Here is a 72089-nt window from a genome sequence, read left to right as displayed (position 1 = left end):
AATCTTATACAAAAGTATATATATTTCTACCTCAAATATGGAATACGTAGACAGCATATCAACATTTTCACTGAATTTTATCGCAGTAAAAAAATTTCAATGTTATATCAATAGTAAATTTTTATCAGATACTGAAAGAGTTAGATGAAAAGGTAGTTTTTAGTGTAATATGGTTATCTGAATCAGACTGATACACATACCAGTATATCTATCTATTTGTTTCTACTCGAGAAGTTATCAAATTACTTTTTCTCATTACTCATTTCCGACTGTCAATATAGTTCCCTAGTAATTCACCGTTACAGATGGTCAACGAAATGTCTCCTTGATAATTAAATATAGCCATGGTATATAATTGTAAACATCTCCTGAAGTATGTAGAAATGGACATTCTCAATCAGCATAAAATAAATATAGCTGCACAAATGACTACAATGATTGATTTCAGAAAATGGAAATAGGTGTCTCATCAGTGGTATTACTTCTGAGACAATGCCTTAATTGTGTGAATTAGACAAGAGGTCCAGAGGGCCTGTATTACTCATCTGGACATATCAATATACAGCTTCGAAAGATGATTCATAGCATATTGTGCTGAATATTTTTTAACATTCCATCTTTATTTTCAATACTGGGCCCATCTAAACTCTCCTAACATTCCATCTTTATTTTCAATACTGGGCCCATCTGAACTCTGTCCATTGCAGAGAACAGACTTAGTCCATACAGCAACAACCCTCTGGTTTGAAGGTTGACTCAAGTCAGTAGTGCCCTCTCTGGTTTAAAGGTTTATTCCCAGTCAGCAGTGCTCCTTCTGCTCTGAAGGCTTACTCCACTCGGCAATGCTCCCTCCCTCTGCTTTGAGAGTTTAGTCCAGTCAGTAATACTCCCACTGCTCTGAAGGTTTGCTCCAGTCAGCAGTGCTCCCTTATTTAGTGTTTGCTCCAGTCAGCAATGCTCCCTCTGGTGTGAAGGGATAATCCAGTCAGCAATGCTCCCTCTGGTGTGAAGGGATTACTCCAGTCAGCAATGCTCCCTCTGGTGTGAAGGGATAATCCAGTCAGCAGTGCTCCCTCTGGTGTGAAGGGATTACTCCAGTCAGCAATGCTCCCTCTGGTGTGAAGGGATTACTCCAGTCAGCAATGCTCCCTCTGGTGTGAAGGGATAATCCAGTCAGCAATGCTCCCTCTGGTGTGAAGGGATTACTGCAGTCAATAGAGCTCCCTCTGGTGTGAAGGGATTACTGCAGGCAGCAATGCTCCCTCTGGTGTGAAGGGATTACTCCAGTCAGCAATGCTCCCTCTGGTGTGAAGGGATTACTCCAGTCAGCAGTGCTCCCTCTGGTGTGAAGGGATAATCCAGTCAGCAATGCTCCCTCTGGTGTGAAGTGTTTGCTCCAGTCAGCAATGCTCCCTCTGGTGTGAAGGGATTACTCCAGTCAGCAGTGCTCCCTCTGGTGTGAAGGGATTACTCCAGTCAGCAATGCTCCCTCTGGTGTGAAGTGTTTGCTCCAGTCAGCAATGCTCCCTCTGGTGTGAAGGGATTACTCCAGTCAGCAGTGCTCCCTCTGGTGTGAACGGATAATCCAGTCAGCAATGCTCCTTCTGTTTCAAGGTCAACTCAAGTCAGCAATGCTCCCTCTGGTTTGAAGGGATTACTTCAGTCAGCATGGTTTGCCTAAGTCAGCAATACACAATTTGACACTAAAATGATAATCTTTTTTGTATATACCTGAGCAAGATACTACATTCCAATGTTGTTCCCAATTCATTTGGATATAATAACAAGTTTCACAAACATTTGACAGGAAAATTGACATCTCTACAGGAAGGTATAAAAAACAATTTCTCATTATATGTGGACCGATATCAGACATACCTAACACTAATTGTATGTATGATGCCAGCATATTATCTGGCTGACATCATCAAATCATGCAGGTTTTCCACTCAACATTTCTCCAAATGCCACCAGATCTAATGAATAATTTAGTGTGATTGTTATGAATCAGAGTGCCCATTCAGAGCAATGGCTACATATTCTGGTGACGCTATTGATAAAGGTCTACAGGCTAACAGCCTCTCTACTCTACAATTTGGTAAAGGAAAAACTGACATTCCAATAATGTGAAAATATTTACAATCTTCTTCAAAACTACATAACCTGCATTATACCGGCACCATCAGGGTGAGAAAAGCTTACCACAAAAGCAATGATACCAGCATGTTTGGCTGTCCATTACACATTGGATCCATCAAAACTAAAAATCAAATACAAATCACCATGGCGACAAGAAGTGTCAGCAAAAAAAATTGAGAGATGATATTTTCATAATAGGATATCAAACATCGCTGGGAACACCAAGGGATTGTAAAAATCTTTGAACTGATTTTGAAGTCTTACATATGTATATGGGAGCCCTTTGGCATGAGGGTAAATTCTATACCGAGCAATAATTATGTATAGATTTTTAAAGTTCAAATGGGGAAGGAAGAATATAGTAAAATATCATATCTTCAATATAAATGTACAACAGATTACTACCAACACTGTACATACTCCAAACCGAAGGCAAATCTGCAATCAGTAAGAAATTATTTAACATTAATTTGTATCATAACTTTTATTTTAGGAACAAATTAAGCATTTAAATGTTGTTTTCATCAATGTAATAACTTTTAATTTAGGAACAAATTAAGCAAATTTCTGTCTACGAAGGCTTCCATGTTAACTTGTTTTATTTTACCAAAAAAAAAAAAATTAAAACAAAATTAAACCAAGTTATATCAATCACTATACCAAGTGATATCAATCACTATACCAAGTTATATCAATCACTATACCAAGTGATATCAATCACTCTTGCTGGCTCGGATAGAAGCATGTGAGGGGTCTTATTATGGGGCCAGAGCTAGATTTAGAGTACCTGCAGAAAAATTAGGTAGTCAAGACAGGCAATCCCATACCTTTTCACTCCCAATCGTAGAATCAAACCCGGTTGGCTGCCTAAGTGAAAGGCAAGTTCGATACCATTGTGTCAGGTACCGACCACCCTTCAGACATGCATAATTGTAGCGGAACTGGACCGGGTCGATCGTCGGCGACCAGGTAGCTCAATCGGTAGAGCATCCCGCTAGTGTTCGGAGGTCCCGGGTTCGAACCCCGGTCTGGCCGTGCATTTTTCCACTCCTATTACCTTTGGTGCCTGTGACCAAACCTTGTTTCAAGTGAGGTGAATACTTGACAAGGGGATACCCGAACCTGGGTTGTGAGTTGTTAGGTGTACGGGGTCGAAGACATAAAAAAGGGGAGGGAAGAGTGTAGCGGAACTGGACCTGGTCGATCGTCGGCGACCAGGTAGCTCAATCGGTAGAGCATCCGGCTAGCGTTTGGAGGTCCCGAGTTCGAACCCCGGTCTGGCCGTGCATTTTTCCACTCCTATTACATAATAATGACACATTTTTCCCAGGTTTACAAGGTTTAGGTTTCTGTTAATGAAAATTTCATAACAAGAGATCCCAGAGAGATCTTGGCGCCCACCATTGAATGATCTTCGTAAGTTCCATGTCAGATTGATCTTTTCTCTACTTTTCCCTTCATTTTACTAATCTGTGCAAATTGAGACATCCCACCAGTACTTTTCAAACAAGGGAATCCTAGCTATATAAGAAATTTGAGATTTAACGATAATGGCTGTTTGTTTGCCAGGTTGTTTTCAGGACAGACTGGTCCAAAAATGCAATACAAGGGACCAAGGGGAACCTACTTATGAAATTTGAGAAAGATCCATTCAGTACTTTGAGAAATAGAGATAACAAACTTCAATTGTCAAAATCCAAGATGGCGGTCTGTCGGCCATATTGTTTTCCAATTGATCTCAAAATGCAATAAGCATAAAGAGGCACCAAGGGGAACCTCCATATGAAATTTGAGAAAGATCTCTTCAGTGCTTTCTCAGAAATAGTGATAACAAACTTCAATTGTCAAAATCCAAGATGGCTGCCTGTCGGCCATGTTATTTTCAGATTGGTCTCAAAATGCAATAAGCATAAAGAGGCACCAAGGGGAACCTCCATATGAAATTTGAGAAAGATCCCTTCAGTACTTTCTCAGAAATAGCGATAACAAACTTCAATTGTCAAAATCCAAGATGGCTGACTGTCGGCCATGTTATTTTCAGATTGGTCTCAAAATGCAATATGCATAACTAGGCACCAAGGGAAACTTACATATGAAATTTGAGAAAGATCCCTTCAGTACATTCTCAGAAATAGCGATAACAAACTTCAATCGTCAAAATCCAAGATGGCTGCCTGTCGGCCATGTTGTTATCCGATTGGTCTCAAAACGCAATATGCATAACTAGGCACCAAGGGGAACCTTCATATGAAATTTGAGAAAGATCCCTTCAGTACATTCTCAGAAATAGCGATAACAAACTTCAATCGTCAAAATCCAAGATGGCTGCCTGTCGGCCATGTTGTTTTCCGATTGGTCTCAAAACGCAATATGCATAACTAGGCACCAAGGGGAAACTACATATGAAATTTGAGAAAGATCCCTTCAGCACTTTCTCAGAAATAGCGATAACAAACTTCAATTGTCAAAATCCAAGATGGCTGCCTGTCGGCCATGTTGTTTTCCGATTGGTCTCAAAACGCAATATGCATAACAGGGCACCAAGGGGAACCTACATATGAAATTTGAGAAAGATCCCTTCAGTACTTTCTCAGAAATAGCGATAACAAACTTCAATTGTCAAAATCCAAGATGGCTGCCTGTCGGCCATGTTGTTTTCCGATTGGTCTCAAAACGCAATATGCATAACTAGGCACCAAGGGGAACCTACATATGAAATTTGAGAAAGATCCCTTCAGTACTTTCTGAGAAATAGCGATAACAAAAATTGTTTACGGACGGAGGGACGGAGGGACGGACGGACGGACGGACGGAGGGACGGAGGGACGGACGGACGGACGACGGACCACGGACGCAGGGCGATTTGAACAGCCCACCATCTGATGATGGTGGGCTAAAAATCAAGATGACAGTTCATCAGTAAGCAAAGAATATGTCACTTCGTTAGTTCCTTCTTCATGACACATGTTAGCTTATGAAATTTATGAATTTATGAATTTGACTCAAAATTTATTTCAGAGTTATCTCCCTTCAAAAAAGCAATGTATTATCTGGTTTTAAAAATTACCAACACATTATACATAATTCCAATGTTCATAAATTTGTATAACATGTCCGATTTCCTTGTGAAAAATTCTTTAAAGAAGGTTGCACACCCCTGCATAATAACATTATCATTATACAAGTGCTCTGTCCGACCAGTAAGATAAACTTATCCAAGTTGAACCATATTGTTGACGGTTGCATGTCACAATTGGTGACTCGCTGATGTATTTTTATCACATAAACCCTATAGGACTTTGTATCAACTCTTCTAACATATTTGTCCGGTTTATCCGCAAAATTCGATGATTAAATAATGACCTGTATGGGTTACACCTCATTGCCCGACAATGACCGCCCTATTTGGCCCCTGAATACACCCATGAAGGGTCCCCTGGAGTTAGTTGACAGTGGCCCATGGCGGCTGTCCGGTAACAATTGTAGACACTCGACTACACCCCAGGTGGGAATTGTCCGCCCCTGAAAGGCCAATATCCACCCAATTGTGGTTATTTTGCGGTACCTCAGGGCACTGTCCAAACAGAAGCGACAAGTGGTCATTCCCTTTAGTGAAACTGACACTATTTTCAAATAAAGAACTGCCAAAATACAGAGGACCCAACACCAATGAGGAAGGAACTGGCCATACAAACTGATGCCCTCGATTACACAATCGTGTTTCCATTTATTCGAACAACACAAAACCAAGAAAATCCTATCATTATATTTTTGATAAGTGATTGGCTATAAGCAAGGCCAACATGTCATCAGATCTTCCAGTTGAAAGTAGCGTCTGTCTCGAGATCCTTGTCAGTACAGAGTCGCAAATTCTCTTGGGATATATGAAGAAGAATTACTGAAGTTATGAAATGTTAATGTGATTAGGTGACAGAAAATTGAAATAGATTCAGCTTTGAGTCTCAGTAGGTACCAAAAAAAAACAAAAAAAAAACGGAAAGGAAATTTACCAGTGAAATGAACATGGAGACAGATAATTCAACAGACTAAGAACCTCATAATATCGGTATGGTGATAGATGGTTTGCTAGATTTAGTGCAATTATGAAGAGCCAAGGTCATTTTGAGATGATCGAGGTCTCCTTGTAGAAGTTGGTGAATTCATCACTGAGCAACATTAGGGACGCCTGTCGCATGGCATGACAACACAGACAGTAATAAAAATAATAAAAATTGCTTAATCAAAATACAATAGAAACAGGGTCCTTTAAAAGGACCCATTCCCCTAAAAATCTTGTGAAAATTCCAAATTTGCCACTGAAAAATTCCCAATTTTGAAGTCACTTTTGAATGATTAAGTAAGTTTTATCTACAAAAACCTATACTTAGGTACTTTTGAAAAATAAAAATTAGCTATAGATAACAAAATGAAACCAAAAATAATATAAAGGCAATATTTCTTCAAAGAAAAACTGAAATTTGTATGAATTTTACTATTTTTCGTTTTTCCATTGTGACATTTTGTCACATAGAAATTCCCCATTCAATGGATCCTGAACCAAGTTGAAAAATTGTAGGGAAATCCCTGCAAAAAGCCATGATCTTCACTGGCTCCAAAGAACCGTTCCAACCTCCTATAGCTTACACTTGGCATATGGTCAATGGGATCAAATGTAGTGTAATAGAAAGGAGTAGAGGAAAATACGCTGCCACCATGGACCTCAAACTTAAAAGGACAATATTTTTACGCTAAAGGGAGATTCCTGCTTGCCTTAGCGAGTAAGGTGACCCATAAACTGATAATTTGTTTTCTGCAAGAGCAGGTGTTTCTCTGCAATAAAAGGCTTTAAAGATTAGAATAAAAATATGACTTCATAAATACATTTTAATTGCAACATTTCATTTTTTGGAGGAAACAATTTTTGTTAATAAACGGCCATTAATATATAATATATACATTCACAACAAAGCTGAATACACTAGTTACGCTGACAGGAAGGACTGCGTAACCTGTCGTATCAACAAGATCAGAGTGATATAGATGCTTGCAACAGCTGAGTGACCCATACTGCACATCAAACGCTTTGGAGACATTTGTTACACATGAAGCCATTTGTATAACTATTTTGTATCCCTTTTCTCCATTTTTCCCCTTTCCGCTTGAGTTATTGATTCATTGACTATGACAAGATAGGGGATATATTAAATACAGTTTAGTATGCAGCCAAGCTATTCAGTTAAGTCAACTTACACCTAAATCTCCAACAATATCTTGAAATTTTTTTCCAAAATAAATTTATCCAACGACACAAAATTTTTGTTTAGAATCACAAAATCTTCATACTTACTTACATTAATGTTTTTTAAGAGCAAAGGCTTAAAGAGAAAGACCTGGGGATGAAAGAATATTAAGCTGTTAGTATGAAACACCAAAGGGAGATTAGAGGCCGCATGATTCATCTGCAACAATTAAATCTTTTAAAAACCAGGATATACAGGTGGATTAACAGCCAGACTAAAATTTTTATTACAATATAATTTTTAAAATTTCATTTTATACAGTGCATCACTATCAAAAAGATCTTTGAGGTACAGCTAGTGTATTATTATTCAATGGTGAAAGAGAAGAAATATATTTTCTATTTTCTAATATGCTAATATTCTGTTCACCTGTTATAAGGTATGTACTTTGTAAAAGCAGTGTATATTTTATTGTTTGTAGCCCGTTCAGATTCATCAAGTTCGTTAACAGTGGTTTAAAATCAGAGTATGGTAGCTGAATGTCGTTTTGTTGTAGGCCGAGTTAGGCCGAGTTCTGCCGTAGCAGCTCCTGTTACAAGGAATATATAGAGTCCCAATACTGAGAAACAAGCGTTCATCAAACATTCAAGAGGTTTTGATATATGAACAACACGCCTAGCATATGTATTAAATAGCTTGTTTTTTGTCTGTTAGTTTGCTGTGTTTATTGGCCCATGAACAGCCAGGGTCATTTTGAGGCAGGATCTCCTTGTAGTAGTTGGTGACTACCTCACCGAACAATAAATCAGATGCCCATCCCATGCAATTCAGAGCAATTAGGGAAAAGTGTCTTGCCAAGGACACAACCACGACAACACAGACAGGCTCATTTCTCAACTTCTTGAGGAACATCACTGACACGGATTTTGAACCAAGCACCTCAAATCTTCAAGTTATGTGGCCAGCGCTCTAACATGCAGACTCAGATATTGCAGCCCCCTTATGCTCTTATAGCTGAAAACTATTGAAAATTTGGTAAGGCTAAGATACTTTTCATGCAGTAGTATGTATACTATGGTCAGTTAAACCAATGCAAATTTTCAGGATAGAGAGGGTTTGGATTATTGTATAATGTAATTGAGGAATTGTGAGGAAGGGGGGGCAAAAAATAACACTGGAATTTAAGACACCCTCGGATCCAGATTAGACAGCAGCCGGGTTTGACAGGTTATCTGTACAACAAATGTAGCTGTATGTGCGATACACATTGATGTAAAGTTTATCCTATTTTAAAGGGAGATGTTCAGATTACTAAACTGTAGATTACTTATATATACATCTAAAGAGTGGAAGGAAGCCAGTTTTGCTCCAAAAACGTATATTTTATGAAAGTGTTGGAATTCTTTAAGGTGACCCATTCCGTTCAGATTCAGATGAGGTGTTGAAAGAAGTTCTACAACTTTGAGCTGCGACCCTGTCCAACCATTTCACTATCTCCCATTTCAGAAAACCTCAATCATCATACATGTTGATATTCTGTAGGAAAGTTGTCACATATCTTTTTCTATGCTTTGATATTGTAATTATTAAAAAAAAACTCATCTTATCTATACATTTCTATGGCGTGTACGAATTAATCAACCAAAGAACGTTATCATGTAATTATCTCCGACACATAAGTGACAGACCCTGCCCTAAAATAAGTCTTAATATATATTACAGATTTCATCACCCACTGAATTCAAAAGAAAATTGGTATAAAGCTATTTTCTTTCAAATATAGAAAATAATTCTATGATTTAAATAACCACCTTCACTTATCGGGGATATCACAGGAGATAGCAAAAAAATGTCCCTGAATGAATGAAAGGCCTTCTGTGTTTAAGAGTTTTAAGTAAGATAAGGCCCTAATCACAGATTTTACTTTATCTAACAACAAGAGAAGTCTTTTAATACCGGCCTGTATATCAATCTCTAGCTTTAGGCAGCAAATAACATGCTGCATTAACAGATACACAAGTGGTTTTGTGTGTAAGGATATCAAACACTGCATGTATACAAAAATGAACACAAAATTTGAAGTATCACAGGTTAATCTGAATGTCAGATAGGAAAGGTTTGTCACTGTGTCAGATAGGACAGGCTACATATCACTGTGTCAGATAGGACAGGTTTATCACTGTGTCAGATAGGACAGATTTATCAGTGTCAGATAGGACAGGTTTATCACTGTGTCAGATATAACAGGTTTATCACTGTGTCACATAGGACAGGTTTATCACTGTGTCACATAGGACAGGTTAATATCACTGTGTCAGATAGGACAGGTTTATCACTGTGTCAGATAGGACAGGTTTATCACTGTGTCAGATAGGACAGGTTTATCACTTTGTCAGATAGGACATGTTTATCACTGTGTCAGATAGGACAGGTTGATCACTGTGTCAGATAGGACAGGTTTATCACTGTCAGATAGGACAGGTTTATCACTGTGTCAGATAGGACAGGTTTATCACTGTGTCGGATAGGACAGGTTTATCACTGTGTCAGATATGACAGGTTTATCACTGTGTCAGATAGGACAGGTTTATCACTGTGTCAGATAGGACAGGTTTATCATGGTGTCAGATAAGACATGTTTATCACTGTCCGATAGGACAGGTTTATCACTGTGTCAGATAGGACAGGTTTATCACTGTCATATAGGACAGGTTTATCACTGTGTCAGATAGGACAGGTTTATCACTGTGTCAGATATAACAGGTTTATCACTGTGTCAGATAGGACAGGTTTATCACTGTGTCAGATAGACCAGGTTTATCACTGTGTCAGATAGGATAGGTTTATCACTGTGTCAGATAGGATAGGTTTATCACTGTGTCAGATAGGACAGGTTTATCACTGTGTCAGATAGGACAGGTTTATCACTGTGTCAGATAGACCAGGTTTATCACTGTGTCAGATAGGACAGGTTTATCACTGTGTCAGATAGGACAGGTTTATAACTGTGTCAGATAGGAGAGGTTTATCACTGTGTCAGATATAACAGGTTTATCACTGTGTCAGATAGGACAGGTTTATCACTGTATCAGACAGGACAGTCAGACAGGACAGGTTTATCACTGAAAGAATAAGGGAAATTAGGGGTTCCCAAGAATAATTGTCATTGATTGAGAAGGGGACATGGCAGACACTTTCATGCATCCAGTAACCCCTCCAAACCCAACAGTCAACCTCCATAAAATTCTGGGGACATAAGAATTGCCACACAATCAAAAAGAGCTTATATATTCTTCACTTTTAAAACTTACATCAAATGAGTCCTGTCAGCCATCCAGACATTTGATTACAGTTCCCCTGGTCAATATGGCACCTATACTGCCCTATCTATCATGACATGGTGGCCATCTTTCATTGCCAAGACTACCAGGTCACCCTGGCTGTCATCATAACCCTGCCACAGTTTACATAGCTCTATGTATCATAAACAAGTTACTGACTTCAATGTAATCAAAACTTGTAAGTGAACCATATATTGCTGGTGGACTGCTACTACATCTGGACTGTTTAACAAATTCCACACTGTTGCTTACATTTTGGTAAGTTGAGACAGAACCGAGTTGAGGAAGTCTTTCTTTCAAGTCATTTATTATATGTTGAAAATATTTTCACCACATCAATACCCAATTGTGTATCAGAATCATACATTATACAAAATTTCAGTTTTTTTTTTTTTTATGAAAGAATATGTTAAAATTAAAATTTCTCTCAAAAGCGAAATATCATTTAAAACAGGTATGGGCATTTCCTGATATAGAATTAGATGTCCTTCAAAATGATGAATAAAATTGAGCTTTATAATTTCGGATTGTATGTCGATTCTAGACCATGTTTCAAAGTAGGGATCGAGAGATAACTAGAATATAGTGCATTAAATTACGAATTCTGCCGAACAATTATTGAAAAAAATAGAGGCTCAGGTGGCCTGTCTAAATTACATAGTGCAATCTATATTCCTCATCACTGGCCACATTTTCAATCAGGCCTAATATCCCATATGTTGATGAAGCAGAATTCCTTAGCCAAGGACACCAGGCTGGCTGCAGCCTTCTGATGTAACGTCATGCAGGTTATCTCATGTAATCAGGAAAAGAAATTTGTTTACAAGTATAGATATATATATCAGTAGATATATATCTAGTTATGTAAATAACTAGGGAGGTGTGTTAAAAACCCTTCAGACAATTTACAGGTGTTGGCCAATACACACCACACGCCAACACTCCATTGAACCAATCAGTGCCTGAATGGTAAATGGTCAATGCCAAAAGATCTCAGCCACTGAAGCTATTTACTGGAAGCCTCTTTTCACTGGTAATAAGGGAAAGAAGTTAGCCCTGGTAATAAGGGGAGGTAGTTAGTTCTGGTAATAAGGGGAGGTAATTAGCTCAGGTAATAAGGGGAGGTAGTTAGCCCTGGTAATAAGGGGAGATAGTTAGCTTTGGTAATAAGGGAGGTAGTTAGCCCTGGTGATAAGGGGAGGTAGTTAGCTCTGGTAATAAGGGAAGTAGTTAGCTCTGGTAATAAGGGGAGGTAGTTAGCTCTGGTAATAAGGGGAGGTATTTAGCCCTGGTTATAAGGGGAGGTAGTTAGCTCTGGTAATAAGGGGAGGTATTTAGCCCTGGTTATAAGGGGAGGTAGTTAGCTCTGGTAATAAGGGGAGGTATTTAGCCCTGGTTATAAGGGGAGGTAGTTAGCTTTGGTGATAAGGGGAGGTAGTTAGCCCTGGTTATAAGGGGAGGTAGTTAGCTTTGGTGATAAGGGGAGGTAGTTATCTCTGGTAATAAGGGGAGGTAGTTAGCTCTGGTAATAAGGGGAGGTAGTTAGCTCTGGTAATAAGGGGAGATAGTTAGCTCTCATAATAAGTTGAGGTAGTTAGCTCTGATAATAAGGGGAGGTAGTTAGCTCTCATAATAAGGGAAGGAAGTTAGCTCTGGTAATAAAGGAGGGTAGTTAGCTTTGGTGATAAGGGGAGGTAGTTAACCCTGGTAATAAGAGGAGGTAGTTAGCTCTCATAATAAGGGGAGGTAGTTAGCTCTGGTAATAAGGGAGGGTAGTTAGCTCTGGTGATAAGGGGAGGTAGTTAGCTCTGGTAATAAGGGGAGGTAGTTAACCCTGGTAATAAGGGGAGGTAGTTAGCTCTGGTGATAAGGGGAGGTAGTTAGCTCTGGTAATAAGGGGAGGTAGTTAGCTCAGGTGATAAGGGGAGGTAGTTAGCGCTGGTAATAAGGGGAGGTAATTAGCTCTGGTAATAAGGGGAGGTAGTTAGCTCTGGTAATAAGGGGAGGTAGTTAGCTCTGGTAATAAGGGGAGGTAGTTAGCTCTGGTAATAAGGGGAGGTAGTTAGCTCTGGTAATAAGGGGAGGTAGTTAGCTCTGGTAATAAGGGGAGGTAGTTAGCTCTGGTAATAAGGGCAGGTAGTTAGCTCTGGTAATAAGGGGAGGTAGTTAGCTCTGGTAATAAGGGGAGGTAGTTAGCTCTGGTAATAAGGGGAGGTAGTTAGCTCTGGTAATATAAGGGGAGGTAGTTAGCTCTGGTAATAAGGGGAGGTAGTTAGCTCTGGTAATAAGGGAGGGTATTGAGTTCTTGTAACAAGGGGAGGTAGTTAGCTCAGGTGATAAGGGGAGGTAATTAGCGCTGGTAATAAGGGGAGGTAATTAGCTCTGGTAATAAGGGGAGGTAGTTATAGCCCTGGTAATAAGGGGAGGTAGTTAGCTCTGGTAATAAAAGGGAGGTAGTTAGCTCTCGTAATAAGAGGAGGTAGTTAGCTCTCGTAATAAGGGGAGGTAGTTAGCTCTGGTAATAAGGGGAGGTAGTTAGCTCTGGTAATAAGGGGAGGTAGTTAGCTCTGGTAATAAGGGGAGGTAGTTAGCTCTGGTAATAAGGGGAGGTAGTTAGCTCTGGTAATAAGGGGAGGTAGTTAGCTCTGGTAATAAGGGGAGGTAGTTAGCACTGGTAATATAAGGGCAGGTAGTTAGCTCTGGTAATAAGGGGAGGTAGTTAGCTCTGGTAATAAGGGAGGGTATTGAGTTCTTGTAACAAGGGGAGGTAGTTAGCTCAGGTGATAAGGGGAGGTAATTAGCGCTGGTAATAAGGGGAGGTAATTAGCTCTGGTAATAAGGGGAGGTAGTTATAGCCCTGGTAATAAGGGGAGGTAGTTAGCTCTGGTAATAAGGGGAGGTAGTTAGCTCTCGTAATAAGAGGAGGTAGTTAGCTCTCGTAATAAGGGGAGGTAGTTAGCTCTCGTAATAAGGAAAGGAAGTTAGCTATGGTAAGGAAATTAGGGAAGATTTGAGCTAGCTCTGAAAATTAGGGGAAGATTTGAGCTAGCTCTGAAAATTAGGAAAGATTTGAGTTAACTCTGGAAATTTAAAGTTTGAGTTAACTCTGGAAATTAGGGAAGGTAGTTATAGCCTTGGAAATAAGGGGATAGTTAGGCCTGCTAATAAGGCAGAGTAATTAGCCATGGTTAAAAGGGAATGTGTAGTTAGCCTTAGAAATAAGGGGAAATTGTTAACCCTCGAAATATGGAATATTTGAGTTAACCCTCGAAAGTAGGAGAAGTAGGTATAATAGCCCTGAAAGTCAGGAAATGTAGTTAATTAAACTCTGGCAAATAGAGAAGAAAGTTTAAGCCTTGAAAAAAGGGAAGGTAACTTAGCCATGAAAAGAAAGTTTAGTTTCTAGCCTATGATAACAGGGAAGTGTCTCAGTGAGGAAATCGGGAAGAATCTGTTGAATTCATGTATATGTTGAAGTGTGAGGTAGAGGTCATGCACAGATATACATGTAGGAAGGACATGTTGTTTCTACGGAAGAAACTTCTGACATGTTCATTGTGAAGGAATTTCAGAAATTATTTATGAGTTCCGAGTCAAATAAATGAAGACGGCCATATAAGATTGAACACTTTAATAGGTGATTATAGTGGCAATGACTAACAAGGAAGTCACACCTCAACTGGTCAAGACAAGTGACCATTCACTCTTCTTATTCCCCTTACAAGAAAAGTGTGACCTTCCATATTTAACTACGACCACAGGTAACGTATCCATAGCCATGTCCATCTGTGAATGGAGCAACGACCAAGCAGGACCACGAAACGACAAACCAGAACCACTAAACGACAAACGGCTTTAATAGGCAGAGTCCATCTCATTACACACAGTCACACACTCTTAAGTTTTAAATCACACATCAGAATTGCTTTAATGGCAGTAGAAAAGTTTCAGTATGGAAAGGCAAGACATTCACAATATGTTGAGAAATGTAAGACACATAAATCGTACAAAGCGTGGATCAGCGGGGCAATGATAGCGTATTTATGGGCAGGTGTAAATTGGTCATTTGAACACAACGATAGGAATTCACTCAGATGACCCGAGTGTGTTATGACTGTATTTACGACCAACTGGTTTAGAAAATCTTCCGCAGACTTTATTTCTCGTGTTATGCCTTCCATTGTGATACCCACAATGCAACAATATCCATCTCTGTGGTAATCGTTCATTTAATTCCACAAAAACAATTTACAATGCAAAATGTCTTTTATTGCTAGTAATAGTCCCGTACCCATAGGTCGTTAATTAAAATAACTGCAATAGGGCATTGAGCCGGACTGATATCCATCCCACAACCTCTAGTAAAATCCGAGGTTCGTACGTACTTCTGACATCTTGTGTTCAACATCTTAGTTTAATGGATTCTGTCCTAGTACATATTTGTGACATTTACGAAAAAGAACAGGACTTTTTTTATTGGTGTTGAGGTTAGGTGTGTTTTTTAATCCATTATAGACATGGCATGCTTGCAGTAAAACCTCAATATAATCAGAAGATAAGATTTCACAAATCATAAAATCTTTCTATAAAATACCATTGTTATAAAATAAAATGCCCTAATCTACAAGTTGGCCATGTATGAGGTCAATATACTAGTAATTTTTGGCACTTGTAAATAGTTCATTTTTTGGAGAGTAAATTTTATGATCAGCAAATATATATTCATGGTTTTCCACAATCCAGAAAACGACGGTTCTTTAGAAATATTTCCTATCTACAGTAATATATTTCACTGAAATTGATTTTTCACCTCACAGCTTGCTGCAGTTGTTCATCTTACTGTCAAAATCGCTGTACAAATTCTAGCTTAATCTTATTATCAGCACTTTTTCTAGCGAATGTATTCCACTAAATTAGGTTTGCTTAATATGCTTATTGTAGTTTCCAAATCTTGTTAGATTTTCTATAAGCAAGCACTTCGGATGCTCCAATTCATCAAAATGCTAATTACTCAAATTAAATTTGATAAAATGTTAGAAAAAAATTCACAAAGCAATATTTCATAACTGTTTGTTCCTTGTTTGAATTATAAATGGTTGAGATAATCAAGCAAATTAGAGGGCATCTTTTTTGAGGCATGATTTTTAAATTAGTTTTTTAGAAATATTTTGATGAAAGATTCACATCAGCTCTATCAACACACAAAGTACTATCTTCAGTTATTGACACAATGGACATTAATTCTTCAGGACAGCCGAACATTATCTGTGACCTCACCAGGCACATGTCTCTCTGGTGCAACCAATTACTATGGTTATCATATATAGGTATCCAGTACTTATATATATTTTGATCACGGAAACAACAGTACAGTATATATAGCGATCCGGCTGTTCATTTTAACTAATAGACGATTTGTCATTATAATCATGTCCGGTATTCAGGCTGTTTGTCACCAAGATATTGACAAAACATCTATTTCTAGGGATGTCGATTTGGCAAATATGAAACAACTGCAGGTATTTTTGGCTGTGTGTTTGGTGCCATATTGAACAAGAGTTTTGGGCCAATTAGGGCACCAGTCAAAAAGTATCTAACTCCTTAATAAGAGTTAGGGGGCTAATTAGGGCACCAGTCAAAAAGTATCTAACTCATAGGGCACCAGTCAAAAAGTATCTAATTCCTTAACAAGAGTTTGGGGCCAATTAGGGCACCAGTCAAAAAGTATCTAACTCCTTAATAAGAGTTAGGGGCCAATTAGGGCACCAGTCAAAAAGTATCTAACATCCTTGACAAGAGTTTGGGGCCAATTAGGGCACCAGTCAAAAAGTATCTAACTCCTTAATAAGAGTTAGGGGCCAATTAGGGCACCAGTCAAAAAGTATCTAAATCCTTAACAAGAGTTTGGGGCCAATTAGGGCACCAGTCAAAAAGTATCTAAATCCTTAACAAGAGTTTGGGGCCAATTAGGGCATCGGTCAAAAAGTATCTAACCCCTTAACAAGAGTTAGGGGCCAATTAGGGCACCAGTCAAAAAGTATCTAACCCCTTAACAAGAGTTAGGGGCCAATTAGGGCACCAGTTAAAAAGTATCTAAATCCTTAACAAGAGTTAGGGGCCAATTAGGGCATCGGTCAAAAAGTATCTAACCCCTTAACAAGAGTTAGGGGCCAATTAGGGCATCGGTCAAAAAGTATCTAACCCCTTAACAAGAGTTAGGGGCCAATTAGGGCATCGGTCAAAAAGTATCTAACTCATAGGGCACCAGTCAAAAAGTATCTAACTCATAGGGCACCAGTCAAAAAGTATCTAACTCATAGGGCACCAGTCAAAAAGTATCTAACTCCATAACAAGAGTTTGGGGCCAATTAGGGCACCAGTCAAAAAGTATCTAAATCCTTAACAAGAGTTAGGGGCCAATTAGGGCATCAGTCAAAAGGTATATAACACCTTAATTAGAGTTAGGGGCCAATAAGGGCACCAGTCAAAAAGTATCCAACGTCCTTAACAAGAGTTAGAGGCCAATTAGGGCACCAGTCAAAAAGTATCTAATTCCTTAACAAGAGTTAGGGGCCAATTAGGGCACCAGTCAAAAAGTATCTAACTCCTTAACAAGAGTTTGGGGCCAATTAGGGCACCAGTCAAAAAGTATCTAAATCCTTAACAAGAGTTAGGGGCCAATTAGGGCACCAGTCAAGAAGCATCTAAATCCTTAACAAGAGTTAGGGGTCAATTAGGGCACCAGTCAAAAAGTATCTAAATCCTTAACAAGAGTTTGGGGCCAATTAGGGCACCAGTCAAAAAGTATCTAACTCATAGGGCACCAGTCAAAAAGCATCTAAATCCTTAACAAGTGTTAGGGGTCAATTAGGGCACCAGTCAAGAAGTATCTAAATCCTTAACAAGAGTTAGGGGTCAATTAGGGCACCAGTCAAAAAGAATCTAACACCTTAACAAGAGTTAGGGGCCAATTAGGGCACCAGTCAAAAAGTATCTAACTCATAGGGCACCAGTCAAAAAGCATCTAAATCCTTAACAAGTGTTAGGGGTCAATTAGGGCACCAGTCAAGAAGTATCTAAATCCTTAACAAGAGTTAGGGGTCAATTAGGGCACCAGTCAAAAAGTATATAACTCCTTAATAAGAGTTAGGGGCCAATGAGGGCACCAGTCAAAAAGTATCTAAATCCTTAACAAGAGTTAGGGGCCAATTAGGTTACCAGTCAAAAATTATCTCACTCCTTAACAAGAGTTAGGGGCCAATTAGGGCACCAGTCAAAAAGTATCTAACTCCTTAATAAGAATTTGGGGCCAATTAGGGCACCAGTCAAAAAGTATCTAACTCCCAAGAGTTAGGGGCCAATTAGGGCATCAGTCAAAAGGTATATAACTCCTTACAAGAGTTTGAGGCCAATTAGGGCACCAAAGAGTATCTAACTCCATAACAAGAGTTTGGGGCCAATTAGGGCACCAGTAAAAAAGTATCTATATCCTTTGTACATCATATATTCTTAGTCTTTATATAACTTTAGTTTTCAATGGTAGATTAATCCTGAAGCAATACATTTCATGTGGACAGATATTTTCAAGCTTGATTTCTGTACGTAACTTAAGTTTGCACTTTAGCGGGTATGGCAATTTTATGTACCATCTGCCACTCTGCTTAACTCCCAATCGTTGCTTAAGTATCATGGGATACCCACACATCAATTTATCTCTCGTATTTCGATAAACAGTGTGGATTCAAAATAATTCACAATCATTGTCATGGAAAAGTTTGAAATACAACACTGCTATTAAGTCTACTACAAACATTCAACTGACACTTAACAATACATTAAACTAATAAGTGATAGCTCAGAAGAAATTGCTAAATCTACCCTAAAATTGGAAAGAAAGGAAAGAAAATGAAAAATAAACAATAGAGACAAATGATCCTTTATTTGTCCATGCCTCAGGTTATACCTTGTGGTACCCTAGGGAACATTACAATTCTACGCATGCCAAATAAATCTGTTTTCAATTTTTCTGTTGAGCGATACTGTAATAATAAATGATTGTAAAACCTTCAATTCTACATGACCTCGAATTAAACCAAAAAACAACAAGGTGATGCCCCCTAGCTATCTCTGCTGCCGACTCAAATTTTTCTAATTTAAAATCAGATAACATGTTCTTTTTAGGAAAAAAAAAATAAGAAAAATTCTTCAATCTCACATAAAACAGTCTCAGAGGTGACCTTGATATGCAAGCAACCTAATGGCTGAATGCCATATCTAATTTATGAATACCTGACAAAATAAATGCCGTTTTCCAGATTCCTCTTTGATGTATGTAGATGAAGTTTTTAACTCTGTGATGCTGATAACGGAGTCTAATTTATTAAGATTGTGTTTTATAAAAAAAAATTATTAAATCTTTAATTACCGATACATGTATTTTTATTCGAAATCTGATTCAGAATCTCAAAATCTCATAAACGCCCAAAACTCCTTTTTGACTGGGCTGAAACTCAGAAGTTATTCAGACTCTGGGAAGCTGATAACCGAGTATAATTCATTAAGATTGTATTTCATAAAAGATTCTATTTAACCTTTAATTATTGATAAATGAATCTTTTTTCAAAATCTGATGCATAATTTCAAAATTTCATAAAACACCCAAAATTCCTTTTTGACTTGCCTGGAACTCAAGATATTCAACGAAATTTATACAGCTGCGTTTAAACAATGCAGTTTGTTTTGGTTTATTTTGTTTAACATCCTATCAATTAACAGCCAAATTAATTAATTAATTAATGTTTTGACTGGATTTGCTGTTTAGATGCCCCTTAAGGACGTGCCAGGTTTGGAGGTGGAAGAAAGCCGGAGTACTCAGAGAAAAATCACCGGCCTACGGTCAGTACCTGGCAACTGCCCCACGAAAGTAGGTTTCGAACTCGCAACCCAGAAGTGGAGGGCTAGTGATAAAGTGTCAGGACACCTTAACCACTCAGCCACCGCCGCCCCTTAAACACGTACATCACAAACACACAGATCCATCACAAACACACAGATATAGAAACTGTTATGAAGCATTTAAGTTTTTAGACACAATCACTCATATTTTAATATTCATATAAACAAATCCAACAAAATTATACTATAACCAAATAAATTCTCACTAGATTGGTTGCTATAATTTAATGCCATTTTAAGATTTCAGATTCCCCAGCACTTTTGGACCATAAATTGTAACATAAGCTTTATACTGACATGATAAGAGTCCGAATAAGACACATTGCTCACCTCCGTAAAACCAGCTTTACGAACATAGAAGACCTACGATTTCAACATTTTATGGCAGTAATTAATGGCTATTATTTGTTGACATTCGGTATAAAAGTCCTGATTTGGAGTTTCGCCATTGGAAACCGTGCAACATTTGGGGTCAACACAAAGAAAGATCGGTGTTTCAAGAGCTCTTAGCATTTTCCAAGTGGATAATATTGGATGTATAAACGTTTATGCTTGAAATTGACTGATGTTAAGTGCAGATAGATAATCTTTTCAAACTTTATTGCTTCAATGTGTTATCAAATAGGGAACAAAAGTTTAAAACTTACCCAACTGGAAATATCAGGTTCCACTAGAAAGACTTTGACTTTTTACAAATTTTGATGTGTTAAATAATGAAATAAATGAATTTTAAACATGAGCTATTGCTTTAAGAGTTCAAAATGAATTATCAGTAATGTTTTTATAATCACACTGCTTAAAAAATACTTAAATATAAATACTTATGAAACGGTCGTAGATAAATGACAATTTTCCGATATCTATCATATTAGGATTTCAATTTCTTGAACTGTGTACCACTATTTGACAATATAGTCTAGACAAATTAGCAGTATCAGCAAAATCTACCTGTAAATACTGTGTTTCTACCTATAAATATTGCTTTAGAAGGACAGGTGTTGGAAAAAGTAGTGATCATGGGTCCTCAGCTGTGTATTACTTCAGTGGTCAAAGGAGAATGGTGTTGATACGATAAGCCAAAAACACGTTTTTTATTATCTTGGCAATTAATCCATTCCTCCTCCCCCCCCCCCCCCCCCCCCCTTTTTTTTTTTTTTTTTTTTTTTTTACAGAAACTGGTTCTCCTTTTCTGTACATAGGATGCTAATGACCAAATATGGTCAAAAAGCATTGGCTCCTGCCAATGTATCCAGGGGGTTAAACCCATTGACTGTGACATTCTAAAAGTTAACCAAGTCACACACGGACAATTCAGACCACAAAGTCCTGTGCTATTATATGTCCATCAAAATTTCAACATGTGTATACAGATCTGATGAAAGGATATTAAATATTTCACAGGATACTGCAACATTCAGATCTTTTTGAAACTGAATCTTGTGTAATAGGAAAGCTTGCCTTTACATGGGATCGAACCCATGACCCTAAGCTTGTCAGCCCGTCACTCTCGCTTGAGCTAAAGGGAATCCCTGCCTCCCCTCCTCCCAAGTCGAAGCTAGAAGGCGATCCTATCACTATGTAGAATACTCCCCTCCCCCATAAACACACACACATCAACCCAGGTTCTGTCGCCAATGAAAAAGCCTCTCAATATATCGTTCACTTGGAGTGATCAAAGGCACCAAATGCAACAGAAAAGCAAGTACCTATATATATATAGTGTGCCTCGAACAGGGATCTAACATAAGCCCTAAGCTTGCCAGGCCAAACATGTACAAGGAAATTTCCTCAAAAGCTCAGAGCTTGGAGATGCTCACTGGTTTGAGAAAGGGCCTTTTGGTCTCATTTTGGGAAGAAAATTTGGTGAATTGGGGAAGATTTGTTCAAGTGTAAACTGCAAATTTTGGGAATTTGGCTTTAACATGAAATAATTTCAATTTGGAATGGGGCCCATCAACGGCCCAAAAAAGCCCCCAGAAAAAGCCCTATGATGTATCACTACCTATACACTATTTACGAATAAATTAAATCTTGCTATACAAACAGCATAACCTGACAATATTACCTCCCTTCTACATTTTTTATAATTTTGAAATTATGTGATACTCTCCGTCGATATACCTCTATATAAGAATGCAGGCTGTACAAAGAGAAGATACACTTTATTTGTGGTGCACAGATGGCAGTAAAGTTTTACTTATAAAGCAAGACTTCCTGTATCATCATCAATCATTTGTGACAACCATATCCAGGTGCATTAGCAATTTTCCGTGACCATCATCATCATTTTATTTATTTTTTTATTTTGAAATGATTTTTATGTTTGAATAAAATTGAGACATCACACGACTACACTGTCTGTTATTTAAATAAAACCACTTAAGGGGTGTTTTCTTAATATACACGGGTAGCTGTTTAACTATAGATACGTTTTTAACAATTTAAAATTCTATTGTCACATTCTAGCTATACTACCATTATCAAATTGAAAACCATGTAGTGTTCATCTTCTATTAAAATGGTTTACTCAACATCAGGGTATAATACAAACTTCAATATCTGAAGTCAATAAATCAAAATAATTTATGAAGAACTGAATAAATTTAGGGTTAAAAATTGTAAACTCTGTCAACATCAATGGCATCATTGCTTCCTGCTATTGCTTTCATCTTTAAAACTAACCTCATTTTCTTTCATGATTATAAGAACTACTATCATTTTCATGTACAGATTTCGGTGACAAACTTTGTTTTTTTGTTTTGTTTTTTTTAATTTTCTATCTTATCCATCACATAGGATAGGACTTTTCCTCTTTTTAATATAATGAGTTACGACAGACTACGTGAATGACACAATAGTGAAGATTTCATCATAATGGAATGAAGTAACCGTGACAACAACCATACTCAGTATTATTACAACAAGCTTACTGGGGATTGTTAAAGCAATATATGTGCCCTATCGGATCTTGCTAAAATAGTAACTGTGACCTTGACCTTGAACCAAAACCCCTGAAACTCAAACTTGTCTGAGATATTTTAGTCTTTTGTAATTGTAAAAGTTTGATCAAAAACCCTCCAGGAATGAAACCGATAAAGTGCTGACAAACTTTTGGTGTTGACAAACAAGAGGTCTATGGGCCTTAACAATCACCCGAACCTGAAATAGTATTACATATTGATAGTTGATGTTTTGTTTTTAAATTAAGAATTTAACATATTTGACCAGTGTGACCTTGAAGGCAGGTCAAGGTCATTCAACTGAACAAACTTTTCAGTCTGTTATCAAGGTATGCAACTGTCACAGTATCATGATCCGGGGCCTCATGGTTATTGAGCAGTCTTTTAAGATTTTAACATATTTGCTCTATGACTTTGAGGAGTACATCAAAGTCATACATTTGAACACATTTGGTAGCCCTACATCCCTGCATGCTGGTCCAATATCATGATTCTGGACATCTTAGTTAATGAGAAGATTTTAACACTGTTTTAAACCTATGACCCTGAAACTAGGTCAAGGTCATTGTTTTGAACAAACCTCAAAGCCCTTTCAACCAGCATGCTACTGGCTCATTTGCTACTGTTTTAAACCTATGACCCTGAAACTAGGTCAAGGTCATTGTTTTGAACAAACCTCAAAGCCCTTTCAACCAGCATGCTACTGGCTCATTTGCTACTGACCTTGGACCTCTTGGCTAGTGAAAAGTCATTTAAAGATCTAAACACTTTTGACCCGTGACCTTGAAAGGTCAATGTCATTCATTTGTGTATAAACTTGGTAGTCCTTTATCCCAGCATGTTATTGCTTCAATATCATGAGCCTGGACCTCTTGGTTGTTGAGAAGAAGTCGAAAATGTTAATTGTTACCATGGACAATGGATAATGCAGGACAAAAGGAGATCGCAAAATGTCACTTGAGACTTTGTCTTTGATTTAAACATATTTTATTGCCTTTTTAGCAACAGGACTGGGCACAAGTTGTACAAGTCCTTCGAAGCCCTTCTGGGGAGGTGCAAAAAACTGATAATACAATACTGTTAAATTTCATAAAAACAGAGCAGACCGAAAACTGATAGAATGATGTTCTAACTTATGTAGTCAATTTTAGTAATTTTACTCCTACATTTAAACTTTTTATACAATTTCTGAAATGTTTCAATTCCCAAATAATATTTTTTTTACATTAACCCTGAAGACATTTAGTATAACCGACTCGCAAGAACAGGTTTTGTTTTATTTTGTTTGATGTCCCATTAACAGCCAGGGTCATTTAAGGACATGCCTGGTTTCGGAGGTTGGGGAAAGCCGGAGTACCCAGAGAAAAACCACTGACCTATGGTCAGTACCAGGCAATGATCAACCCACTTAGGTTTCAAACCCGCAACCCAGAGGTTGAGGGCTGGTGATAAAGTGTCGGGACACCTTATAACCACTCAACCACCACGGACCCCGAATACAATATTAATGACTATTACATAAAGTTGAAAATAATCATTTTTTTTTATCTTTAATTTCTATTAACACTTGTTTCATACTGTATCCACTTCTCTCTATCACTGTCATTAATATCTTATAAAAAATTAAATATTAATTTCTTGATTCAAACTGCCACATGAAGAATGGAAAAATACAACTTCTAGAGCACTGCCACAAACAATTAATTAGTCAATCTGTCTATAGACTTATCTCGGTCTCACCACATCTAAATATTGATTCTTGTAAAATCTAACTGAGAACAAAAGTAAACTGAGAATGTTTTACTACAGGAATAGGTACTAGCTTAAGAGGGCAGGATTAACAAAATTCATCCTACACTCGGGGACAAATAGATGGGTATTGTGAAGCCTCCCTGTCTTCAGGGTGTAAAATTCTCAACAAATTCATTGCTTTTCTCGGTTATCCATAAAATGTCTTTTAAACGCTGACAAGTGAGACTCTCCAGGGATACTAGCTTCTGAGGTTGTCTTTTACAGCACCGTTCAAAATAATGCATCTGAATTTTAACTCAAATAAATGAGACAATTATAAGCAAACTAATTTGACCATGAGAAAATCATTCGTTTGGAGACTAAGTTATCCATCTGTAAAGTAAGGATCTCGATAGTTTGGTGGTTCCTAGTCATGCTGGTGTCTGTATTTCCCCCGCACACAAACAACTCCATGATAAACGACAACTAACAAGATTTGAATTAAAGGATGACGGGAAATGATGTAGAAACGGGAGGGATAATCATTTACGAACCATTCTAGTCGGCAGTTTGAAAGGATTTTTAAACTCTTTGCCTTAAATGTAGTAATCAATAAAAACAATGTTTCCAAAACAACGTGAAAAGCAGCGTGTGCCAAAACGTTACTAATGATGTCTCGGGAATCGGTGGCAACAGTGGGCTGCTCATTTCGGTGATTACGAAGGCTAAATCACAGGAAATATGGACCATTTCCTCTTCTTTTTTCATCATTTTCAAGGACCTGTTTCAATAAATCTTTACCGTAATTTCTCAAATGTTGTAAAAATTCAGGCTTCCAAACCAGTTTCTCTTTAGTATGACTTTTAAACTTGGTTCGTTAAATTCAGATGTAATGAAAATGGCAAAAAAACTTCCTATTCTTTATATACTCAACTACATTCTGTCAAAGTATTGTCTAGAAAAACAAAAGATAAAATTAATTTCATGAATTATCACGTCAATGAATTGTAACTTAAATTTTCACTAGTAACAATGATTCAACGTTTCAAGGTCAAAAGCTCTGATATAACAATGGGTGTGTCATTATCTTATACTGTGAATTTTTGTTTGTTTAGTTTATTGGCTTTATTGCCCAATGAACAGCCAAGATAAATTTAAGGCTGGGTTTCCTTGTAGTAGCTGGTGGCTACCTCACTGAGCAATTAACATACAGGATGCCATCCAGAGTGATTAGGGCAAAGCGTCTTGCTCATTTAGGACACAGCCACATCAGCACAGACGGTCTGTTTCCCAGTGACCTTTCTGAGAAACAACAAGAGATCCCAGAGGGATCTTGGCGCCCACCATTGAATGATCTTCGTAAGTTCCATGTCAGATTGATCTTTTCTCTACTTTTCCCTTCATTTTACTAATCTGTGCAAATTGAGACATCCCACCAGTACTTTTCAAACAAGGGAATCCTAGCTATATAAGAAATTTGAGATTTAACGATAATGGCTGTTTGTTTGCCAGGTTGTTTTCAGGACAGACTGGTCCAAAAATGCAATACAAGGGACCAAGGGGAACCTACTTATGAAATTTGAGAAAGATCCATTCAGTACTTTGAGAAATAGAGATAACAAACTTCAATTGTCAAAATCCAAGATGGCGGTCTGTCGGCCATATTGTTTTCCAATTGATCTCAAAATGCAATAAGCATAAAGAGGCACCAAGGGGAACCTCCATATGAAATTTGAGAAAGATCTCTTCAGTGCTTTCTCAGAAATAGCGATAACAAACTTCAATTGTCAAAATCCAAGATGGCTGACTGTCGGCCATGTTATTTTCAGATTGGTCTCAAAATGCAATATGCATAACTAGGCACCAAGGGAAACTTACATATGAAATTTGAGAAAGATCCCTTCAGTACTTTCTCAGAAATAGTGATAACAAACTTCAATTGTCAAAATCCAAGATGGCTGCCTGTCGGCCATGTTGTTTTCAGATTGGTCTCAAAACGCAATATGCATAACTAGGCACCAAGGGAAACTTACATATGAAATTTCAGAAAGATCCATTCAGTACTTTCTCTGAAATAGTGATAACAAACTTCAATTGTCAAAATCCAAGATGGCTGCCTGTCGGCCATGTTGTTTTCTGATTGGTCTCAAACTACAATATGCATAACTAGGCACCAAGGGGAACCTTCATATGAAATTTGTGAAAGATCCCTTCAGTACATTCTCAGAAATAGCGATAACAAACTTCAATCGTCAAAATCCAAGATAGCTGCCTGTCGGCCATGTTGTTATCCGATTGGTCTCAAAACGCAATATGCATAACTAGGCACCAAGGGGAAACTACATATGAAATTTGAGAAAGATCCCTTCAGCACTTTCTCAGAAATAGCGATAACAAACTTCAATTGTCAAAATCCAAGATGGCTGCCTGTCGGCCATGTTGTTTTCCGATTGGTCTCAAAACGCAATATGCATAACAAGGCACCAAGGGGAACCTACATATGAAATTTGAGAAAGATCCCTTCAGTACTTTCTCAGAAATAGCGATAACAAACTTCAATTGTCAAAATCCAAGATGGCTGCCTGTCGGCCATGTTGTTTTCCGATTGGTCTCAAAACGCAATATGCATAACTAGGCACCAAGGGGAACCTACATATGAAATTTGAGAAAAATCCCTTCAGTACTTTCTGAGAAATAGCGATAACAAGAATTGTTTACGGACGGAGGGATGGACGGACGGACGGACGGAGGGACGGACGGACGGACGGACGGAGGGACGGACGGACGGAGGGACGGACGGACGACGGACCACGGACGCAGGGCGATTTGAACAGCCCACCATCAGATGGTGGGCTAAAAAACACCATGGATATACGACATGTTGAACCACGCAACTTAGAACTTCACCTGTGTAGCCCTAAGTTCTACAGACTGAGCTACAGTGGCCTCATCTTAACCTGTGAAAGCCCAAGGGGTCAACATATAGCCTCTAATTCTAAGACAGTGGTGTAAATAATGAATATGAAATTATATATACTGTAAATGTAATATTTTAGTGATTATCTTATTTTGGCTTTTTTTGCACTAGAAGCATTGCATTAGATTATGATTGTGCTAATTGTACTTTCTATAAACTGTTCATCTGTTAAAATTCGGAAATGCACTAAAATTTGAGTATATTTACAGTATTTGTGGTTTCAGTGCTTATATGATTAATGAAGCCGTAGATAGCACGGACAATTTCTCTTTTTTTTTCTTTTTTTTTCAAAACGTTGAATGCAGCTCATCCCTGTAAATCTACAGAGGTCTAAGGTTCAGAAGGTGAAGAATAAATCAAACTCACTAAATTATTTTAATGTATTCAGATTTGTTACAAATTGTACGAGAGTGTCAAAACAATGAGAATTATTCTGAAATGACAAGAAAATGACAAACACTTATACAAAGATTCCAGTAAATATATTTCTGCCCTCTCAGGCTTCTTCAGGCGAACTCTACCCGAAGAAGTCTGAGAGGGCAAAAAGGCCTAGCAGCAAAGTCTTGTTTTTTTGTTTTTTTTTTACGTTAACCTTCGCAAGTACAGATTCCTTTTTTCTTATATACTATAAATATATATTTATCTAAATCAGGAAATGGGCAGAGCAATATCAAAAGACAATACCAGCCTTGACAAGGTGTAAAAAATAGATTATCAACAAGATTCAAATCTCAATCATACAGAACCACTGAGATTTATTATCTTGATTTGAAGAGTTAAATGAGTATAAGGTCACATGTATCAATGGCTGTCCAACAACTGTACAAACACTGTAGAGATAGGTGGAGTATTCAGTCCAATTGTCATGGCCTCAATCTTATCCATCAGGCTCCTACCCTATCGAACTATTCACCAGAAAAAAGTGACAAAGATTTCTGCTTCAGAACATCCAGGTCTCACAAGATCTTGTCAGATCGCATTGGGTGCTTACACAGGGACTGGGTATATAATCACAACCAACAACCCATATATATGGACCATTGGTTGGAAATATGTATCAAATCCCTGTGTTTGCCAAATCTAAGGAGATCCATTCAGATTTATCAAATTGGAAATTGAATTGAACTGCTAATACAGTAAAAAGTAGTAAAACCATACTTTAATGAAATCTTCTAAAATAAAATTACCACTAAATATGCAAATTTACAATAGTTTCATTTACCAGCCGAACTTTAGGCTATTATATTATATAGAAATGAACAAAAGACTCTACATGATCTGTATACTGGGTACACATGATCCTATATACTCACATTCAAAATTTGACAAAACGAAGCTAGATAATCTAGTATACAAGATGGAATATGATCTGTACAACAAGCTAGGTAATGCTTGGTAAACTAAAGGAATTGATAATTCTGTTTAGTTTGTTCACTGTTTGCTGGGATTATCATCTCATGAACAGCAACAGTCATTTAGATGCGTGATTTCCTTGTAGTAGTTAGTGACTACCTCAATGAACAACATATGGAACAACCATCGCATGCCATCAAGAGCAATAAGAGTAAAGTGTCTTGTCCAAGGACACCTTAACTCATTGGTATAAAGAAGGACTCGAGGCGAGTCAAGCACTTTCCGAGACTGAAGGATTCAATAAAGTATTGTCTATCGCTAGTTTCATTGAGCTCGCTACATCACCTGATATTGTGTCAGCCAAATTTCCCTAAACAGTAAAACAGGTTGGCCAATGACTAAAATAATCATTTAAAGTCATAAAAAGTAATCTGCACAAGAGATTTAGACAACTGCCAGGGTTTCTGAAAATTTTCTGTGGATTATTACATTTTATTGTTTCCCTGGGAATTTTTTACACATTCGATCAGGATTGCAATAATTCAATAATTTTGAAAGTATTTTTTCCCAGAATAAACATTTTCAAAGCGCAAGTTAAAATCGATGAACATTTAAAATTTACGTTGAAAAGAGTTGACGCTACAAACAAATCAAACTAACATTTCTCAGATCCAGTGGAGATTTACTTTCATCACCATGAATTCCAATTCGAAATACACAATAAAATGTTGTAAAATACAGACACAACTTCTTTAAAAAAGTGTTAAACTTGATCACATGTAGGCAAATTATGCTGGTACCCTTAGCTGGACCATCAAAGCCAATCATTCAAAACATACTATAAACATGTTCTTAAAATTAAATTACCGTTACTGCGGCCTATCAAATACTACAAACCATCAATTTCAGTTTCATTTAAATACAATTCCTGTCTTAACAGCTACCAGCAGTATTTTTTTATTTTTTTATATTTAATTACAACATCTACAAAGTTATCAATTGAATGTAAATGAATTGCTCTGTGAATAGAGGCTGACAGTCTATGATCACTTGTATGTTCATTTTGTGAAGTTGCTGCTGGATTAAAGAAAACTTCACTTGCTCTCCGATAATTTGGAATAAAATAGGCAAACCTTCTGCATTGCAATATGCATTTACTTATACCGCTAGTGTAATGATATCTGGAGCCTTTTTTATTGGCTGTGCCAGTCAAAAATAAATTGTGATGTCACAAAATTTGGCTTCTTTGGTTTGTTTGCTGGGTTAATCACCCTGTGAACAGCCAGGATCATTTTGAAGTGGGGTCTCTTTGTAGTAGTTGGTGACTACCTCACTGAACGACATACGGGAGGCCCGTCGCATGCCATACAGAGCAATTAGGGCACAGTGTCTGGCCTATAAGGACACAAACACGACAGCACAGACCGGCGTAGGGAGCGCCAAACCATGTACCTCAGATATTCACGCAAGATATATGTGACCGATGCTCTAACCAATGCTGAGCTATCGCGGCCCCTATATAATATGGACAATAATGTAAGGTTATGAATTGTGAATCAGTGCAACAAAATGGCTGTCTCTGTTTGATTAAGTGCTGAACACAATAAGACTCTAAAACCTGTAAAAATGTAAGTTTTCTGAGTTCGGTGATAAAGATTCTTAATATACTTGTTTTCATTGCATATGCCATTTTATTTAACTCATCTTGAAATTTTAATTTTTGCTCACTAAGCTGGCTCGTAAAAACAAAAACTTCTAAAGACTTGCTTCATTAAATCTCATATAAAATGAACACTTATTTAAGAACGTTCCTGGGGTAATACATATATGTGTAGTGGGGTTCATATAGGTACCTTGGGTTCCAGTCTCAGAGTGCAACATGCCCCTTATAAACAACAACCATATGAGGAAGAACATAATTTAATAAATAAATCTTAACTAACCTTACCTTACCATTCTTCTCAACCTTTAATGCTGACGACCATGCCAGGAGCAGCATAACAACTTGGCTTTACTTTGTTGGGATGAGCTAAAAATTGAAAATTTAATCTTTAGATATATTTTGCAATATAAATATGCTACCTTCCAACCTACAATTACGGTATGTCAAAACACAACAGATTTTTATCAGCATTTTATATTTTTTACCATTTTCCTGTGGTGAATCCAAATGAAGCAGATCCATATGGCTGTATCATTTTGTCAAAAAAATATTGTTCCAACATCTGCATCTGTGTTGCTGTGGGTCAGCCAGTCAACGTAAGGTCAGTTAGATCAAGCTGGGTCCTGAAGGACCAAGGGTCTGCCCAGCCCCAGGGGAGCTCCACATACCCCATAAATCTCAACAGCAATGGTTTTTTTCTAAGCTCAAAAGCCATTATTAATATCTTGCAGTCCTTTTCCAAAATGCCAACATGGCTTTTGTCCATAGTTCAAGTCACCCTTCACCCCCTGATTCTAGACTCCTGGAGAGTTCGCTGCGGTGTGGCTCAAGGGAGGTACAACCTGCAAAAGAGCAAGGGGCAAATGTTATGTGTGTTTTAAAAGTAATTATGTCTCAGAAATAAGGTGGTCTTTTAACCCCAACAGTAGGTCGGGGGCAAGGGGAAGCAAGCCTCTTCAAAATACCTCCATGCTGGGACAATATAAATTTGGACAAATGGCCGCTGGCCAGTGTAACAGAAGCCAGACGTCCCAGTGGATGGATTTTTCTGGAGTAAGTGGTCAAACAAGTGCAAAAAAGATACTCATTGAACAAAGGCCTGCAGCATTAGGCCAAGCAGATACACAATAAAATGTCAAAATTTTATTACATCAAATTACTTGATCCGGTTTTTCTCACCAACATGTTTCAATAAAATTTATCATATTTTTTGCATATTCTTGAAATTTACCCAAAGGAACAAACAAGAAAGATAGATGGAGACTTCTACTGATTTTCAAATAGCCCTGATAAAAGCTAAAGAAAAGTCTTGGAACAAGGGGCCAACTTGGCCTGTATCACCCAGGGCTTTTTCTCAGTTGTTTGGGAAAGGGCCTTTTTGTCTCATTTTGGGAAGAGAATTGGTGAATTGGGAAAGATTTTTTCAGGAGTAAACTGCTAATTTTGGAAATTGGGTGTAAATATGAAATAATTTCAATTGGGAATGGGGCCCATTAACGGCCCCAAAAACCCCCAGAAAAAGGCCTGTCACCATATATCTTCTGTGGGTTTAAAAAACAGGATTGTTTAACTTTCAAAAGTTAGAACATTTACAATAATATGTATGTGGCCCAACTTGTAGTTGTATGCAATTTATAATGCATCACATATATCACCTCAGGCTTCTTGGTCATTTAGGAGAAAAATTTTGAAAATTTTGGCAAATTTGACCCAAATGACCTTGAGTGGGTCATGGTAATTCCAAGCATAATATAATCTGTGTATTTTTTTTTTTTTTTTTTTTGAGTAAAAAAATGTGATGTAATTTTTGATGTTTGACACCAAACTTAGAACTTTCATACACAATATCAGCATCTTATCAATATCAATAAGTAAATGACAGGCTCTCCAAAACTTCTTAGCCAATAGCTACACTTCACACGTCTGACCAAGGGCTTTGGCGATGGTCGTTATAGTACGGACAGGGAGCTGGAATGGGTACAAAGTTCCTATGAGGGGGGTTTCCGTCCAATAAATTGAATAATGACATAAATTGACATGGACCCGTCACAGATATAAGTCCAGTAATGGCAGATTGTTATCCAAACCTAAATGCATAGTTCTTGCTAGACGCCACCGATTATCTCCAGACACCAAACGATATGTATCGATTTGTCTGTGAACACCTACCCAAAAAGTAGGAGAATTTCCATCTCCTTTAATTTCTTGCCCATCCCGCTATACCGTGTCTCCAAATTAAGTAAGTTTTTAAATACAATAACCCCCTCTCCAGTTCCCTGTTTACTTTGGACTGTGGTGATTTTAGGAAATCGTATGATTAAGTCTTGTTAAAACCTACCCTGTGATTAGCCACGCTTGACGACCTCGCTTCCTCTTGTGTGCATGGCGACCTCTGCTGGAGTCGGGTGACAACCGCGGGCAGCTATTTAGTAGATGGTTTATGGTGCAAGGGCGCGCTATGGGTGTAGACTATGTGCACGTGCTTACCAGGTGATTAAGACATTACAATATCTTGTGTCATTTCTACGGGGATAATCCGGTTCACATCAAGCTCAACTTTATTGCCATTTTTTTAGCTACTTGCTTAAATCTCTGGAATAATATTGTTACAGTAAAATTCATAATGAATAAAAAAGATAATAAAATTCAAAGTAATAATAATTAACACAATTTAATCACATTACCCACCGTTTAGATATCTGACAAATTATAGAACGACTGCCGCCCTGATATTCTGAATGCCCAATTGTCCGAATATTGGACAATTCGCGCATAACTATTCAGTTTGATTTTTAAAAGATGTACATACAAAAAAACAAAGACGCATTCTATTATTATTTCATTTAAAATAAATCAATTCATCGCTCACCTTTCTTGATAAAGTATACAGATATTTGGATTTTTTACGGGTGACATTTTGGATGTAATTTAAATAATGACTAACTTCGGGAACAAATTTAGTTCTCTGGGGCTTCTGAAAGGTAAAATATCCTCACCCATTCGAATGTACATTGTAACAGAGAAAGTTTATCAGCGGGCACAATTGGTTAAAATATTATAACAATAAAACCGAACTTTAATACGGTATTTTCTATTGGAACAAAGGAAATTTATCTGGATCTTGAGCGCAAACAAAAACAAGAAAACTGATCAGGCAAGAAAAGTTACATGGAACAATTGGATGAAAACACATGCCGTTTTCAGTAACTTCGATATTGACAAGTTATATTTATTTTGATATTGATTTCCGTAGTACCAGGCCTTCCGACTATCGGGCCTTCGGAATAAATAGTACTGCTGTCGTCTGCTTCGGGCACTTGGATCTCCGGTATCCGAGCAAAGCTATAACCATTCAGAAACACTGTAATATCATAGCAATTGGAAGTATTTTTCGGAAAACGCATTATATCAATATTTTGGGAGAACTGTATAAAATTATTCTTATTTTGGAGGGGAAAAACACATTCCTGGCTAGAGTACTGACAGGAATCGAACCCGGGTCTCCGGGATGGCAAAGACGCGTGCTCCATTCAACATACATGTGTATGGACGGTTCTCATTGGTACAAATGTATGTTGGGAGATCGCCTGGACTGGTACCGGTCTCTATAATATCAAAAATGAAAATCAAACTTATGATCTGTTATTCTTAATTTCAAACTAGGGAAATAAAAAAGAAAAAAAAAACTAGCATTAGATTAACATAATTCAGCTTACTAATTCTTAAGGGTTGGTAGCCAGGATATGAACCTACCCGGCCAATACAACGAACAGACGCCAAGACAAAAAATAATCCATGTACCTAAACACATAATTTAATTATATGGTTTCAAATCTCCCTTTTATGACATCAACCTCAAAAATGTGTTCCCGTCATCCAAGGCTCGTTATGAGAGAGTTACGACTGTCGAGGGGACAGGTCGGGCACCGTGGTCGGTAAATGTGGTCGTCGACGGACGGGATATATTACAAGCCTGGTTTGATGTTAGGGGTGGATCAGGTTTTCCCAATGACGCGCATGGACTAACAAAAACCGGCCACACTTCCCTTTTGTTGTTCGTACATTTGTTACCTGTGTTTTTACCTGTATGATTTACCCGAACCTGTCATTAACTCTTCAATCACGGGCTGATTAATAAAAACACCCGTTGAACGGAGGAACTCCGTCTGTTCTCGGGACTGGAAACTTCTTGGGCAATCCTGATCAATTGGAACAAATTATAAGCTGCATCAAGACGAGACATCTTTAAAGATCAACATTCAGTGTGTAAAATATGAAATAAGGATACCCGTTTCCTGGTTTCATAGCAGAAACAGATTAGCTCTTGAAAGAATATTCGTCTTTTTTTCTGAATTCTCTCCGTGATGTTCGTGTGCTCATTTGGGATAAAATTTTGTTCAAATCAACGGTTTCTTAGTGAGGGTATCAGCAATACAGGAAATGAATGCTAACACGTGCAGTAAAAGTTACAAATAAATCGCCAACTGATAAGGTCAATATGTCATTTTATTAAGCTGCACGAGAAAATCTGAAATATACTTAAAAAGATATCCATGTTTTATAAAACGATACATTGAAGACAATCTTAATGTTATCATACACTGTAGTTTAAATTACTTTTTAATTACTATTTTGTTAATTTTATTTTTAAATATCATTATAAAAATATTTTATATATTGGAATAATTTCTGGGATTTCTCATCAGACTATAGACTTCCGAGCACGATCACGGAGAGGTTTGTGCCAGTGGGATCCTTTCTACATACACAATGTCGTCCGACTCACCAAAACACCCCACACAGCCTCCTCCCGGGCTAGACTTTGATAATGCAGTGAGATAAAACACACGCGCTAATTGAAATATTCTGCGGTAAAAACTATAATAGCAAAATCGCAGCATACTGGTTTGCCATCAGAGAGGAGCCCTGCTGTTTTATAGGGAAGTCCCCGACAAACCCTCAGGTGGCCGGAATATAGTCCGGCCCGTTACTTAATCAATCATCTTTTGATGAAAAATTCCATATTACATAAGTCGACAGTGTGTTTCTTGACAGAGTAATTACTGCCGTACGTCCCCCGCCCGGGTCTCTAATTTATATAGAAAAAAATATGGTACACACCACCAATTACTTAATGAATGATCAAACCGATTTCTTCATTATCATGATTTTTAACCTAAACTAATATAGATTTATTAATCACATTTCGCCGCACACACGGGCCGAATTTTTATTTGGAGGCCGCGAACATTCGACTGGTAACAATTTTTTTTTTCAGATTCATATTGATTTCGATTAAATGAATGTTCCACTCGTGAAGCTCGAGTAAAGAGGTAAAAATCGAGAGGAGGACTATTCAACTCGTCACATTTCGAGATAACAGTATTGACTGTCAGAGTTCGAGAAAAAGAGGCGTTCGACTTGTCAAAATTCCATTAAAGATGTGTCTGTATGGTCACAGCCCCAGTAAAAAGGTTTGAAACTCGACACCATTTCCAGAGACTTGATTGGAAGCAAAAATCAGTGCTGTAAAAGAGGTAATAAATATATGACCTTGATGAAAGGGTGAGGTGGGGCTGTGATTTTAAGAGTATAGGGAGACTGGTATGCTGAGAGTAACTGGGGTGGGGGGGGGGGGGGGGGGACTGGGATGCTGAGAGTATAGGGGGACAGGGATTCTGAGAGCATTGGGAGGGGGAAGGGGGCTTGGATGTTGAGAGCATTTGGGGAATGTTAGTAGTATGAGGGTGGGATTGGGCTGTTATGCTAATTATGGGGGGGGGGGGGGGGGGCTGGGATGTTGAGAGCATTGGGGGAATAACCATAACCGCTGTTGGGAGTATGAGGGTGGGGTAGGGCTGGAATGTTGATTATAGGGGGGACTGGGATGTTGGGAGTATGAGGGTGGGGTAGGGCTGGGCTGGAATGTTACTGCACAGTACAATATTTTACGGACTTTATAAAAAGATAGAAATAGCTAAAACTTTTGGAGGGCTGCGGTAACGTAGAGTATGGAGCCTCTGGTATTGTGTAAACTATACAACAACCCTAGTCGATCATATTTTAACTCGTTGTCGTTTTATGAAAATTAGTATAAATGATATTTTATGGATAAAGGAAATACACTTACGAAAACTGATTTGTCATACCATTAATTAAAAATATTTCATTCTTCTCATAAATAATAACATGTTAAGCTCTGTGGAACCTTAAAATGTGTCGATAGAAAACACAATCCCATCTGAGTGAGGCATACAAGTATTAACGGTGCGTTTAATATGACAGATTGTGTTTTATACGTTAACACTTTACAGTCCTATGTCCGCTGACCAGGCGTTAAATCATGCAGAAATGTTTCTTTATGGACCTGGCCGTGATATGCCAGACGCTCGATGCTATTGTCCATAGTAGCCGGTAGAGGGCGGCGTGAAAAGGGGCCGGGTTCGTCCCCTGGTGACCAGTTCAATTCTAATTGACGCCGAATAGCTTCCCTAAACGCGAATATTCATTAAAAGTGACCCTCTAAACTAGCATCTGCTAACTATTTCGATTAAAACGTTTGGTTGATTAACTTTTCAAGAAATAATTTGTCACGGTAATGGACGAGATTTATTTTGTTGTGTAGTCAATACATTATCAATATGGCCAATTTCAGGGTTCACAAGTGGAACCCTAACCAAGAGATATCATCAGGGTCTGATGGAATCAGCAAAGTGCCCCTGGTCACTAGTTTCAAGTGGTTTCATTATTCTAAAATTACCCAAATTTGACTGGTACAGATTGTGCAAGGGGAATCCTCGGCTTGTTGATGGTGTTTTGAATAGCACTATGTAGCATTGTTCCGAGGCAAATGCATATTTTGAATACTGAATGCTTAGTTTGGGTATTTCTAGAATATAGTTTTTAAGATTTTGTTTAGGGCAACAAGATTCATATCATAACATAATATTCGCAAACTTTGTCGGACCTTATCCCAGGAACGACCAGCGAAATGTCGTTATTAAGGCTCTTTCGTTTCACCAGAAGAAGTTTTAAATAGTATGTGTTTTTACTACTAAATTAACCCTGTGGCCTTGACTACAGATCAAACGTCAGTCCTTTTGCAACGTTGCCGGGCTTCATACCAAGAATTCACTAATCAAATTCATGAATAAAGACATTTCGTAAGAAGTTAAATAATTTTAGCACATTGACCTCACTCGTGACACGGAATGCTTGTCAAAGTCGTTCCTTTTCTCAAAACCTCTGGGGCGCATACAAGGAACCTATAGTCGCCTTTTCATGTATGCTTGCCATTCGGTTGATGTGAAGATAGTATTTAAAAATGGTTTAGCAACGTTGACCCCCGTAACCTTGAAAGTTGGTCAATGTATTTTTTCACAGACACGTTGTTTTAGCCAAAGTGCCAAGTGAGCTAAAAATGAAACAACGCATGAACTCCCATTCAGGGTATGAATGTATAGCATATTTTGCAACTTCGCTAGCCAAGGATGTTCAATACAAGTTCAAGTCCGACGCATCAATATCCTACACATACATATACGATACTCTCCTTTACAAAAAGGACTTGTTTGGTTAGGCCCAACCTATTTCCTAGAAATTTAACAAGTTACTGAATGTTTTCCCTCAGATTCGTCATGAAAGTACCTGAACCACTTCTATCACATAATATAACTGGAATTTCGTCAAATGGATGGTTAAATACAGTATAGACAGTGTCCGGATAAGACAGAGGAGGGACAACCCGAAGTAACAGAAATATTTTTGGTTAAAGACACACGTTCCACATTTCACAAGAGTTTGGGAGAGCAGCGATGTTTGTCTATACCACGCCACTGTGCCTTCCACCATGAGTTATAAAATCTAAATAATAGGGCTGGCGATATCCCTACCAGTAAGGCCTGATCAAGCTGTGTCATTGCAATATCTACCAGTATACTATCTAAGTTAATTAGAAAATAGTCACTTGTTAGGGTTTTCCCAGGGGTCGGGGATCTGCAAGTCCTACCAGTAGCTGCGATAACGTATATGGAGTTGTGGATGTAGACCGGATCTGTTTATAGAATATTAAAATTGTGGATACGAATTGAGCTTCATGAGTTTGGTCTACAGGGTATATCTGTAAGTGTTTTTAAGTTAAGTGTTCAAAATGTTTCTGAATTGAGTAAGCAAGGAAAATTCCTTTATTTAGCGACAAAACAACGTAATAACCTCATTTAATTGATTAATTTACTATATGTTAGTCTATTTATAATGTACATGAACTATTGTGAACTGTCATAATGACGTTATGTTCATTTTTATAATATATAGTAATACTAAAGTGTAGGTATACATATATGTGTATGTTAGACAAGTACTTTTGTAATTGTGTATTGTGTCATACTATATTTCATTGTATTTTTTCCTAATGTCTCTTTGATGTGTTGAAAAACACAAAGAAATAAAAGAATCCGAATCTGATTCTAGAGCTTCAAATTATGGGGAGATAAGCTAGTATTAAAATTTAACGGAACAATTCTTAACAAAAAACTTGAGGGCTGGCGGCAAGATTTCTCCGGATGACGGACGGACGATTTCTGGTAGATGGTCGCTTGTCGGAGTATCAATTCCACCAGTCTACCAGCGGCTCATACTTATACCATTATACCAACCACAAGTTTTATTCGTGGCCGTGGGTGCTGATCATCTACTTTATGAATGGGAAACTACTGACTTGTTCCCAATGATTCTTGTCTACGCTGCTTTTAGATAATTGTTGGTATGGTGACCTTGAGATCTAGAGTTCTGGTTATGGCTGTCAGCAATATCGTACCACTAAAATCGTTTTCTTCTGTCTTTGTTACGGTAGAGTGTATTTGTAACACTTTGTTATGTTTTGATTTTCTTTATCATAACTATTTAAAAATCGAGATGACCAAGATGAAGTTTGTAATAAAATAACAGGTTATCAGGGCATTTGACAGGGAAAACATGTTCATGATTAAAATTTTCACATGAAATGTTGATTTTATCCATAATAAGTAAATCATAAATATCACTCACAAACAGAGTATCACTATAGAATTGTTCTGAATTTTGCGAAAACTGTATAGATTTAAATGTTAGAACTCTATGTATTAATATTTTATAATCTATTTAGTTTTTAATTGACAGCTAAAGAGAATACACAAACAGTGCTACCACAGTAGTCTCCCCTGGTTTGCAATTCAATGTAATAGCAGTTACCTCCCCTTGTATACATTCTTGATAATTTACTCGATGGACTCTTGATCACAGGGTGATTTCTACTTACATGTAAGTATATATACTTCGCACCAACTTTAAAAAAGTTTCAAGGAAACTAAAAAAAAAAAAAAAATCAAAATCGGCCAAATACCTCAATCTTAACTTTCATTGTAATCTGCAAGGGTAGCTTACAACTAAGCTGTATGGTAAGTATGACAAGTTCAATAATCCAATTATTAATTTTCCATTTCTAGATTGCAACTCTCCTGCTTACAGGAATGTCCTTATGATTTGATATTTATTTTCTGAAGCGTATTGATGACATGCGAGGTTTTTTCTTCTATCTCAAAACTTCAATTCATTAATATGTAACCGTTTATTCTTCCTGGAAACTTCATCTTAAGCTTACTTATTGAATGGTTGAACCCGATCTGAAGTAGAATCATCATTTGATGTCAACTGACCTAAATTATATCAATTTTTATACCCCCCACCCCCTTCCCAGATTGTATTTTTTTCAGAAATTCAGAAACATAAAAATTAATACTCCCTTTTTAATCTTACTGTTAATAGGTTAATGTACAACACTGAAACTCTATTATTGATAATTTAGTGGCAGACATTTTCAACATCTAATGAAAATGGCCTATATAGCTAGGTTTGTAGATAATTTGCAACTGAAGAAAAGCATTTTTTAATAACAGTAAAAAAAAATGGTTGCCAATAAAATCTGAACAAAAATTTTCTTTTTGAAAAGTAGCTACATACATATACCTTTTCTCTCATATCTCGCCATGTTGGATAGAGTTTGCCCATGTAAGATAGCTATGTAAGATAAATCTATCTTACATAGCATTTCACGCGCGCGGATTAATCTGCGTTCAAGGGGGACAACTCTCACAACGTCGTCTGCTTGTGTTCACATCCGACAGTCCTTATCGTCGGTGTCGGTTTTGAAACGTTGGACTTAACTATAAAAATACATACATTCTTAGATAAATATATATCATATCAGCAGTAAATCAATAGGGCTACATGGTTAAACGATTAGACATTTCATCTGAGCGAACATATAACTCCGTTACTGTAACAAACAGTTAGACTACGCCTAACGTTACAGGCCTGTTGTAACAGTTACAGTACAATACAGACTTGCCTACCCGACAGATTTGTCATTTGTCATTAAAAACATGTAAACACACACAATCACCTGGCAATGACAGGAAGTAAAATAAAAGCCATACATAAAAAAATATAAAAAAGAAAATGTCAAACGTCACAACCTATGAAATGGTTCCGTTTGCGTCAGCAGGGGGCCCTGGAATTTGTTTACTCTACGGTACTGTCAGTAACTGTTAGGCCTACTCAGTAACCTGTGTTTTTGGAAGTTGGGAATTGGCTCTTAAATGAACGAACATTCGGTAAAAATGACACCCCTCGATGTTCATATAAAAAATATTTATTTCAATTGTAACTCAGAGTCTATATTTGTGTAGAGTAACCATGAAAACTAACTGCCATCCTAGCCTTTCAATATGATCATCGTTAGCCTATCGACTGACCTACCTTCGTCATTCCATCAAGACAACCGGTTAAACACATATAATCCTATGTCACAGAAAAGATCGAATACTCGTATAGAGTCACTGTTCGCTGGTTCACACACGAAGTTGCCAAAATCACAGTGAATTTAAAATTACCAGCCACGAAACATCGCCGCGTCATGGCGATCGAGATCGACATCACTCTCATTGAACTATGAATGGAATTCCAATGACAGTCGTGACGTCATGCAGTGACGTAGTATTTTATAAAAAAAATTTGACTTGACATTTAAAAGTACAGTGTGTTCTGTGAAATGATTAAATATGTCGAGGTGCAAATCAAATTATATGTGAAGTTGGGGAACTCATTTCAGCGTTGGCTTTCAGTATTGTTGATAGAACTTCTTTTTCTCGGATGTTGACAATTTGATCACGGCCACGTAAAAGTCGGTCAAGTTACGGTAATTTTTATCGGCGAATTGTTCATTCGTTCATCACTTAACCACAAAATGAATGAAATTTGTGTGCAAACGCTGTTTGCTAAAAATAGGGTATGATCTTTCAGAATATCACAAGTATATTTAGTAAAAACGTCAAATAAAGAAATTAAAAAATTGAAGAAAATGGATGGCTGAGGGACACTTTCGCCAGAAATTCGGTAATGATATGAGAGAAAAAGACTCTTTCATTATGTGTGTATGTAGGATAGGGATATTCCACCCTCGGGATCACAAAATGTGGTAAAACCCTCGGCAAGCCTCGGGTTTCACCACATTTTGTGACCCCTCGGGTGGAATGTCCCTATCCTACATATACACATATGAAAGAGTCTTATAATCTTGGTCTACATTGGAATTCAAAATATCTCTATCCATACAAGTGTACAATTATGTATATTGTATATGTATCAGTAAGAAGTAAGCATAAAGTGTAAGCATAAATGACACTTCAGACTTTTTGTTCATTGTAATGGAGACATTTTATTTTAGTTACATCTATATTCATCATTGGAAATATTAGCTACAGCTAAACAACTCTCATCCCCATTCCTCTAAAGGCAGCGATGTAAAAACATCTGGAGGAGGAGGAAGTAATGAGGGAGGAAGGTTGGCTATGCCCCCTAGATGTGGAGGAAGAGAATACATTGGTAAATCTAGTCTTGTCGGAGTTATCTCCCCTTTGATTTTATCCTTTGAACACTTTTGAACTTTTCCAAGCCATTTATCCAAGGAAGGCGGTTCCTCTGTCTCTTTTGTCTTGGAAGCAACAACACTTTTCTTTAAATCAATCTGTCTTTGCATTTCTTGTTTCTGTTCATCAGTCATGTGTGAATATTTACAGCTCGCCATGAAAGAACAGTTTCCTGACGATAAGAAATGTTTACATGGACGTTTTGCCATCTCCTCTGCTAGGATAACCTCTGGTTTCCGGAATTGATCATAAAATGCTTTGCGACATTGTTGGTGAATCAGACCTTTCAGATGATTTTTTCGATTGTTTGCTTTATCTGCAAAAGTCTTGTCACAGAAATCACAGTAATAATTCTTCCCCATGGCCAAACCTCACACTTTCTTCTTAAATCTAAAAATGAAAGAGGAAACTCGATAAAAATGTATTTTGAAATGTTTAAAATATATATGTACTGAACTTGAAGACTGTTGATTAATATATATCACTTCCAACGAGGTGTGGTACCAATCATTAAAAACTTTCAATATTGAGATTTGATCTAATGACTGTGATTTGGTACTGTTACTGTTTTTTCCTCTTTATTATCTATATGTGATAATGTCTATCATCTTTATTGTTTTGTTGTTGTTGTTTTTTCTGTCCTCAGTTCAATTTTCTCTCCAAAAATCCATTAATGGTAGCAACCCGAAAATCTGCAATTAGCCCCAAATATATATGGCCTTAAACTTCATTAATGCTAACACTTGTCGATACAAGTGAATTTTGTATGCTGTTAGTGACAGTTATCTATGACATAGAAAGTATTTGAAAAAAACTAATCTAAATGATTGCTGGGAGTGCAAAAACCTCGCTCGACACTCACATATTCCATCTGTTATAGATACTGTGTGTAAAAAGAAGGAATAATGGGGAGGGGGGGGGGGGGGGGGGGGGGGGGGGGGGCTTAACTGTCCGCACTGTGACTAGAAATAGCAACCTCTCACTCTTATGACAAACATCTTATATTACCACCGATATAAATCAAAAGCAAAAGGCTGTTAACTCACGATTGTAATTGTGGCTTACTGTGCTCTACTGTAAACTTTTACACAAAGTATGTGACTTAGCCGAGTTTCCACTGGCCCTGATACCATGGCTGGTGTACATGTGTCAGACCAGAAGATAGCTATGCTCAGGCAAAGGGGAGGTAACTTTTTTTTGGTCACCTTACCTTATACCTAAAACGTCATTCTCAAGCGCCTTTTTATAGCGTTAAATTAGCACATGAAAGCGTATACCTTTAAAACATTCGATTGACCGATGATGCAAATATGATATTGAGGCTATGTTAATGAGAAAAATCTTAGAGAAAATCAATGGCGGTAAGATGAGGTCCAAAATTGAAATCTGTAAATCCGTGTATTTTTCTTTAAACGCCGATTACATGTCAAAAATACTCTTATTTAATTTAACACATGTTCTATCTATACATACATACCATAAAAGATGTGTGATTATTCCGCTTTTTGTTCGAAATGACCATATGAAAAAAATAAAATGGGGTCCGTTACGACTATGGTAAGCCACAGACCATGTTTACATTATCTACTTTCACTTTCATGCAGGTTTGGTTTTAGCATTTGAAAATGCATAACACTTCAATTTTGTCGATGTACAACTTAATTAAGTTATTAATTTAAAAGATAGTAATGGTACTGCACCAATGAAACATTTTCATGAAAGAATTTATCTATATAGCATGTATAATCCACTAACTTATAGTTGAGTATCGTAACTCACGACAAGTTACGTAAGCGATCGTTCCGACGTGATTGTGACGAATATTGTGCAAGTTTGTTACTGTGAAATTGAAACTAGTGAAAGTAAAATCGGGACTGATATAGACTTGGTATGTTCCTAAAAATCTCAATGATTATTTCCAAGTGTTGTTAAAAATACATTTTCATGTGATTTCAATATATTTGACAGTCGTCTTAATTCTAACAATGTCAAAGATACGGTCACAGACACAGTCCCTGATTAATTTGATGCTTTTCATACAGACATTTAAATGTTACTTCTTATTTTTCTAGTTTACATGTTTTAGACAGGTGTGTGTATTTTCTTTGGCGACGAAAGCAAAATTGTAGATAATTGCAAAGGGAGATAATTTGCTTGTTTTTTTTTTTAAATTGTGGCATCTTTGCGCAGAGACAAAAAAATTGTTTATGTTTTAGACGCCAAATTTGCTTTCATATGATAAAATACATATATTTTTATATTGTGGTTTATCTAAATATCGCCAAAATCACTTCGAAAATTTTTTTTTTTTCATACTGACGCATTTTTTGAAAAATGGTTGACAAAGCCGACAAGAATTACCAGAGACCTATATACTAGGGACTCGCAACAACCGCTTTTCTCGCAGAGTCACGATTGTTCTCATAACCGGAGGTATATTTAGCACGAGATCTAGCGAGACCAAGCGCTGCGGCTGCGCAATAGATGGATATCGGAGTTGTTTATATAAGTGACATGTGCCGTGCCAAGAGATGGCGACGACTGTCTGTGCACATGTGTCACCGCGTTTGGCCGAGATAACTTCACACTGGCGATAGTTATACCTATGCACTGTAATGTATATCGGCAGATGTGAACAACGATATTTAAGTAGTGTCTAACCGAAAAAAGCACTATTTTCCCGTTAAAGATTCATATAGAAACATGGAAAATGTCGTCCGATTTTCTGCCATTAGACGATGATCTAAATTTAGATGTATAGAGAAATATACTGACGACGATTCTTATATTTTCGATAGTGATACTGACTTCAGTCAGTGCTTCCCTAATTATACCGGACTCTTACAAGGGGAAATATAATCACCTGTGTTATTTTCTTTGTATCTAAATAGTAAATACACTTTATTAATGACAACTGTCCAAGTATTGAATTACAGATGCTTGATCTTTTCTTGCTAATGTATACCGACGACATGGCTTTATTTGTTAACTGCCCAGAAGATTTACAAATTATGTTGGATTCTTTACATGCATATACCATAAAATGAAATCTGGAGGTCAATGTTGATATAACTAAAATCATGGTGTTTAGAAATTGTGGACAAATAAGAAATAATGAGCCATGGAAATATAATAATGAATAATAATGACAATATAGAAATTGTTGACAGTTTTAAATTATTGGGTATGCTGTTCAACTACAATGGGAAGTTTTACAAAACACAAAAACATTTTGCAGAACAAGGCAGAAAAGCTTTATTTTCTGACAACTTCTCTTAGAAATCATTGCTTGAATGTAGAAACTTATTGTTCTATTTTTGATTCGTATGTAAATAGTATTTTACGTTATGCATCGGAAATATGGGGATTTCATAAAGCACCGCATGTCGAAAGCGTACATTACAAAATTAAGAGTGTTCAAATATTGGTGAAACAGTCGGATAATCTGGTATTGAAAACATGTCTTGATGAAATGGTAAATGAGAATGATGTGTGGATATGTGACATTAAGAATGAATTAGCCGCTTTAGGTATTGAGAACATGTTTTATTCTTATTCACCAGTAGACTATGCTTTTAAAAGCATTGAGCAGAGATTGACCGATGTTACAAAACAAAACATGTTAACAGATATCTAGTTCGTCGAAAGGTAGATTATATATTGATATCTGATAGATAGCCACTATGTACAGTTTTAAACCTATAGAAACTAAATATAAATGTATGTGAAGCATCCTCACACAAATTAAATATAGAAATAGGTAGACATAATAATATTACCCAAAGAAATAGAACCTGTAACAATTGTGATTTGGGTGACATCGAGGGCGAGTTTCATTTTATTTTGATATGTCCATTATATACAGGTCTGAGGGTAAAATGTATAAAACAATATTACTACATAAGACATTCTGTTTTTAAATTAATCCAACTATTATATGTTAATAATGTAAGAGAGATGTCAAATTTAGGTTAATACTATACTTGGCTTGCAAAAGACAAAATTTATTAGTGTAGATAATTTTATTGAACAGTTTTCATGTACATGTATGTAACACTCTCCTGTACACATCTGTAGTTGTTTAATGTTATATATCTTATATACATATAGGCCTTAGAGCTCATCTGCACCCACCACTAGACCAGTGATTCGTTGATTTATTTCACCAGCAGTTTTACAGTATAAAAACCAGCATTATAACTATGCCTTTTATCTTTTTTAGAGATATTTCTTGTTTATTAGACAAATGCTATAGCAAAAGTCTTAAGTAAAATGAAAAAAAAAAGCACTGTCATGTTTGATGATTGATAATATTTTATTATTTAGTATTGAAAACTTTGATAGTGCTTAGGTCATGTACCAATGGTAGATCTTTTCTTCTTTGGCTTTCTGAAAAAAAAATCAAGTTTAATAAGTATTGATACATTATGGTATAGAATAGGCAGAGAAGCTTCTATAAGATTTAAATTTGAAACATTCAAATTTCAAATACCCTGCAGTAAATTCATATACCCCAAATGTTGATCAAACAGATTCGTAAATTCAAAATTAACCTAAAAACACATATATCTAAATATGAATGGACCCATTTAAGTTTAATTAGGGAATGAGGACACACCTGAGGGATTTTTGTCTTCCAGAGTACAGGTAAATATTTAGATTGTATACTGCACAGCATGCCTTTAGTGAACTCTAGTATTTTGGGGAGATGGACATGGCCAGCCTCAGGACAGGTGTTGACAACGAGACACACCTGTTGATTCATGTATATCTCAAAGGTAATAAAGGTGTGGTTTGGATGGAGTGGGGGAGCCCAGGTGATCACCATGACAATATTTTTTTCTGTAGACCCAGAAGTACAGGTACATACAGGTATATACTCTACATATATTCTGAATGGACCCCCTTTGAGTTTATTAGGAGATGCCCCATGACCAGGTGTTAATGTTTTTATCAAAGGTGAGGTGTGATCAATGCCCCAAAGGTTGGGGGGGGGGGGGGGGGGGGGGGGATTATAGCTTTCAAATCACTAATCTAATCATAAATATGATATTAAAGTTTAATTGAATATAATTAATGGATAGTTTAAATTATATACACCTTCCAGTTAAAAACAAAATAGACGATAGTATACCAGCCATCTTTTTCTCTTGTTTTGTTTACTAATTTTCACCGGGCAATAACTAAATATTCACAATGAATTACACAACAAATTTGACCAAACGCGATACAGTAACTATCGAGCAACAATTATTTGAAAACCATTTTGAAATTGGTCAATAAATAAAAAAGGAGTTAATTATATAAACTGAAACCATGTAGCACTGTCCTTAACACCAGCCATTCACAGTATAACCATAATTTGTTTTGTTTACTTATTTTCACTGGGCAATAACTAAATATTCACAATGAATTACACAACAAATTTGACTAAACGCGATACAGTAACTATCGAGCAACAATTATTTGAAAACCATTTTGAAATTGGTCAATAAATAAAAAAGGAGTTAATTATATAAACTGAAACCATGTAGCACTGTCCTTAACACCAGCCATTCACAATATAACCATAATTTGTTTTGTTTACTTATTTTCACTGGGCAATAACTAAATATTCACAATGAATTACACAACAAATTTGACCAAACGCGATACAGTAACTATCGAGCAACAATTATTTGAAAACCATTTTGAAATTGGTCAATAAATAAAAAAGGAGTTAAACTGAAACCATGTAGCACTGTCCTTAACACCAGACATAAGCTAACCAGCGCGGTAATCGGCCCCGCGGTAATCGCCGTGAAAAGAAGTTGAACGGTCACATGTGCAGTCTTCCGAACAAAAAGTACGACGAAATACCTTTGAAACACCAGTATACATAAAAAAAAAATGCACTTACGTTTGATTCCCTTGATTTGTTATCGGACAATAGTCTTCTATGAGCTGTGATAAAGCTGACCGTGTTTCAGGCGTACTTTCAATATGGCATCTAAACAGTAGGAGCAGCAATGCACTCTGGGATAAATCACCCGAACTTCCGCTCGGCGGTGACGTTTGGTAAGCCAATGAGCTTGTTGCGAATCCCTAGTATATAGTATATAGGTCTCTGGAATTACCAAATTTCCGAAATTAAAAAAAGTCATTAAAAATCCAAAAATCCACACATCTTCATTCTGTTTTTAGCTCACCTGGACCGAAGGTCCGGTGAGCTTATGCCATGGTGCAGCGTCCGTCGTCCGTCGTCCGTCGTCCGGTGTCCGTCGTCCGTCGTCCGTCCGTCAACATTTGCTTCAAATCGCTACTAGTCATCAAGTTCTTATCGGATTTTGACCAAATTTGGTCAGAAACATCCTTGGCAGAAGGGGATCAGATTTTGCATAAATGGTGACTCTGACCCCCAAGGGGCCTGAGGGGCGGGGCCCAATAGGGGAAATTGAGGCAATTCCTTTAAATCGCTACTAGTCATAAAGTTATGAATGGATTTGAACCCAATTTGGTCAGAAACATCCTTTGGGGAAGGGGAACAGATTTTGCATAAATGGTGACTCTGATCCCCAAGGGGCCAAAGGGGCGGGGCCTAATGGGGAAATAGAGGTAATTCCTTCAAATCGCTACTAGTCATAAAGTTATGAATGGATTTGAACCCGATTTGGTCAGAAACATTCTTTGGGGAAGGGGAACAGATTTTGCATAAATGGTTACTCTGACCCCAAGGGGCCAAAGGGGCGGGGCCTAATGGGGAAATAGAGGTAATTCCTTCAAATCGCTACTAGTCATAAAGTTATGAATGGATTTGAACCCAATTTGGTCAGAAACATCCTTCGTGGAAGGGGATCAGATTTTGCATAAATGGTGACTCTGACCCCCAAGGGGCCTGAGGGGCAGGGCCCAATAGGGGAAATTAAGGCAATTCCTTTAAATCGCTACTAGTCATAAAGTTATGAATGGATTTGAACCCAATTTGGTCAGAAACATCCTTTGGGGAAGGGGAACAGATTTTGCATAAATGGTGACTCTGACCCCCAAGGGGCCTGAGGGGCAGGGCCCAATAGGGGAAATTAAGGCAATTCCTTTAAATCGCTACTAGTGATAAAGTTATGAATGGATTTGAACCCAATTTTGTCAGAAACATCCTTTGGGTAAGGGGAACAGATTTTGCATAAATGGTGACTCTGACCCCCAAGGGGCCAAAGGGGCGGGGCCTAATGGGGAAATAGAGGTAATTCCTTCAAATCGCTACTAGTCATAAAGTTATGAATGGATTTGAACCCAATTTGGTCAGAAACATTCTTGGGGGAAGGGGAACAGATTTTGCATAAATGGTGACTCTGACCCCCAAGGGGCCAAAGGGGCGGGGCCTAATGGGGAAATAGAGGTAATTCCTTCAAATCGCTACTAGTCATAAAGTTATGAATGGATTTGAACCCGATTTGGTCAGAAACATTCTTTGGGGAAGGGGAACAGATTTTGCATAAATGGTTACTCTGACCCCAAGGGGCCAAAGGGGCGGGGCCTAATGGGGAAATAGAGGTAATTCCTTCAAATCGCTACTAGTCATAAAGTTATGAATGGATTTGAACCCAATTTGGTCAGAAACATCCTTTTGGGAAGGGGAACAGATTTTGCATAAATGGTGACTCTGACCCCCAAGGGGCCTGAGGGGCAGGGCCCAATAGGGGAAATTAAGGCAATTCCTTTAAATCGCTACTAGTGATAAAGTTATGAATGGATTTGAACCCAATTTGGTCAGAAACATCCTTTGGGGAAGGGGAACAGATTTTGCATAAATGGTGACTCTGACCCCCAAGGGGCCAAAGGGGCGGGGCCTAATTGGGAAATAGAGGTAATTCCTTCAAATCGCTACTAGTCATAAAGTTATGAATGGATTTGAACCCAATTTGGTCAGAAACATCCTTTGGGGAAGGGGAACAGATTTTGCATAAATGGTGACTCTGACCCCCAAGGGGGCGGGGCCTAATGGGGAAATAGAGGTAATTCCTTCAAATCGCTACTAGTCATAAAGTTATGAATGGATTTGAACCCAATTTGGTCAGAAACATTCTTGGGGGAAGGGGAACAGATTTTGCATAAATGGTGACTCTGACCCCCAAGGGGCCAAAGGGGCGGGGCCTAATGGGGAAATAGAGGTAATATCTTCAAATCGCTACTAGTCATAAAGTTATGAATGAATTTTAACCCGATTTGGTCAGAAACATTCTTTGGGGAAGGGGAACAGATTTTGTATAAATGGTTACTCTGACCCCCAAGGGGCCAAAGGGGCGGGGCCCAATGGGGAAATAGAGGTAATTCCTTCAAATCGCTACTAGTCATAAAGTTATGAATGGATTTGAACCCAATTTGGTCAGAAACATCCTTTGGGGAAGGGGAACAGATTTTGCATAAATGATGACTCTGACCCCCAAGGGGCCTGAGGGGCAGGGCCCAATAGGGGAAATTAAGACAATTCCTTTAAATCGCTACTAGTGATAAAGTTATGAATGGATTTGAACCCAATTTGGTCAGAAACATCCTTTGGGGAAGGGGAACAGATTTTGCATAAATGGTGACTCTGACCCCAAGGGGCCAAAGGGGCGGGGCCTAATGGGGAAATAGAGGTAATTCCTTCAAATCGCTACTAGTCATAAAGTTATGAATGGATTTGAACCCAATTTGGTCAGAAACATCCTTTGGGGAAGGGGAACAGATTTTGCATAAATGGTTACTCTGACCCCCAAGGGGCCAAAAGGGCGGGGCCCTTTAGGGGAAATAGAGGTAATTCCTTCAAATCGCTACTAGTCCTAAAGTTATGAATGGATTTGAACCCAATTTGGTCAGAAACATCCTTCAGGGAAGGGGAACAGATTTTGCATAAATGGTGACTCTGTCCCCCAAGGGGCCAAAGGGGCGGGGCCTAATGGGGAAATAGAGGTAATTCCTTCAAATCGCTACTAGTGATAAAGTTATGAATGGATTTGAACCCAATTTGGTCAGAAACATTCTTGGGGGAAGGGGAACAGATTTTGCATAAATGGTGACTCTGACCCCCAAGGGGCCTGAGGGGCGGGGCCCAATAGGGGAAATTGAGGCAATTCCTTTAAATCGCTACTTGTCATAAAGTTATGAATGGATTTGAACCCAATTTGGTCAGAAACATCCTTTGGGGATGGGGAATAGATTTTGCATAAATGGTGACTCTGACCCCCAAGGGGCCAAAGGGGCGGGGCCTAATGGGGAAATAGAGGTAATTCCTTCAAATCGCTACTTGTCATTAAGTTATGAATGGATTTGAACCCAATTTAGTCAGAAGTATTCTTGGGGGAAGGGGAACAGATTTTGCATAAATGGTGACTTTGACCCCCAAGGGGCCAAAGGGGCGGGGCCCCATATGGGAAATAGAGGTAATTCCTTTAAATCACTACTAGTCATAAAGTTATAAATGCATGTTGTAAACTCAGAGAGTCTGGACTTCATTATTTCTTTAAAGCAGTTGGGATCCCCACGCTATAACCATAAATAGCATTGTTTGAGGTTAACAAACAAAAGGAATTGAACATGAACATTATTTTGACATTTGGTCAAATCCAACCAGGTGAGCGATACAGGCCCCATGGGCCTCTTGTTTTTATTGCCATGCCTAATAGATGCTTCATGCATAAACATACAGGTTGCAAGTATATTGATAAAAAATAAAAATGCCTGAGCATAGCTACAGAAGAAACTGGGGCTAAAAGCGAACGTGCTTCATCGTGACTTTATATCGATCGTTGCATTTCAGTAAAATGAATTCTTCTGATCAAAGTGAAAACTTGTGTTCTGTTTGGTTAAGGTTTCTTCTGTATCACAATGCTACAAATAGATAGCCTAGATTCTACTGTATTCGTTTATCAATTTAGCCAAATTGACCTCTTTTTGCCCCTACCTTCTGGCCCCCCCCCCCCCCCCCCCCCCCCCCCGGGGGGGGGGGGTCAGCACCATCATTTTTACGGTCTTTAATCCCTACCCCCCAAAACAAATCTACCAGTCAAATCCTTCGGACCAGGTGAGCTAACAAGATCACGGAAAAAGGAAAAACTTACCAAAATTCTGTAGGCCTAATGATAAATCAAAATAAATTACGATATCTTCCACTGTTCACTTCCGGTTCGATTTTGTAGGGTGAGAATGTACGTCGGCCCCAGACCCGACACTTAGGAAGAATATCCGGACTATGCATATTGTATTTTATCTAACAGCGATTTTTAGCCTGTGTGTTTAACAAGAGGTGGCAATAATAATTTTCTTTATTCATTCGTTATTAAACTGGCTATTGTTTAAAACATACATACAATGTCTATTTTTTGTTCTTCATTATTGTGTCTTTTTAGCAATCGTTGTTGTGTTTGGGGTTTGCTTGGCTGTGTGTACAATATAGAAAATCTCTAACACGTGGTGCCTCCAACTTATATTTTATTCTTCTTCAACTAAACATCAAAACAACTTCCGGTGATGGAAGGACACAAATTACGGAACAATAAACATACTAACATAAAAAGATGATATTGATTAATTCCGGATACACACTTGATGGTTGATAATATATATATATATATACCATATACCGGGTATATAACATCGTACTAAAACGGGGGGAAATCTACAAAAAGCTCCACTTTTTCACACAAAAAAGGAGTCAAATCTCCGTCAGATCCAACACTGGAACTGTCATTGAAAGTATAATAAATCTTCAAAGGCGGGCAACTAAACAAATACCAGGAATGAAATATTTATCATACTAAGAAAGGCTAAGACAATTTAAAGTTCAAACATTACGATTCAGAAGACTCAGAAGACTACAAGCTCACACATAACCTGTACGAATCGCTAGTCACAGTCACAAATTTCTTAAAGTAAAATTCAACAAAAAAACAATAGGCCATAAATTATGTATTTTTAGAATGCTAAAAAGCTTAGCAGGCAAGATAAACGAAAGTCATAATTTGCACAAAGGTGGTAAACAGCTGAAACTTCCTACCAAACAAGGTCATGAAAACATCAACCCTACATAATTCAAGAATAGACTCGATAAACATTGAGCAAACGCTATCTTTATCATGACTACAATGTCGACATAAACCATAACCGGAGCGATCGACGGGACACAGTCGGCCGTGGAGGAGGGCAAGGATATGAATATAGAGGTCTTCATCATCATCATCATCATCATCATCATCATCATCATCATCATCAGTCATCGTCATCATCATCATCATCATCATCATCATCATCATCATCATCATCTTCATAATCATCATCACCATCATCGTCGTCGTCGTCGTCGTCATCGTCGTCGTCATCGTCGCCATCTTCATCATCGTCGCCATCTTCGTCGTCGTCGTCGTCATATTTTTTCAAGTACTAATTGTAATGGGAAACCATTACAGAAGTCCCCCAAAACGCCCCCGCAGTCGTACCATTATGTTCGGCATCCCTCAATATCCCTATTTACCGATCATTGAAATCAAACAACATCTATATTTCAACCAATCAGAAGCCTCCGTATGGTTGCTATGACAAAGAAACCCATTCAGTTGATTTTGCAGTCCCCTAATACCCCTACATTACATTTCATCAAAATCAGACAATATCTCAAATTGGACCAATCAGAGGCCAGGAAATGGCGGTCACTTTGTTAAAAAGTGAAAGTGAAGTAACGAGAGTGACCGTTGTCCCATGATGTACCTACATTGTACATACCAAATTTCATCAAAATCGGACAATATGTAAATTTGGACCAATCAGAGGCCAGGAAATGGCGGCCATTTTGTTAAAATGTGGAAGTGAGGTTACGGGAAGAAGAAGAAGAAGTTGCAACATTGACAAGCCTTCCAGGACGGGAGTTATCCTCAAGGTTCCTTCGGCTGCGCTTAAATCCGTCACCAACCTTTTCACTGTAGCATATGAAGGGGCATCTTTCCCCCATTTTGCTACAATATCATTATGGATATCCTTAGGTGTTAAACATTTTTATGTAAATATTGGATCACTGCTCTTTCACCGATTTTGTCCATTTTGCAAAAGACGCATGTCTTGTTTACTCTAGAGTGCTACCTCGTCGATATAAATGAGACCAGTCCTTGGGTACACGGCCCTATAAAAGAGCAACCTTGAGTAACTCCTTCAATACGAAGTTCATAACATATCAACCATCCCTCGTAGATTGTCAGCACCATGTTAAAAGCTAATACATTGTACATGTACCTTCTTTAATGCGCCTTCGTAGTCAATGTTTTGTAGTGCAAATTTAAAACTGAAATGTTATTTTTCACACATTTATCAAATTAAACACATTTTTGATAACCTATGGCATAACAGACTTGATCTGAAGGTGGAAAGATCCTTTTAGCTAATAATCAGGTCTGATGAAATGCTAAATCAACTTTTGGAGAAATCAAATCATGGGTTGTTGGAAATGACCTCAAATGTTACGAATAAATATCTATTGTAAGGTCATATCTACGTGTTTTTTTGTGTGTTAAACTGCCAAGTCTAATTACGCTGATTACCTAGCCATACCTACTGTCATAATGCGGGTGTATCAGGTATAAAGGTTTAAGCGGAAGTTAAATTACAACAGAATTCTATCGCTCGCACAAAGGTTCGGCCACTGTTTGACAAACTGTGTATTCACATGTAGTTGACTTGAAACCAGACCGTAGAGGCATGACATCCTTGAGGAGGACCCAGAGTGAACGGGCGTATTCTAGACAGAGGTACGACACAGCTACCACTGATGCTAATGTTGAACAATGGCCTGGAGTGAAACAAGCATGGCAGAAAAACAAAGACGCAGAAAACGGCGAAATCAGAGAAGAAGAAAGAAAAAACATGCTTCGTCGTATAGTGTCATATGTTCTAAAAAAACTGAGATTGAAAAGAAAAAATCGACGACAGGTAGATGTGTGTGTAGAAGATGTGGTAAGCAAGTTCTCTAAAGGCTCAAATAATTCGGTCTATTATTCTGTCGCTAGTAGCGCCACTCTTGAAGAAAATGTAGCTCTCAAAAACAAGCTAAAACAAAAAGACGAAGAAATTGAATACTTACACCAGAGAATTAAAGAACTGGAGACACAGCAAAGTGTGCGGTACTCGGAAAGCAAGAGTAGTTTTATTATCAATGAAGCGAGCGCTGTAAGCATTCACGTTGGTGAAGTTATAGATCGCTGTCTAACAGCTCGGAAGAACCACGGCAATCATAAATATTCATATCAGTGAGGATAGGAGGATCAATGAATATTCATATCAGTGAGGATAGGAGTATCAATGAATATTCATATCAGTGAGGATAGGAGTATCAATGAATATTCATATCAGTGAGGATAGGAGTATCAATGAATATTCATATCAGTGAGGATAGGAGTATCAATGAATATTCATATCAGTGAGGATAGGAGTATCAATGAATATTCATATCAGTGAGGATAGGAGTATCAATGAATATTCATATCAGTGAGGACGGGAAACCACATTACTTTGAGTAAAAATCATATCAGTGAGGATGAGAAACATTTAAAAACTATAGCACACTTAACACAACATATCCGTAAAACAGGAAATTAAATCCGCTTTATGGCTATTTTGTCACCTAGGCAGTGCCAGGTAATTTGTATTCTATCGTTTTATCATGACACAATGTACATGTACCCACAACCACTTAAATGGTCAATAGAAATGTATTTAATGGCGGTAATTTTACTACAAGTTGGATTTGCAGTTATTGATACCATACAGTTAGTAGTGTCAATACTCCTATATAGTAATTATAATTTTTATGCGCCTTCGTAGAGTCAATGTTTTATGTTTTGTTATTTTAAAACTGTGATGCTTTTCCACACATTTATCAAATCAAATACACTGTACGTTATATTTTCGATAAACTATGGCATATCAAAATCAATTCCACGGGTGGAATAACCCGTTTAGCTAATATATAGGTCTGATGTAAGACTTGTCTATTTTTAGAAACAAAATACGTCATGGGTTGTTGAAAATGACCTCATTTAATGATATTAGAAGAAATAAAAAAGACAAAAGACAATGTTTTGTGATTTGAAATGTTGTATTTAAATTATTTAGTATAATATCAGATTAAGTAGGTAGTTATATTTCCCGACATTACGAGGTTGTTATAATGTATTACTTAAAATATCATTGTTGTTGTAATGCACGTGAGTTATTAATATCATGTTGACATATAAAAACACCGATCTTATAATACTAGATTATTATTGTAAACCAGAGGACTACTTACCAAATATATATGTATATATATGTGTGTCTGACAAATGCGCTAGGTACACGGTTTCTTATCAATGTGATATTTGGTTATTGATGACTGATCTGTCTCAACGATTATTTACATAAATGTGACGTCATATTTGGCAGACGTCCAATTATATATGTGCAAATGTACAGGTACAGTTTAAATGAAATTGCTTTATATTCCTTTGACAGTACTTATTAAGAAGACCGTTTTTTCTACTTTGCCATGAATCAACGGCCAGTGTTAAACACTATGTCAGTTTATACAAACTACCTCTTTGATTTTAGCTTTTATGACAAAGTTGAATAAAAATCAACTATTCATCTACTCTTTCCTGACAACTCATTCATATTGACGGTATCTCTTTAGGGAACTCTAGTAAACTACACAGGCAAAATGTCTAGAGGTAAATTTGACCTGAAAAAATATTGATCTGAAAATGAAGTCAATGTCACATGAAGAATTTTTCAGGTCAATTCTAGGTCAAGAATTCGACCTGAAATTGACCTGAATTTGACCTTGATTTTTTTTCGTGTCAAATTCTGGTCAGTATCTGGTCAAATTCAGATCAATTTTTTATATGAATTCACTATTTTGCTCTTTTTAGGCCAATTTTGACCTGAAAATATTGACCTGAACTTGACCTAAATTTGACTTGAAATGACAGAAAACATTTTGCCTTTGTAAATGACAATGAGAGGAAAGTCAGGATACTCTGTCCCTGTTCGGTTATCGCAGTCCAAAGAATGTCATTGTTATTAAATGGTCATTCAAATTGACAGATAAACTCTTTCAAGTTCACAGTTTTTCATTATTCGACATTTTTTTTAATGATATATAAATCAATGCATTTACTTAATACAAGCGGCCCAGAGGACCTGTATCGCTCACCTGGTTGATTTGAGCAAAGGAACAGGAACTAAGTTTTTCGGGGTGGGGAAAGACCCCCAGGGCTAATTGTTTTTATCTTTAGTTATCGTCTGATGCCCAGCAATGTCTATATACCGTTATGGGGTAGGGATCTCAGCGGTTTAAAAAAAATAACAAAGGATCAAAGTCTTCAGGGGCGGGGAAGATTCCTGAGCTTACATGTATGTTTAGAGTATGAATGTGTTTATCTTTTGAATCCAAGTCACCTAGGGATATCGATATTAACACTTAAATATAAATGCTTAGTTCCAGAGAAGAAGTCGTTGATATCAATATTGCCAAATGGACCACTTTTGGCCCCGCCCCTCAGGCCCCTGAGAGGTCAGACCCATTATTTGTATCAATTTGAATCCTATCCAAGCCATCTAAGGATGTTAGTACATAAATATCAATGTCATACAATGTTTATTACTTAGTTCCAGAGAAGGAGTCGCTATTATCGATATTGCCAAATGGTCTCCTTTTGGCCCCGCCTCTCAGGCACCTGGAAGGCAAGCACCATCATTCATCTAAATTTGAATCCCAGCAACCTAGGATGCTTCCTATCAAATTTGGTTAAATTCTGATCAGTCGTTAAGACGAAGAAGTCAATTGTTGACGGGCGGACGTCGGATTGCACGACATGACATATCTGCCCACCTACATGGAAAATTTTTAGTGAAGGAATTACATACCTAAAATTAAAGACAATTGATGATACCGGTCCCTTGGTTGTCTGCATAACTGAGTAGGCCCACATTTATGTAATCGGGTGATAGTTAACCCATGAAAACTTTCATTATCAGGATTATGATACTAGATGTTTGTTTTAGATTGTAAACCAAAGGCCTTTGTACGATTACATGATTATGCACACACAATTATCTACCAAATGCACTTGGCACATACATACTTTTTGAATCGATCTTTGGTTAGTGATCACAACCTTGACGGTAGGACACGATATATGACAAGAGCTATGTCCACAATACGGTGCTGTCAGATTTGGCAAATGTCCAGTTGTATGCGCGCACAGGTATTGCAGTGTAAAGCACTTTGTTTTGCATTCCCTTGAGAGTTTAAAATGATAGTCTCGGTGTTTAGGACTTTTGACGTATATTAAGTGATTTTCTACAGCGGTAGTTTAATATAACGGTTTTATATTTCATTTGATACTGAAACTGAATTTAGGAAACAAGAAAATGTCAGGTGCTTCGCATGTCGACCAATTGGAGGAGATAAATCTTATATACGGGTGCTCGGGTTGTTAACATACTCGCCATAGACCAGGAAGGTTTGAAATATATTCATCGATCGGACGTCATAAAGGTATGAGGCCAATGAATTAATTAGCCAATGATGTTTATTAATTTCCCATATTCCCATGCAGATAAATTAATGATAAGATAATTTGACCAAAGGATTAGATTATAGCGGGACTACCGACCAGCATTTATTACATTGAAGTGCCTTTTTTCTTTAAAAAAATCCTTGAAATCCATTTAACTAAAAATATTAGTTGCATTACAATGCAAACAAGAAGCCTTCCTCTTTGTCATTCTCATTTTCAAAGTAACTGGTTTGTGAAAGCTACGCCGACAACACATAAAGGGAGATAATTAGTATAATGACGTAGTAAGAATGCTGTTTAAGTTGGTATTTCACAGTGACGTCTACCGTAGAAATTCAGTTTGTGTTTATAGTAGTAATTCAGAATGACATATTTAGTAGTGATTCAGTTTGTGGCTTACAGTGGTAATTCAGAATGACGTATTTAATAGTAATTCAGTTTGTGGCTTATAGTAGTAGTTCAGAATGATGTACGTATATAACAGTTATTCAGAATGACGTATATAGTAGTAATTCAGGTTGATGTATTTCATGGTAATTAAGAATGACGTTGATATTAGTAATTCAGAATGACGTTTGTGGTAGTAATTTAGAATTACGGTTATCGTAGTAATTCAGATTGTAGAAATTCAGATTTTATTCTGTTTCATTTCAGCTACCATCATAACACAACAGTAAAACAACATGGCTACCAACCAACTATCCATGCCGGACCTCCGGGATATTACACAAAACGGAGAGCTACAAAACAATCGTCTATTTAAGACAAGATCTGTTGCACATATGCATGAAATGATAGATGAAATGAGAGATGATGACGACGAAAAGTCAAAGGATGCATTCAGCTCTCAGATTAAACTGAAGACAAAGAAAAGACGTTTATTGAAACACAAGAGCAAGGTTAGTGACATGGAATCTCCAAGAAATGAGGGGAAAAAAGAAAAAAAGTCAATCAAGCAGCACATTAAAGGCCTTTTTACGCGAAAACGAATTAAGAATTCTTATAATCTACCCACACCACAAGGTGAGAATTCTTTGAACTTCACGCAACACTTTACGAAAGATAGTGGTAAAAGAAAAAAACAAAAACACAACAAAAGACCATGACTCTATCACAGAAAATCCGGTTGAAGATAGAGCTATCACCTCGTGTGAACGTACTTGCGAGTGTGAATGCATCAAGCAACTTGAAAGACAATTGCTTCAAGTGGAAAATGAAAAGTCAGCAATGGAAATGGAAATGATGAAAACAATTGAAAAGCAACAAAAGGTGATATCAGAAATGACGGATACATTGACAGAATTTGCACAAAACGCACGGTATGTGAAGATGTCTAGGTGCCAGAATGTACAGGTAGGATTCAGTGTCTGCGACCCAAAGGAGATTCTTGAACCAGTACGTATGATCCTAGACGGACTATGCAAAAACAGCGAGGAGGTCAAGGTAGGTTGTGCTATGCATAGTTTCTCTATTTCTAAGTTTATTTTTTATCCCTCCGCCAAGACAGTTTTCAAACCTGATCTCGATTTAAACATGAATAAGTGAATGCTGTGTTTTTTTCAAACAGAGGACGGGGAAAAATATCTTGGAAAAGTTGTGGACATGGAAAATACGTCGAGTAAAGACAGATCGCAACAGGAAAATGATATGAAGTATTTGCGTGAGAGATTAGAGCAATTGCTTGCACCATTGGAAGACGACTCCTCTGAGAATGCAGATGATTCTTTTATCCAGGATGACTATTGTGCTCCTAGAGTGTCCATGTTTTCGTCCCAGCAAAGCTTATCTGGCTCCAGGAACTGTGTGGTTTGGGGACCTTCTGATGTCATCAGTGACGTCTCCTGCTGTCAGCATGAAATATTGAAGTTGCTGGCCAATATGGATGCACGTCTGAAGAGTGCTGAAAGGAACACTGGGAGATTTTATGGCCTTGACAATATTATTTATAAATTGCATACCTTACTCATTGATTTTGGAAAACTTGAGTGCGAAAGATCTTTTGCTCACCAGACGAAAGTGTAATAAGGAAAGGAATTTACCAGACACATTTTTTAAGAACACAGGTAATTAAAGCAGAAATACCTCCCGTGGAACAATGTTATGTTCATTTTTAACAGAAAAATAAACAAAAACTAATAATCTAAACGACCCTAAGAAAATGTTCAAAAAGAGAACGTTGTTGATGTAAAACTTGATATTAAGACTTCTGAATATTTGATTTAATTTTAACTGTGCATTGTTAATGCATACTTGGTATCTAAGGTTGTCTTTAAATTTTTGGTAGTTTCCATGTTATCCATAATATCCTCCATGGTTTTGATTTTGCAGAGATTCGAACATACATTTTGTATCATTTAATTGTTCGATATTTTCACACAAATGATTGATTCTATCGATGATATCGGTTTTTTACTGGCTTCTTCTGATCTTGCAAGGCCATCAACCGGTTGCTCTGTCAAAATATGACGTCACAGAACCAATGCATGATAACGATAAGATCAACAGGCGTTGCTCTATCGAAACATGATGTCGACCTAATGGCGACTGATTTTGTTAAGATCTGCATACGGTTATGTTATCAAAATGCAACGTCACAGCGTTCATGACTGATTCCGGATACATCAGCAGACGGCTTTTCTGTCGAAATATGACGTCATAGTATTGATGACTGATTTTGTGAAAATCAACATACGGTCATCATCAAAAGATGATGCCACAGTATTAGTTATTTCAGAACTTTATATATATATGTTTTCATTTTTGCAATTGATGCAATGCTATTTTATTGTTTTCCCAATTCCTAACTTAAAATAGTCTATGCAATATCTGATAAATATCTGCTATATTGATGTCACTCTTTATGCCATACTGGACACACCTTATTACAATTGCTGAATTCTAATATGGAAAATATTTTGTCATTCATTACTTGATAATTACCGCCTCAAGAAAATAAAAAATCTAACGTAGTTTTTGAAATAAGTACGCCCAAGTCAGGTTCACTTCCACAAAGGAACATACAGGATATGTCCTCTGGATGCATTTTATTCCCATAAAAATTAAACTGATTTTTAACATTACCATTGTCTGAGGTATGCCGAGTATCATAGCGAGGACATCGCTAACAAAAATTAAGATATAATTTCATCAGAAATGAAGTTAGTAAAATGACCAGTAGCAATTTCTAATAATGCAAAATCTTAAGATGATTTAATACATTTATTTGTAAATAATAAAATGAATATAGCTTTATAAACAAAATAGCAAAATATTTTTCGGATATATTAAGATTTATTAAAAAAAGAATGAAATATGTTTATCATGCTTGATAAATACCGACGTCCAAAGAGAACAGGAGAGAGATAATTCTCTTATGAGTTGGATTTAAAACAAACCATGCCTTTATATAGAAACACCTGTCGATAAGTGGTTGAATATGTCCTATTTTTAGAATGAAAATTCCAAACCGGAAGCACACATGTCTATATAGACGTATACATAATGTACCCGTTATCAACATGACTATACCTATCGAACTGTACTCAAACTGTGATATACTGGCAGATATGTACAGCAAATCATGTTACTATTGTCAAACCTTTTGATTGAATTCATATAGATATCGACAAAACGCCTACTATGTATACATGTATATGTATGTGTGTGTGTGTGTGGGTGGGTGTGGACAAAATGTACCCGTCATCGACATTAATAGACTTATCGTACGATATATACTGGTCAGGCGGAAAACGATTCTTGTGTATATATAATTTAGGTCAGTAGAAGTTCCCATACAAGATTTTGATTCACGCTTTCCTATCACGCTCGAGAACCTTTCAATAGATAAATGATAGATTTTAAAGTTTCAAGTCCATTGACGTTCAATAGCATACATCACCAGGTTTTGCTATGGCATTATAATTAGCGGCGATTATTCGCTTCATATAATCAATATTATATATTGTTGTTCTGGCGGTACGTGTTTCCTGTCAGAAGGTGTTATATAGAAAGGAAATTATCTTAATGGTTAAAGTGCTGTTGTTATGTTGCCAGTAGAAAGTTTTCTTAAGTTAGTAACAAAGGCCTTTTATTTTTGTTAATAATTTTTTACTATGAATATTTTGTTGCTGTTTAATTTCTCAAAAAACGCAACTGGTAGTAGATTTCCATAATAAAAATATGTAAAATTTTCTAATAAAAATATTTTGTCATTGGAGTGATTGTATGTTATATTTCATAATGAAGTCGGTTTAACAGTTGCTTTGTTATTGTATTGTATGGTGGTGTGACGATATATACAACATAAATACACTTTTGTTGAAACACCGAATTAATGTCATATTCCTGTTTGCACATTTCTATCATCCTTGTCGATAATTGATAATAAATTGATAATTTCACAACTCTAGTTGTATATTTCAACATTAGTAGTTTCAATATTAGTTTTGAAATAAATACTAGATTGAATATTAATTTATCTTCCATTGTATTCATCTATAAACATATATCAAATACTTAGATATAAGTAACGTTCAGTTTATTTCAAACGACAGTCGTGTACTGTAAGGGTGAAAGAGTTAGTACATGTATATAATACTGCTTAAATATCACATACTGGGATTATAATCCCATGTTAAAATAGTAACAGGTATATAATAGGCAAAGGAAAACATTCAGGCGAGCAAGACTTTCATGTGAGCTTGTTTGTTTTCATATGTAAATCATTACATCTGATATCCTAATGTAAATGATAGCTATATTTAGAATCACCATCTGGGTAACCACTGCGACTGGTAAGAGGACCGGACGTGTATGCAAAGAAAAATTAACCTATCCCAGGTAGTACGTACTAGATAAGTACAACAATGTAAATTCACCGACCATCTCTCCTAGATATCAATGAATACTATCTATGAAGGTGGGAATTCTGGACATAAGCTGTTGAATCAGACAGCGTCGACTGTTGTTTCAATGTGACAGATTGTTGGTGTTAACATGGATATCAAATGATAGCCCGGTTCACACTATCAGGACACCCCAGACATTTACAGGTGAGTTGTTATATTTTGTCGCTTTTGTTTGTTATGCCTACATTTAAAGTTTATTTTGATAATTTGCCGAATGTTCAAACAATATATGGGAATCATTGTATATTCTGAACAAGGAAAGGAAAATTACAAATGGCCGCCCTAGTTATAAATAGAACCACGCAAACACATATTGATTACTTTTGATGGACTTATTACATGAAGACGTCAATTTTTATGAATTATTTCTTTGTAATATATATAGTATATTGTTTTATTTGTTGTAGAGAAAATAATCCAGCGTCAATGTGAATAAACCTTTAAAACAAGCATTCTTATTTTGGCTTTTAGGTTTGAGATGCAGAAACGAGTACATTCCCTTCCATGGAAGCGAATTTCTAAGAATGAAATTCGACGAATTGAATTTAACGACGGAGATGAAGAGCATGTCCGACCAAAATCGAAATCGTTGGAAGACCATAGAAAGGAAGCCCCTTCAGTCTTCAAACCAAAATGGATGAGATCTTCCGACGAGTGCCAGAAAATATCTCGAATGGTCAAGATTAAACGATGGCTGCTGCAACCTACACGCCCGAAACACCATAAGAAAAAACATAGCACTTGTGAAAAAGAACAGCTAATAGTAAGTGTCATAGATTACAAAATTGGACTGGATAATCCGGGATTTGTCGATGAAGAAATCGAAGGAGACCTTGTTGAGTCTGGTTTGACGCCATTTAATGAAATTCTCGATACAGAAAATGATGCTTCAAAATCGCCTGTGCATGGTGATCTTCAGCTCATTGATATTATGTCTGATTTTGGTGACAACGGTACAGCAAAAGGACAAACACTGGAAATAAACTGGCCAGATCTTGGATATGTCTGTGGAATACAAGACACTATTTGTCTCCTGACAAGAAATGACGTCATCGCGCAGGAAGTTAGGGTATCAATGTTGGAGCTCGAAAGTATTCCTTCAGCAGTACCAACTTTATCCCTGTTGGATTCAGATCAGGAGGGATGTTCTGCGTTTTCCGGAGGATGCAACAACAAAGAAAATGAATATGACGTCACAAATTACAACCAGTTGAAAGTGACTAATAAGACTGTCACGCAGAGACTCCTCCGGAAGGAGAAGAGGAACCATTTTCTGATGCGAAGACAATGGGATATGACAGAGACATTGGTAAACCAGACAAAGACAATCACTAGACAGGAAGAATGTATAGAAATGATGGACAGAAGAATATATAAACTAGAGAGCAAGCTGAAGAAATTGAAGGAAAAACCTTCAGTTGTAAACCAATATTATAATGTAGGCAACGCTGAATTGGTTTCAATATCAGGTGGCAGAGATAACTAAAAACAAGAAAAATCTTAAAGGTAAAGATGTTTTCTCATCTAAATCCATTTGACTATATTTCCTGTATTACCAGGGCTAAATTATTTCTTAATGGATTTAAAAGTAGTATCTCGGTACTAAATCAGTTCATAATCATTCATTTAAAAATCACTTCCGAAACTCTTCACACAATGCAGTTAACAGTTAATCTACAACATAATCCCAGCTTAATTGTTTTGTGAGAACATCGGCTTGAAAGCTGAATGACTCGATTTTAATCAATAGCCAAGTCCTCAAAATACTGACAATTACATGTACATTTGTAAACGTGACACTCCGTTTATCTGGAACGTTGAGACACGTGGGTTTAATTGTTTGCATCACTACAACCATATTGTCAAACTAGTACAACTTGGAAATAAGCAAAGGAGCTTATCCTAAGGATAAGGACATTTAACAAAGGATTCATTTTTTATGCGATGTAATTTGATTATCATTTTGATTTTAATCCTTCCTCGCAATGGCTGAGGATACACAGTCATCTCTTTGATAGCATTTTGTTTTAAAAGTGTGAAAACACCTTAGACGAATGATTGTTTCAATGAAACAATGTCTACCGTTATTATTTGTAGTTCATCTGAAGTAACTGAAGTAACCGAAAACATCTTAAATTATTACATTTAAAATCACAAAGAATCTTATTATAAAATGATGCCATTTGTTAACGAAACGACAATAAGTACTGATGACGAAAAGCAAAATATATACCATCAAATAGTCATTAATTTCTAAAAAATCTTTATATTTTGCGACCATGGTTTAATTTTAACGCCATGAGGTAAGATGTGTCGTAGTTCCTGGGCTCGATGCAATGAATCATTACATACTTATTACAGATTGTCTAATTATAGAAAAATGTACTAACGGAAACTTCCCATCATAAGTGCTTGAATGTATGGGATATGTGGTATGGTTCCTACCTCTCCTATCATAAATAGAATGATTCACATGAGAAAATTAGAAATTTGAAATTAGAATAGGATTACAAATTTAAATATATGTAATATATTGATATATTACTTGGTAGTAGTGTGAATGTTACTCTTTGATATGTTAATTCTTACATATTTCACATTCAGTCCATGTGTGGGACATTGTAGACATATTGACCCAGATATTGGATCAACATCAAAGTAGGCCAGCATGAATCAATTGGGACTCCCCAATGAAATCTATATTGTAAATAATAATATCACTACTCTAGATAAGTACAATGTATACTACTTTATCTTCACAGAGAAAAACAAGACATAACTTGACACTAGACAGTCAGTTATAGTATCTTATTTATTTCAGAGACAATACTATCATTGTTATTCAGGGATAACATAAAACTACCTCTTAATCCAAAAGATTGTCCTATGTAATAGAAAATACAACTATTCTTAGTACTACACTAGGACTAGAATTGTTAACACGTATAGTCTTAACATACTTATAAAGGGGCTTGTAAGACATCCATATCGGACTACCTTATTTTGTGATAACAGAATTGACATGTAGGCATATACGTGAACAGGCATACATGTCCTGGTTTATAAAAATGAAACTGAAATGAAAACATATTAAGGGAGTTGTGAGTAGGATGAAGTTAAAGGTACGATTAAGTACATATTAAAAAACCCATTAATAATAATGATTAAAAAAAAACAACAACAGTGCTTGTCATGTTTAAGACTATCATATCTCATTCATATTATTACCTCATTAGTGTATATTTACAGGACACAGGTGAGTAAACAAGTTACTGAATGGGTCACACACGGACGTCTGTGTGTTGTAACATGAGCTTTAAATGTATGTGTGTACGTGGGGTGAGTCAGTCGGTGTATTGACGATTATATCACCAATATTCCCGCCGAAATTGCACTCGGTTTAACAATTACTAGTTTTACGGGATCAAGGACGTGATTTAAATAAGATGACCAAATCGAAAACCTTTTGAAATTTTTCGAATTAACATTTCAACATTTTCGGTCCGAGATCCCAATTCGAAGGCAAGCTTTGTGTTAGATAGGATAACATAGTACTATCTAAATGTAAGTTCAAATCCGGATAAAAATAATGTTTTCCTTACTCCGAAGAGGTCCTGTTTACCAATCCGGATAATCCGTTATTCCGGATATAATGGTGCTAGTCAGGTTTAATCTCAGTTGTTTTTTCATTATCATATTTTGTTTTGTTGTTATTTTGTTTCTGTCTATATCTTGTACTTATATACAGGCATGTAGATTTATTGTTGTTTACAGATTGAGTTTTGGTTTATTGGTGCTACCTATATGAAGTGATTTTGATAAAAATCAAATGAAAAATATAGGTTCAGTTATGGTGAAACTAAGTCAACAAAATAAACACATAGTCAAAAAGAAAGCATTATGTAATGATGTAGACAAAAGAAATGGTGTTCAATTTTATTTCCAATTGTGAAACTTTGCATTCACAATTAACGTAAAATTAAATTTAATAAGAAAAACGTAAAGGCAACAAAATTCTTAAAAAATACTGATGAGTCAAAATTATAAAAATAATGAAACATATTTTACAATTGATATTAAAATGAGTTTTGAAATATCCCATTTCATTAACTGAGATTTTTATAATTGATATTAATTTTTGTTTTTTGTTTTTTGTTTTTGTTATTGTTGTTATAATGTGGTTGCATGTATATTAGAACTAATTGGAATGCTTTCCTCCCATCTCTTCTACAGTATGTTTGTGGGTTCATAACCTCATCATAAACATATTGAAGGTGCTAGCCATACATGTATATATTCTAGGTTAGACACATTTTTCATGAGCTTATATATAGTTCATGACATTTATATTGAATATGACAGCATAATACAACGTCATAACCTTTTAAAGTACATGCACTTAGTGTATGCTGGATAGTTTTACTCCAATGAACTGCCAGGATATTTTGATAGTACATGTGTAGTTGGTGACTACTCCACCGCAGAGTATACGTGGGCCTGTCACATGCCCCCCCCCCCCCCCCCCCCCCCCCCATCCATTGTCATTGTGATAACAGAATTGACATGTAGGCATATACATGAACATAGACAGTTAGGCATACATGTCCTGGTTTATAAAAGTGAAACTAAAGTGAAAACATATTAGGGACCAACCAACCAATTGTTTTCCCATATACTTTAGTGTTAACGTTTCGGAGTATTTCATTCAAATTCTTGAATTCAATATGACAATTATTGTTTATAACAAAAGTTAAGGGTCTGATATAACACCTAATCAAAAAAAAAGTTGGGTCCTTCAGCTCAAATTTTCTCCAGGGTAGCCATTTTGAAAATGGGTGAATTTCGCAGTAAAATTTCTCAAAAATCTTAAATGTTTACCTGTTAATTATTATTGCCTGAACTTTTGGGGAAAAAATCAATCGGACTTAGGAAATTTATATCAACATTTCTTATTGATAGTTACCTATCAGGCTACATATCTATATACCAGTGGCTGCCAGACATTTTATCCTTGGCTCAACTTTCTATACACATGGGCTGTTTCAAAAATATATTTTTTTCAATTGGCTGGTTGTTCCCTATTAAGGGAGTTATGAGCAGGATGTTAAAGGTCGGATTAAATACATATTCTAAAAAAAAACCAATAATAATAATGAAAAAAACCCGTAAAAAACAGCAACAATGTTTGTCATGTTTAAGACTATCATATTTCATTCATATCATTACTGCATTAGTACCCATTCAGTAACTTGTTTATTCACCTGTGTCCTGTAGGACACAGATGAGTAAACAAGTTACTGAATGGGTCACACACGGACGTCTGTGTGTTGTAACATGAGCTTTAAATGTATGTGTGTACGTGGGGTGAGTCAGTCGGTGTATTAACGAGTATATCACCAATATTCCCGCCGAAATTGCACTCGGTTTAACAATTACTAGTTTTACGGGATCAAGGACGTGATTTAAATAAGATGACCAAATCGAAAACCTTTTGAAAATTTTCGAATTAACATTTCAACATTTTCGGTCCGAGATCCCAATTCGAAGGCAAGCTTTAAATTTGTGTTAGATAGGATAACATAGTACTATCTAAATGTAAGTTCAAATCCGGATAAAAATAATGTTTTCCTTACTCCGAAGAGGTCCTGTTTACCAATCCGGATAATCCGTTATTCCGGAAATAATGGTGCTAGTCAGGTTTAATCTCAGTTGTTTTTTCATTATCATATCATGTTTTGTTGTTATTTTGTTTCTGTATATATCTTGTACTCATATACACGCATGTAGATTTATTGTTGTTTACAGATTGAGTTTTGGATTATTGGTGCTGCCTATATGAAGTGATTTTGACAACAATCAAATGAAAAATATGGTGTTCAGTTATGGTGAAACTAAGTCAAACTAAATTAACACGTAGTCAAAAAGAAAGCATTATTTAATGATGTAGACAAAATAACTTGTAATTTCAAAATTTTTATTTCCTATTGTGAAACTTTGTATCCACAATTAACTTAAAATTAAATCTTATAAGAAAAACGTAAAGGAAATAAAATTCTTAAAAAAAATACTGATGAGCCAAAACTATAAAAAAATAATGAAACATATTTTACAATTGATATTAAAATGAGTTTTGAACTATCCCATTTCATTAACTGAGATTTTTATAATTGATATTAATTTTGTTTTTTGTTTTTTGTTTTTGTTATCATTGATATAATGTGGTTGCATGTATATTAGAACTAATTGGAATGCTTTCCTCCCATCTCTTCTACAGTATGTTTGTGGGTTCATAACCTAATCATAACATATTGAAGGTGCTAGCCATATATATTCTAGGTCATGAGCTTATATATAGGTCATGACATTTATATTGAATATGACAGCATAATACAACGTCATAACATTTTAAAGTACATGCACTTAGTGTATGCTGGATGGTTATACTCCAATGAACTGCCAGGATCTTCTGTTAGTACATGTGTAATTGGTGACTACTCCTACGCACAGTATGCGTGGGCCTGTAACATGCTCCCCCCCCCCCCCCCCCCCCCTTTTTTTGTTTTACTGTTATCATTTAATTTTTTCAACGGACGAAGTGTTTTTAAAAATTTGCAAACGCTTATTATCCAACCTGGAGACTCAAGTATACCAGACTAACACAACACCGAATGAGCTGAAGTGAATGTTCCCTTAGCCGAGTCGGTAAGGAGCTGCAAGATTTTCCTTAGCCGAGTCGGTAGGGAGCTGCAAGTATTTAACAGAATCCTATAGTAATACGGTATCTATAAGGGAGCAGCAGAATGTTTCAATGAGTGTGATGATTGGTTTTCTTGCTTATTTAGCATAGTAAACATGGAAATCAGTCATAACTGTTGGAAAATAATCATACCATCTTTAAAAAAAATTGCCTTTGTTATTGCTTTAGACATATGTTGTTTGCCTTCATTCAGGATTGATAAAGATTTTCTTTGACATTTATTTTACGTTTCTGTTTTATTTTAAGAATATAAGATGAAACCACAACTAATGCTGAAATAGAAGCAATACGTATGCTTTAAATGTAGAAATCTCTGGATTTGATTCTACAGTATCAAGTTAAACATTTAAATGTCCATGACGAATATATGATATCACAGCATTGCTTAGTATTTTGATTCCCGCCATATTTAAGAATAAGTTATTTATGAATTAAATATAATCATTGAAACTGACGGTGGCATGGTATGTTTTCACGTTTTTGCAAAGAATGGTCACGGAACACCTAATGAGTTATCTGCGAATCAGAAGAAGACAGAACTGGATTAAAAAATTTGGACACCATTGAGGGATAAAGGACATTATAGCGAACTAACATAAGCATAAACTTTATCACGTATTAGGAAAGGTCAAGTGATTAGTTGATAACAACATGATTGACAGGAAGTATGACGTAGCATCAAACACAGTGATATATAAATCTGATTTCTTTTTCATTACCGAAAATGCACACCTATTTGTTTAGCCTATCCTAATGATTTGGATATTTTACGAAGATTGCTTTTCGGCGATGAAACTCAATGTGTAATCTCGCCGTACCTACATTCTATTACTAAAATGATTGCTGGCATCTTGATAAAAAAAAGTGCGAATATCAAAAAAAAAAAAAAAAAAAAAATCAGACGAAATATTTTTTTTTAATTTTTAATACGTCTGTCGTAACCGTTTACAGTCTTATAAGGTAAATTTTGATTAAGGTAAGATCACCTATAAAGTAATTCTTAACTTAATGATTACATTTGCATGTAAGGTTACAATTATTTAGTCTATAACGTGATGCCGTTGGTAAAAAGATGTCAACATAGAAAAAATGTTCTATCAGACGCGTATTACATGAAAATGCTATAATGCATTCTTTTTCGGTGGATGATTTAATTTTAGATATATAAATGATTGAATCACCGTGATATCTGTAGTCAGTTGTTTAGCTCGTATTTGTGGTGTTAGTTGTATCGAAGTGTCTGGGGGCTAGTTTCGTTTCTTTGGGTGGCGGAATGATTTTTATGGAATTTAAAAAAAAGCCATCTGTCTATTCATAGAAAATATACCAATGGAATTTTCCTATCATTGGTGTTGAATGTTTGGTCCTTACTTCTCTAATATTATATATAGAACGATATTAACTGGTGTAAAATTGGAACAGAATCACAAAAGTGGGTTTCATGCCAGTGTTAAAGTATTTTAGATTCTGACACCATTCCCGTCCAGTCCGTGTTTAGGATATGATGGACTTACTGACCCAGACATTGGGTCAACATCAAAGTA

At 36.8% G+C, this 72089-nt stretch overlaps 2 protein-coding genes across 5 annotated transcripts; one reads left to right on the top strand and one right to left on the bottom strand.

The window, feature by feature from the left end:
• Positions 1-42091: 42091 nt before the first annotated feature.
• On the bottom strand, positions 42092-52479 carry LOC117329719 (zinc finger matrin-type protein 5-like). Of its 4 annotated transcripts, none has more exons than XM_033887812.1 (2): positions 52399-52479; positions 42092-42712 (listed from the first exon to the last, which is right to left on the bottom strand). In XM_033887812.1, exon 2 carries the CDS (start codon positions 42682-42684, stop codon positions 42169-42171), a length of 516 nt encoding a protein of 171 aa, XP_033743703.1. In that variant the 5' UTR covers positions 42685-42712; positions 52399-52479; the 3' UTR covers positions 42092-42168. The 4 variants fall into 4 exon arrangements, with proteins under 4 accessions (XP_033743703.1, XP_033743701.1, XP_033743700.1 ...); XM_033887810.1 differs by lacking the exon at positions 52399-52479 and adding an exon at positions 43388-43763; XM_033887809.1 differs by lacking the exon at positions 52399-52479 and adding an exon at positions 43369-43610.
• Positions 52480-63647: 11168 nt separating this feature from the next.
• Positions 63648-68300, top strand: LOC117329718. Its single transcript, XM_033887808.1, has 2 exons — positions 63648-63932; positions 64260-68300. Exon 2 carries the CDS (start codon positions 64267-64269, stop codon positions 65272-65274), a length of 1008 nt encoding a protein of 335 aa, XP_033743699.1. The 5' UTR covers positions 63648-63932; positions 64260-64266; the 3' UTR covers positions 65275-68300.
• Positions 68301-72089: the final 3789 nt, after the last annotated feature.

This window comes from Pecten maximus, chromosome 6, assembly GCF_902652985.1.
Source record: "Pecten maximus chromosome 6, xPecMax1.1, whole genome shotgun sequence".
Classification (NCBI taxonomy): Eukaryota; Metazoa; Mollusca; class Bivalvia; order Pectinida; family Pectinidae; genus Pecten; species Pecten maximus.
The sequence above is the reverse complement of the archived record's forward strand: the minus strand, read 5'-3'. Positions and strand labels throughout refer to the sequence as shown.

Bases quoted from the DNA above. Each gene is read 5' to 3' on its own strand.
- LOC117329719 (XM_033887812.1), bottom strand. From the start codon at position 42,684: ATGGGGAAGAATTATTACTGTGATTTCTGTGACAAGACTTTTGCAGAT.
- LOC117329718 (XM_033887808.1), top strand. From the start codon at position 64,267: ATGCAGAAACGAGTACATTCCCTTCCATGGAAGCGAATTTCTAAGAAT.